The following is a 70,492-nucleotide window of genomic DNA, read 5'->3' as shown; positions in this document are numbered from 1 at the left end:
TAAAATCTATCCATCCATTCAAGATGGTAGAAGAGCGTTGTGTAGTCCCGTGGGCAAAAGCACGCTTTTGTTGGAATATAATGTCCTCGTGTTTATATAGCGCGCATGTTGTCGTAACCCTTCACTGCGGAGTGTTAGCACGCACGGAAGCGAAAATAAAGCGCGAAAAAAGGCTTAAACAAAGCCTCGTCGAAGAAAAAGCGCAGAAAACATGTGCTCGTGGACGGAAAGCGCGACCGTGGCTGCCGAAAACCACGGAAACCGGAAGAGGCTTTCTTGGGCCGTTTCCTCTTCCTCTGGTCTGGATGGCCCCATCGTGCTCAGTAATTGCGACGCCTTTTAGCACGAAGTCATGCGAGCACCGAGCCGCCCACGTGCCTGCATTCACGAAGTCTATCTTGAGACAAACATGCGCTGAAGGAAGCTTCGTAGAGGGTCAGATAGAAGCATTGTGGTCTCTAAAGAGAAAAGGCCTAATGCCACCTTCACGAACCTATTTTCAGTTACGTCACGCCGACTCTGTAGCACAAACCTCCATGACGCAACCCTGGGAGATATTTTTGTCAAACTCCTGGCGAGTGAAGTTGCATAACGCTAGCCAAACGAATGGCTGTCTGGTCGTGTGTGTTGTCAGGCAGCTTTTCCGTAAACGCGATAATCTCCTCTTCCGGCGGCTCCAACATGAAGCTCGTGCTCAGTGGAGTGAGATTTCTTTTCCCCTCTCTCCATAGTCCTTCATTTCCTATTAAGTAACTCTTCAGGCAGTACACGTATCGCCATGTATAAGCCCACGCGTGGGTTCTGCGGCTATAGTGCCCGGCTACTGACCCGATAGATGCGGGTTCGGCCCCGGCTGAGGCGGTTGCATTTTCGATGGAGGCGAAATGCTAGAGGCCCGTGTGATGTGCGATGTCATTGCACGTCAAAGTACCCCAGATGGTAGAAATGATCCGCAGCCCTCCACTACGGTGTCCCTCATACCTTAAGTCACTTTGGGACGTTATATGGCCTTCGGCAACTGAACCCAGATTACTTTTTTAGATCCTGACGGTAGCGCCCACACTTTGACGAAGAATGACCGTGTACTATAATTTCGGTGCATGTTAAAAAAGCCCAGGTGATAGAATTAAATATGAAGCCATATATTATGGCGTGCTCCTATCAGTATACGCTAAAAAAAGAAGTGTACAGAAAGAATACGGATGTTCCTTGCAGACGAAGGTAAAGAGTAATTTAAACAGACAAAAGCCATGACGACGGGTCCGAACCTAAAGGAGAGCATGGTATTATGTCGGTGGGTATATGCAGCCGGCTGACATTAATTCGTACTAGGTTCTGAAAATGAAATGCTGCTTAGCTTCACAACAAACACCATAAAACACGTTGCCTTAATATCCAGTCTGTGTGACAGAATACTTTGATGTCTTGAGACTTCTGCGTTATGCTTTTTCAATTCACTTGTAAATGTTTATTGTAGCTTTATAAGCAGCAAAAAAAAAAAAAAAAACGTACACCACACGCAGCGCTGAGCTCATTATTACTTTAGCGCAAAAGTAGAGAGAATGAGTAAAGCATAGCACTGAGAAAAAAAAGTAATAACAAGTTACTGGATGCAGAGCTCTTCACATAACAATACAGTCCAGTACTTGAAAAGCATTTTTCCGACCATTGAACGGGTATTGGTAAGCCTCGCTATGTCAGCCATTTCATCCATGCATTAACTGCTAATCTTCACAAGGTCCTAGTGTTCGGATCCATTCATGCAGAAATATTGTGACGAAGACGACGAAGCTAGCAGCGGTGCGGGACGGAGTGCTCCGTCTAGCGCCACTGCCATCTTCGTCTTCTTCGTCATAATATGTTCACACAGCTAAGGATGAGTAGCGCAATGGGTCAGTTAAGGTTATAAACAAATAAGAAAAGTTAGCTCATCCATATCCAAGAAACACAATGACCTAAAGCTGATTCAAACGCTGACCATACAACTCGGACTCTTTGGTTCAAATCCCACCAGCCCTAGGGAAGCTAAGAAGTATGAAGAAGATGTTTCCCTCGTCTATGTTTATTATTTGATTATAATTTGCGCGTTGCCTCTGCGTTGTCACTGAACATAGTCCAGTTGGCAAAAGTCGCAAGCAAGAATCGAACGTCTTGTAATGTGTTGAGTTAACCTCGCGGTCTTTCGGTGTTTTAATGAACTGCCTGCGAGTCCTAATGCGATACAACTACACTCCTTACCTCTCTGCCTTCAGCAAAAGCAAACTCTTTCCTGTCATTCATTGCTGCGAAACATCAATCAAATGCAGTGCACGCTTTGCCTTTCCCCCACCGTTAGTGTACATGACACTCCGTTACACTGAAGTCCCTCCATCGAACAGACAAAGCTAGGGACCGCAAACACTTAATCCAGAAACCTTGAAGAATACCAGCGGGCAGCAACGCTAGAAACGTTTTATTGTATAATTGCGGAAGTTCCAATCACGAGTCGTTCGAAGAGCGAAAGGGGTTGTCACGCGGGCCGACGGGCCAGTACAGCGATGCAGCTGCTGCATGGCCCATAGCCGGAGCTCTCTCGCGGTGCTCCGTACGCGCGAGACGCCAGTTGTTGATCCCTGGACTTCCTACTTTCTGGGGCAACGCACGGAACTCGAGGAGCGGCCATCACACCGCGCCAAGTCCATTACGAAACGAGCTCGGCTCCGCTGGCCTCACGAATTCCTCCTCCCCCTTCCCTCCCCCTCCTCCTCGAGTTTCTGTCTTCTCGGTCGTTCGTGATGCTCGGACCAAACGGATTCCGCGCAAGCAGGCGTTTGGCTGCCATCAGCAGCGCCTGAAGAAAACATGAAAACAATCGCATACAAAGGAGGGAAACTGTAAGCAGACAAAGGAGCTGAAGCATCTGTGTGGTTCACATCAAAGCCGGCTGCCATTTCTCACGCTTTAACACGAGGTTGACGGCACTGCTATAGTATGAGGTGTACAAGTAGGAAAGAAAGTATTCACAACCGATGCAAAAGGAGTGGGTAGGGTGTTATAAATGGGAAATAAACAAGAAAAAGGAGGAAGGCCGGTGGGAAAGCAAGAGGCCGAGAGCAACCATTCTTTGGCACGGAAAACGATATTACGCAAGCAGACGCGGCTGGCTCCAGCGCAGAAAGGGGCGCTCGTGGGATCTGAAGTGTAACAAAAGTTGGTCTGGAACGCGGCGCGCGTGGTTTTGGCGTGGGTGGTCCAATGGGAAGTGCTTTTCTACTCTATACTCCTCAAAGGTGGCCAGTTCATGTTGGCTTGCAAAGGGCAGCTCCGGGATTTTTTTTTTGAGCTATGTTCTTATGAAGTTTACCCTAAGTTTTTCTCTCGTTCCTGATTACTTAGACCAAGTTTCGCAGCCACGCGGTATTTCATTCCGGCAGAAATCGACTTTGAATTTTGCAATTTCCGTGCCCTCAGTGACGTAATTTTTATGGGAACCACTAAATTTTCTTCGTTAAAATCAGCCCGCGCTCGTCAATAGCCGCTCCCTGCTTCACAAATAATATTATGATGCTTGTGTTAGGTCGTCTCAGGCATTTTATGAAAGAACTTGTCGTTTTCTGACGCTACTTTGGCCAATCAATGCGCGTGCGTATGTTCCCTGTAATGTGTGTGACGTCACTGCTGTGTCACGCGAAGCATCGTCCATAGCCACGTATTCAGTTTAGGTTCAGACGTACGGTCCCTGCTGTTTTAAAACACTTCCACATAGAATTTTGAAAGATGGTTTGTTGTGGAGGAGTAAGGCGGCTGTACGGAATGTGATGGGACTATCAACTCAAAATATTCAAGAAACAGTACATCTTGCTAGGTTAGTTGATGGAGCATTGTCTAAGGAAAGGTAAAAACAGCGCTAAATTTAACACAAACCATACAGAAAGACGCACATGAGTTTACAGAAGACCACATGTTGCATATATTATAGTAGAAAAAAAAAACACAAAACCCCCCGCGTACGAAAACTATCTCATTATCGCGTATTTTCTAACCATCTATATTCGCTTGCTTGCAGGCAGATAGCAGTGGTGTTGACGCACGCGTCGCCTCTCTGTATGATAAAAAAGGCTTCTGCCAGTTCGCGAGCTAATCTATCTTTACTTCTAGCTGGAATTTTTATTTCCTTTTTGTTCTATTCTTTTTTGTTCGAACCTCAGTGTCTGATTGGAGATTCGCTCACGGTATTTTAATAGCACCGTTTACGCTTCGAGTTGCGGAACAATTTACTGAAGGAAAGCTTAAATTTACGATAAGAAAATCACACACTGTCTCTTTATTGCTAGTGGGCAGTTGTGCCTGCCTGCTACGGAAGTCGGACGAGTAAAGTGCCACTTTATTCATATCTTTTATTCAGATTTGCTCATCTTAGAATCTGTACAGCTTTCCTTGATTAGCCGCCGCGGTGGCTCAGTGGTTATGGTGCTGGGCTGCTGACCCGAAAGACACGGGTTCGATCCCGGCCGCGGCGGTTGAATTTCTTTGGAGGAGAAATTCTAGAGGCCCGTGTACTGTGCGATGTCAGTGCACGTTAAAGATCCCCAGGTGGTCGAAATTTCTGGAGCCCTCCACTACGGCGTCTCCCATAGCCTTAGTCGCTTTGGGACGTTAAACCCCATAAACGAACCAACCAACCTTTCCTTGATTCAATTGTACTACAAATTCGCGTGCAAATGCTGCTATTCTTTGTTTAAACATGTTAAGTTCTTGGTTATGAATTTTAATCTATGGTTGCATTTGTTGTTGGTATTCTTCTCTCAAAATTGATTCTGTTTCCGTTCGAAGCTGGTCTCTCTTCTCTTTCATCTTCCTCCTCCTTGCTTTCCCGCACTGCATGACATCTCTTGCTTCCTTTAGCTTACAGTCACCACCAAACTAACGGCCCAGATGAATTAGCACACGTGTACAGTGTATTATAGAGGAAATAAAAAAACACTTCTCCATCGTAATCGGCACGAAGAGAAATCAAAGCAACGCGGCTGTTTCTCGTTCCACTAAGCCGTAGCCATAGACCGCTTATAATCCGTTTTTCCACATGATGGCTACGCAATCACCCTTCTTCACGTAACTCGCATTTTTTTGACAACACGCAATGAAATAGATTGAGCAAGACTAACGACTGAGACTGGTTAATTCTGAATAGTAAAGATAAAACGTAATAAGGCACAGTTTTACACTACGTCGCGGTGCAGGCTGGGCTATTCGTAGGCCAGAAACAAGCTCGTTTATAGCAGCGTCTCCTTGAGGGCCATCGTGGCTTTCCTTTGTCGGAAGTGACCCCGCTTGACGCGACCCCAGGCGGCCAATGGGCGTGGAACCTGCGTGAGCTTTCGATACCGCGCCTTGCGACGAATGGGGCGTTTTCCAAATACCAGCGCCGGACATCCTCGTAGCAGCCGGAGCGAGCTGCGGCCCACCCACGCCGCAGTTGGAAGCCCATTGGGCACGACTCGATGAGACTTCAGGTCCGGTGCGGCCCCCCGCCGAGGCACGCATTTGGGCCAACCCTTGACCCCAACAAGGCCGGAACAGGGCGATATTGGTCGTCGGCCGATGAGGGGCACCAGATCGTGAAACTGGGTGCAGGTCCCTTCGAAAGGAAGCACCAAAGTGAAGTGCAAAAGACGCAACGTGAAGAACTTCCCAGAGCGACGAATGTTGTGAACTCTTGTCGTGTGTTTGCATGTCACTGCACTCGTCATATTTCACCCGAGTGCAAATTTTGACGACGATTTTAAATCTGCTTAACAGGCGTTAACAAAGAGCCGTAATTAATTGTCATCAACATCATCAGCGTGGTCACGCCCACTGCAGGACAAAGGCCTGTTCCATATCTCTCTAATTAACCCTGCCTTGTGCAAGCAGGGAACCCCCCTCTGTCCCCACAAACTTTATAATCTCACCCACCCGCCTAACTTTCTGCCTCGCCCTGCTACGCTTGCCTTCTCTTGGAATCCAGTTAACTACCCTTAACGACTACCGGTTATCTTGCCTTCGCATTACATGCTCTGCCCAAGCCCACCTCTTGCTCCTGATTTCAGTTAGGATGTGATTAACCCACCTTTATTCTCGATCCACTCTACCCTCTTCCGGTCTCCCAACGTTTCACGCATCATTTACCTTTCCACCGTTCGCTGCGTTGTCCCTAACTAAAGTTGAACCCTTTTCGTTAGCCTCCACGTTTCTGCCCCATAGGTGAGTGGCGGCCGTATACAGCTGTTGTATACTTTTCTTTTCGTTAATAGCTACTCCCAAAGGCGCAGTAGCTATGTTTGCTCAACTACCTGAAAAGGGAAGCCCTTTCGCTCAATGGTGGTGACGGCAGTTGTCATCATCTACAGGAGCTTGACTACGCCCACTGTAGGGCGAAGGCCTGTATCATATCTCTCCAATTAAGCCTGCCCTGTGCCGGCTGCGGAAATCCTGTCCTCGCAAACTTCTTAATCTCATCCGCCAGGGAAAACTGCTTTTCGGGCGGACTTGTGCCCGTAAAAGAAGCTCGGCGGCGACAATACCGGCAGCCATACTTAATGGTTGATGAAAACAGAATAGCCGTCTCTATCGGCTGCAATTTATGGAAGCATGACAGCAAAATATGCCGATACCGCACTTAGGTAGCTGCGAGCAATGCATTGCAGAATTGTACGGGATCTGGATCCACCAGAAAGAAAATAACCAGCAGTACCTAGAAAAGCTAAGCCAGATAACGCACCCCGGGCGTGGAGACCAGCGAAAGGTAACCCTGAGCAGCAACGATGATTAACAGAGAGTGGCGTTAAAAATAAACGATAACATAATTTAAGGCAATATTTAAATAGCGCCTTTCAGAGGAGAACGATACGATGCATCTCGAAAGGTCCTGTGCGCTCGGAGGCGCTGGGCACCTCTGTGCGGTTTTGTTTTTAGCGTTTTTAGACAAGTGCCTGACTTGTGCACAGATGTTTGCATGTTGCGGGAAAAAAATCGACCGAACTTGCATTTGAAGTTAACAGAGGTCCAACTAATTGCTTAAGGACACTGCATGGTATACTGTGACCCGTTGACTGCGTTATTCGCGCCGCCGCGGTGCCTGAATAATTATGCTGCTTGGTTGCTAACCCGAAAGACGTGGGTTAAACCCTGCCGTGGCGGTCGCATTTCGATAGAAGCGGAACGCTAGAGGCCTGTGTAGTGTGCAATGTCAGTACACGTTTAAAATCTTCGGGTGGTCCAACTTATCCGGAGCCGTCCACTACGGTGTCCCTCAGATTACGAGTCCCAGTGGGACCTTAAACCCAATAAAATCAAACCGTGTCATTTACACCGAAAAGGGATTAACCGTGTTTCACTCACCTAAATAGTCTTGAAAAATATTCGCGTTGTTTTTAACACACAAAAAGTTCCTTTACATTTCTCGCGCACGGGCAGCTAGTCCACCCGAGGGTACTTCCCATTGAAAATTGCAAATAATTGGAATAAAACTAATGTGTACCTTTTTTATACTGCAGGAAATAATTACGAATATTTATAAGTATCTCTGCTGCTGAGAAGAAAATTATTTAGTACATCTCTCGAAAGGCAGCCTTCTTTCCGATTTTTTTAACGCACATAAAACTAAGACAGCTAAACAACGAATACAACCAAAACAAAACGGCGCAGTTCACGAGGGTTGACGGCGGCTGAGGTGAACATGAGGTGAAGTGAGGTGAGGTGAACTTTGTGAACATGATTCACTGTGGTTCAAATAAATGTAAAAAAAAAACTGCTGTAAGAAAAATGAGGTCGTTGGGGTTTATAGCGATGCTTCAGAACCTTAGTAAAACACGTTGCGGGGCTAGTTGGTTATGGATTTTCTTTCGTTCAAATTTAAGCAGCGCTAACTTTTAGGACGAATACACAGAGGACATGACAGGACGGGCGCTGCACCTCAGAACCTGCACCTCAATTATTTCCCTCACCTGCAGCGGTGTTTAGCTATTATATTAAGCATATAAGGTGTTCAGTAAATAGTTTGTTGCACTTCATGACATCAAACAAAAATAAAGGCAATAAAAATTAGACCCCCTAGATTAGCGCCGTGCGTCACTTCTATTTCTGTAAAAGAAGAAATCGCTTCCTGTAACATCGATTAATTTTGTATGAGACATTTTGTATGAATCTAAAAGAATTACTTTAACATGGATGAGATATAGTTAATCAGCATACTGAACCAACCTCATTATAACGTTGTTGTTGAGCGTAGATGACTACGTCTAGGTTGCCAGAGATTGGTCGCGCAAAGAAGAAAGATTCTCAGTTCACTAGCAACCCTGAGAAAGTCTGCCACGTGACCAGGGAGTGCATATGTGGACTCGATGATAAGCTAGGCGCTTTTCTTACGATTAGCCCCGGTGGCATATTGCCTCTTGGTACGATTCCCACTACCGCCGGGTACCCACCGGTTTTTGCAGAGGGTACAAGTGTCCCGTTTTTAACTCCTTGCGTTCAGATGGTGAACGAACCAGGGCTTCGACATACGGCCGTCTTTGCGAATGGAAAAAAGAAAAAACAGTGCCACGAATAGTTTTTCTGAAGGACTTTTTGCAAGTTTAGTTTCCATGGCTTCGCACCTACAAGACAAACATTCGGTTGGTTATTCTAAAGCTGGGATCTATCCTAACTCGGATCAAGGCGAAGTGGACCTGGGCAGAGCCAATTATGTGGAGAGGAGATAACCCATGGTGCCCTTAGGTAACACACTGGGTTCCAAGAGAAGGCAAGCGTTGCACGGGGCGGCAGAGGGTCAGGTGTTAGGATGAGATTAGGTAGTTTGGAAGAATAAGGTAGCCGCAGCTGGCACGGCTGGGACAGGGCTAATTGGAGGGATATGGGAGATGCCCTTACCTTAAGTGGATGCAGTTCGGTTGATGATGATAACATGCGGATAACCTACAAAAGAAAAGTATTGTACACCTGCTTCTGGTTTATTGGTTTATTGGGGTTTAAGTCCCAAAGCAACTAAGGCTATGAAAGACGCCGTAGTGAAGGGCTCCGGGAATTTCGACCACCGGAAGTTCTTTAACGTGCACTGACTTCTCACAGTACACAGGCCTCTAGAATTTCGCCTTCGTCAAAATACAGCCTCCGCAGCCGGGATCGAACCTGCGTCTTTCAGGTCAGCAGCCGAGCGCCGTAACCACTGAGCCACCGCGGCGGGGCTGTACACCTGCTTCATCTTCCTGTATAGGGTGAGCATCACGCATACTTTGCCCTGAAATGCCGCCATGCTGGACTGAAAATTCATACCAGCTCTGCAACCTGCTGGCTCGCGGCTGGCTTTACTTTCTCCGAGGTGAATATTCTGTGCTTTTCATGAATATTTGCCCTCTTGCTTTGTTTGCGTATCTCTCAAAAGCTTTTGCCTCTTCACTCTTATTCGAGAATCCAACTGGCTACTGACAGTCGGCATCAATCAGCAAAAATGTTGTTTTTGGCAGCATAAATGATAGGCGTTTAAAGAATCGATGTTTCGAAAAGCTCCGGTGTCATCCACAGGCCTCTACATAGTTTAAAAGTGCACCCTCGATGAACACATCCGAAGTGCTTCTGATAAATTTTTTGACGCGAAAAGCTTCATTAGGCTCGTCAATACCGCGCTTCGCGTGAGCCACACTACAGATTTGCCACAGCTGCGCATGCGCGAAACCGAGTGACCTCACGCAGGGCGCAGGTGGCCGCTGCTGCCGCAGCCGTCGCCGCCGCCGCGCGCTACTGCGCATGTGCGCCGCCGCTTCTCCTCCTCGCCACCGTTTGACCTTTCGCCGCAGCCGTGCGCAGTGCGCATTTGAAAGGAGGAGTATATACGGCGCGCTTGCCCATAGAACAGGCGCAGACACTCGCCATGGAAGGAGAAGAAGCAACAGTCGGACGGTGCAGAAACACCGATCCACAAGTGGTAGCTTGGGAGTTGGCTGAAAAGCTGCGAGAGCTTTTCGCTTCGAGATATCAAGGCTTAACCTTACCTAAGCCACAGTCGATTTTTTGTTTTCCAGCAGTTATTTTAGCATTTTGTGACCGAGGCTGACACAGTAATTGTTGGTGCAAATGCTCCAAGATGTGACTGTTGTCCTAGTTGCTGCCGTTCTGAAGGTGTGCTACGATGGGAGCTTAAGCTTATAAAAAAACAGGAAAAGAACTGACGCATATACCGAGTTAACCTAATTAATTCAGCATTGCTGACGTTCGCAAAATAAACGGGATAGTCGTGGCACAATTATCTCCTTCATATAAAAGACCTCTCAACCCTGCAGTTCATGAAACTTCCAGAATGCAACCTCAAGGAACGCCATAACTATGAGCTCTAGTCTTTCTGTTAAAGCTTGTCACACGGTGAGAACACAGCGTATGAAATTGCGGGTGTTCCTAGCTGGGTACGTGCGTTATATGGCTCCTGGAAAGGCTTCCTTAGCGTCATTCTTTCAACCTTTAGGCGCTCCCTTCACGCATTGATTCTGCTAAAAACAAGTTCAGAACGCACCCGGGTATTTTTTTTGCCGCTGCTCAGCTAATTCAACCACTTACGTATCCTTGAACATGCACATTAATTTTACATGCAGGTAAAATAATATTGAAGCAACCATGATGTGACAACCAAAAAGCTGTTATATTTTTCTCGCCCACAGTCTTTCATCGTCTTTTTTTATTCTGCCTTTAAGATCATTGCATCCCACTGCACGGGAATGCGCGAATCTTACTCGGAGCAGAATATTACTAAATTTCTTGCAGTGTTAGTTGCAAAGGAATACCGAATATGATGGGTGGTTTAATATGGCCTTTGTATTGCGCATTGGTTTGAAGCGCGGACCTTTCCTAACACTATTTCGCCGCTGACGGATCCTTACTAAAATAAATATATTACATATGCCTCGTATCAGCTAGAAGTAAATAGCAGGAAAATAAATCAACAAGCTAATCAGGGGCTAAATTCACAAGGCAGTCTGAATATGAAGTCTGACTAAGCTTGGGCAGAATGGTTCAGTCTACATACTGTTGCCTGCTATCGCAAGTGGCATCCAGAAAAAGGGCTCGTAAAGACAGCTGTGGCCTCCTCAACCCCGCAGGGTATTTTGAGGACCATTTGCAGTCTTGAGTTGCCTCGAAGCCTCAACCTATATGTTCTGTCCATGTGCCGACACAGCGAAACTCAAAGCTCACTCTTGGCTTTGAAATTATTGCAAAGAATTCTGGCCACACCCAGGCAGTGTTGTTAAGCCTAGCTACCTATCACGTTTTGTTCTGCAGCCACTAGGTCATTTTCTATATTTTTACGTCACGAATGACGTCTATGCGCACTCTTTGAATGTTTAAAGCTGCGTCTCACGTCATGGCAGCCACAGGAATTAGAACACCTTGTGCTGAATTCCTGGTAATGAATGACTGTGTGAACAAATAAAGCTGGAGATAGTGGAAAAGATGAAAGATAAGTGTGATAAGCTCGGAAAGCTCTTGATCGGATGCTGGCGGCATAAGAGGCACCACTGAATTCGTTGATTTAATGTGGGGGGGAAATTCGCAAAAAGTGCAGCCTTAGTTTTTCACGAGTTCCTTGGAAGCGAGGTGAATGACGCGGTTGCGCTTTAACAGGTGTAGTAAAGCGTTAACTCTCCTTTCTGAAGGTCCTTGTTTCAGTCCTAAGATAACACGAGTGACAACCATATTTAATATACTGTTTCCTCCTCCTGAAGCGCTTAACCGCCAATGAAATGCACCGTAGACGTCTAACGCATTCAGTGTCATCCGAATGCCTTCGCGTCGCACGTGTTGCTGTTTGTTGACGTTCGGGGAGCTAAAGCAATCTCTTCAAGAAGAAGCGAAAACGTACTCGCATAGGAATGAAACATAAAAATACAAGACGAACAACCAACGCACGCATAGGAATACGAGCAAACGATATAGGCGAGCCTTTGTTCAGGTCGGTGTATGAAAATTGCGCCCGGGGGTGGCGCGCCCCCGCACGCACGCCTTCTTGCAGGCTCCCTCCGAGAAGAACCGGTTGGAGCCGACGAGGCAGCGCTGAGTCAGCAGGCTCGCCGCCGACGAGCGGACGCAGCGCATGCGGCCGTCGCCGGATGACATGTCGGCGAAGTACGGAAACCGCAGCACGTCGGGGCCGCAGGTGGCGCCCGTTCCCGGACCCCTGCACGAAGCGCTGCGGCCGCTGCTGTCGTCCTGCGCCCCGGTGTGCCGGTCGGACGCGCCCGTCTGTGCCGAGCAGCGACGCTTGCATTCGTGGAGGCTGTCGAAGACGTCGCTGTCGACGGGGCTCGGACAGAGGCCGTGGGGAAAGGGCCAGGGCCGGCAGCGCTTGCCGTCGAAGACCCACCAGCTGGCGTTGACGTCTAGCCTGCGGAAGGCGAGGTTGGAATGGCGGGCTGAAGAAATGAATTGTCCAAATTTGGAAGCGGGAATTCATGCTTAAGTTACAGAATAAACTTCTGTCTAAGAAAACTCAGTGCAATATGAAGGGACCAAGAGAAGACACGAAATGATAGGTGCTCGCTTTCAGGCAAGGCGTTTAATCAATAAATGGGCTCTCAAGAGCGAAACACACTCGCGAAAAAGACTACAGCCATGAAAATCACAAGAGATGTTACAACACGGAGACAGACAGGCATGAATGTAAGTGAGCACTTGTCCCTTCGTGCCTTCTCTCCATCCTTTTGCGCTCGGTATTCTTTCCTTACAAAACAGCGTGAGATGCCAGGACACTGCCGCTGCACTGATCGCAATCTTTCCTTTATAAAGGCTTTACTACGGTCGGGGGCATGTTAATTTCCTGCTTGAAATGTGCTCTACTTATGGGCTTCCCTCAAACGCACTGGTGTCAAATACCGGAAACAGCGTTCACTGTGGAGACCATATTTACAAGGACAGATGTTGGCCGTACATTGGTCACCAATCCCGGTGTCCGGTTGGGCTGAAAATGGTACGAGTGCGTTGATCGGGTGACTAATATCTCTACGAGTGATGATGAATCACGCGAACAGAAACGGAGCTTGAATGAACAGAGCTGTCAGTTCCAACAGCTCACGTAGATTAGTGGGTATATGCGCACTACGGGCAAGTACGGTACTTGGTGTCTGTTACTAAATAGGGCAGAGAGGAGCTGGCCCGCAACATCTTGATGTAGGCCAGAAAGAAGCTGGCGCACAGCATCAATGATGGACACGCCTATACCCTGATCTATGCCGGAATTCAGAGCAAGGCTCAGTACATTGCGGTGAGATTTGGGTGTTTGCCAAGTGGTTCGCTAGCGGCGCATAGTTCGAGCTAATCTTGGTGTAGTTCAGCAGTTCAGAATAGGCAACAACCGCCAATTAATGCAACAAGGCAAATACGAAGTGTGCGTATTGAAGTATGTTGCTGCTTAATCCTTTGAAATCTGGGAACGACCGTGGAATTAGAGTAGTTGCGTTTCTCGACGCTTCTTTTCAAGAGGTGGGCCCCTCCGGCACACCTAACGCATTGCTACGCAGAGGTACACAACTGCCACTGACGTACTATGGGGGACAAAAGTGGTATGCTCCACGCGGCGGGAGCCGGAGCAATGGAAAACTGCGGCATTTTGGCGAGCTAAAGCACGAAGTATTGACACGAGCCAAGCGACATGCCTGATGATAATAAAGGTCACCCATTGGCTGTCTTGATCGCAGATGCGGCCTGTAGATGGCGTTGCAACGTAGTTTTCCGTTGCTCCGGCTCCCGCCGCGTAGAGTATGCCCATTTTGTCCCCGATAGTACATCTTAATCAGTGATGTAACTGTCCCGTAACTTTTCTTTCCTCAGCTGGAGTGCACGCGATACTTGAAGGAGACACTTTTTACCGTTGGTGTTTCACAAGAAAGCAGACGGATTCTCGTCAGCGGCAAAAGGAAACCTCACAAGCAGGGAATGGAGAAGAGTTTTAAACGATATAGTGACCCAGAAGTACAGCCTCTGTAAAAAAAAATACAGCCCAAGATGTTTGTTTCTAAGCGGTTTAGTGGGGTCCCCTAAGAAACTCACGAATTTTAAGCTTCGAAGCAATGAGTACAAGAGCTCCAGCCACCCTTAGGAAAATTGGAACGATGCAAAATCCCAAATAAAGGAAACCTTGTTGGCGGCATACATTCGACAACGGCTCCCTCTTGAAACAACGCTCGCGCACTGCCCAGGCTATGCTGAAGGCGTCACTGCATGAATATTCTATTTCAGCTCGGCCCTCATGATGTGGCTCGTATTTTTAGCGCTGCCTGTCCGTGCATTACTCTTACAGCATTCAGAATATATCTCCATCCCCAGTAACCCATTCTTTAAATCACTTCTCGAAATGTTCATTAGCTTCGTGAAACCTACTCGGTGGTGCAATGCTGTGCAAGGCAAAGATGAGATGCAAACAAATTTTACCAACTCGCCCATTACTTCGCACACATCACACCGTTATCAATACACACGAGGAATCTGCAGTCAGAGAGATTGTGTACTGAAACGAAACCCTTCAGCCAAATGTCTGAGAATATGAGAAGCAGTGCGGCGGCTAGCGAATGGGGCGTTACCTGCTGCACCAAGAGAACAGCGTCTTATCGAAGCAGACGTCAGAGGGCTGCTGGCTGTGGACGCAGCTCTGCTCGCACTCCCGCCGCGTGGCGAAGCGGTTGGGCGAGTGGTTGCAGACCTGCACGTCGTCCGTGATGGTCCTGACACAGGTCCGCGTCGAGTGCTGGTAGTAGGCCTCGTGCCGGAACTTTGAGCAGTACGTGTAGAAGGCCAGGCCGCACTTGTGCTTCGTCTTTGCCGCAGAGGAGACGCGAACGAGAAGAGGGTAAAATGTAATACCACCTTGTAAGGGTTTAGCAATTGAGAGCACTGCGCAGTGAGAGGAATGACGGCTGATATACCCATACGGGAACATTCACGTGAATATAGAGGGAAAAATGCCTGCCAGGTTTCCTAATTCAGAAACGCTGGAGTATATATTTGTTCCCTGGGCCTTTTCGCAATGGCATCTTAACATAAGGAGGATCTTTTCCCAGGAAACTAGCGCACACTTAAATTTCGAAGAGCGCGAAGAGTAACAAGAAATCTGGCTGATGGGACTAAAAGCGTTGATGTACAAAAAAGCTGTGTCGCTCCGAAAGGCTCTAGCTGTTCTGTAATTTACAGACGCTCGAAGACGTGATTGTTCTATCTCCATGAGCAAATTTTGTTCACGGTACACACGTCTAAGCTAACACCCGAAATCGAATGAAGCCTGTCATGTCTGTACTCGTCAAGGCATAGTGCCGTACTACACTTACCGGCCGCTGTATCGGCGCTGCCATGAGGGTCGGTCGCGCCTTGGTGATTTCTTCGCGTCGAGCAGCAGTTAAAGCTGGCGTATGGTGACGGGGCCTCGAATGCCGCGGCAGAAGACCCGCGGCGTACGTCCCTTTGCCGTGATTTTTCCTGGCTGGCTTCACTGCTTTTGACCGTCGTGTTATCTTCATGGCCGCATCGCCCTCCTCGTCCCCATTGTCTTCAAGCCCGACCGTCGCACTGCTGACATGGGCGGGCGACCGATACCTGATCTCTGCCGATGGTTTCACAGCGGCCGACGTTTTTGCCAAGGAGAAGCTGTGCTTTACCGGAGCGTCCTTTACGGCAGATCTCCCAGCCCTAGCGGCGCTGGCGTGTCCGAACAGCTCGTCTTGGATGCCGTGGGACAGGGCCGTCCACTTTACGTCGACCACGACAGCCGTGACGTAGCCAATCGACAGAGCAGCCAGGAACGTAACCAGTACGTACCAGGGGCAACGAGCGCGCCGGTCGCGCTCCTCTGCGACGGAGCTCACGTGGTGCGACAACGACGCTTGGTCGAAGTCGTCGCCGTATGTGGACTGCGAGAAGAGGCGGCTCACACTACGCAGGCTCCAGGGAATCTCGTACGGGGCAGGGGACGGGCCGCGCTCTTTTCTCAATCTCTCGGTGCTCTCGCGAGGGCTCGTCGCCGCCCACAAGGGGAAGGATACGCCCGGCCGCTCCAGGAGCTCCTCGGTGCTTCGCGGAACGAAAGCTTGCGTAGAAGGCGCCGAAATCATTCCCAAAGATGCCTTGCTCTTGCGGGAAGCCGTTAGGCCTTGTTTGAAAGGGCCTTCGGCGAGTAGCGCGAAACGTTGGTCACTCTGGCCGGGAGGAACTTCTTGCAGAAGGCCTTCTTTTGAAGAGTGCTGGGGGAATGTAACCTCATCTTGGTCGGACGGAGATGGCGCGGGCACAGCTTCTCCTGGGGATGCATCCATGGTTGATATCTGTCGCCAACTGCCGACAGCGTGCCTCCACGTGCACTGTTCTCTTCTACTTCTTTCGTCTTTTGCCGGAGCGTTCAAGGACCAAAGCAATAGGCATAACGCAGAGAATCGGACAACATATCTGCATTGCACCATGAGAGCACAGGCCTGCGCCACGGCTGAATGTCAGAAAAAAAGATGTCAAATATGTTGTGAAAGCTGAAAAAAAGTGTTTGGTTTAATTGTGACATTCTGTGGTGGAGACGAGACATCAGCTGTTTATTTTCAAGAGTGTAGCGGTATGAAAACATCTAATTAAGCGTGGTACTATTAAGCCGCCACCGAAAACAAGAGAAAACTTCCTTGCACTGCGCAGGATGCTATGTAAATGAAATAAAGTCTCCATTGTCGTTCGTTGCTTGACTTTCCTGGTAACAGAAGCGTCAGAAATAAAATTAGTATTATAATGAATAAATCCATACGCCAATTCGGTACTCTTTTATACATCATGCTGTTTTGTGGTCCTGGGTAGAATCATGGAAAGGGCGTGGATTTGCAAAGTAACGTAGAATATATCAGCATATTTTGCAGTACCTCGGAATGGCATAGACAACCACAACATACAGACGACAAATTTCTTCATACGTAAAAATTAATTCCAGAAATAATTTCCACTGTTGTGTTATTTACTTTTTTTCTCACTTAAAAATGCACTGCGAAGGTAATCGTTCCTTCAAATTTTGGTCTTCGTCTTCGATGTGCGCAAAGCCTTGGCTGCCTGTTGACCTGCAAGGCTAACATGTTGGCATTTACCGCGTCTTGTTCTGACACATATATATTCTTCTTTTCAAGCCCTTCTGGAAGGCTGTGGTGACACATTCAGCCTTGATAAAATAGGGCAGTATCCATCTAGATGTCGATGGTGGCACTGTCAGTAGTTCCGAAGCCCTACGGTTTCAGAGATAACGAAGTTCTGCGATTAACTTAGGGAAACTGGACTTGACTCTTTTTAATTTTTATCTATCTTTAACTTTATATATATCTTTATAAGTTGCGCTTCATGTCACACTTCTCAAATAAATAAAAAAGTTAATGTGAGTGCATCTCCCTCTATGTGTAGGAGATGCTGCTTTGCACGTTCACAACAAGTGTCTGAGTAGTCGGTGAGAGCGATCTGCTCTCTATCCTTTCCTTGAAGTGAGTTGTCCTTTATGCTTCGCGCGCTCAGCTCATCAATTCCCTTTTGCACCTGCGTGCTGTAACGTGCTCTTGGCATTGCGCCAGTTTACTAAGCGACTGGGGAAAGTGTTCGAGCACTTGGGCTATAAGTAAGACCTGATGATGCGCTACGAATGACTTATATCGTTCTGCCCCATGTACACAGGTATTTTACTAGGTGCATTGCTTAACAATTTCCATTGTTCGTTAGCACCTACCCTATGCAGTAATTAACTGGTGGTGTCGCAGTGGGGAGGGAATGGGGGGAGTGCATTCCGCTTTGAAAACAGAATATCACAATGGCGTGCTTAACTGTGGTGTCAACAAACTTTTCGTGATGGTTCTTACGCAGCAAACACCAGGATATTTAGGAAATGTAAGGAATACGCTCAGGTATAAGCTTTCACATCGTTCGTGAAACTGTTGCATGTGTGTTGTCCGGTACATGTTAAATTCCGAGTGGCGAAAAACCCCGACGATTAGAAGTACTAAAGCGTATTATGCTTAATACATGATTCTGTACGAGATGCTGTTAGGCAAAGCGAATAATATCAGCGCTGGCAGCAGCCCTTTTGGCGGAAACAATTGCTGAGACCGATTGCGAAAAGTTGTCGAAGACGGGCGGGGCTCTTAGTCTAGGGCTGACGTGCTGAGTGCCGCTGCTCTTGCTCCTTCCACTAGTTACCGTTGGTCACCCAGTTGCGAGCTGAGAGCTGCATGCTGTCTCATTGACCCTTGGCTACTTACGGGACTGATTGGACAATTGAAGCGGTTTCAGGCCTCGTGGCTGTACAGCCTGCAGTTATCGAATGCGTGGCCAGGAAATTGGGGAGCCCCTGAAGACTTACCATTTTGTACAGCACAGATTGCTAGGTCAGTGAGTGCTTCGGCTTGAAGACACCTCAGCGCGCACCGCCGACGCAGCACCTAAGAGGAAGGAGCGTCAAGACCTTGCCGTGGGTGCAGCAGTAGCTGAGGCAAGGCACCTGTCGCGTCAAGTCCTTCAAGGTCATGAAGTGTGTTTCGCCCAAGCTGCAGCAATTTTATTAAGTTGGCTATATTTACTCTGTGTGTGGTCCTCTGTGCTATCACAACAGCCGCCCGACATTACCATCTACTTGCAATTCCATCCAGCTAAAGGAGTTTCGTACTGCCGGCATAACCCCATTCCAGTTGTGCACAAGGTGCTGTCGAATTATGTGTAAAATTTTGCTACAGTGCTGCTGTATCCAACCAAGGCTGTTTTGCACGAAGCAAATAAGACAGTCGTATTCCCAGTCTAACCTTATTCGTGGTCTAAAACCTCTCTCGGGTTAAGGGAAAAGAAAGGCGCATAGCTGGTTCACTTTGTCGGTGGACATCTAAAGCACGCCACGAACGCCGACTAAAAGTCTTCAACTCGATGTTTTAGTCGGCGTTCGTGGTGCGCTTCCGCCGTCCATCGAGAATGTGAACCAGCTATGCACCTTTATTATCTCAACACCGACAGAAGTTTTAGACCGCAAATAAGGGAATAAAACTCTCATGCTTCGTGTAAGCCGACCCATATGTTCAGCACTCACAATCAGTACCTCCAAAGCCCTAGGGATTAGAGATAAACAAGGCAACGTGAATGCACTTGCGGTAGACATTAGGAACAAACAGTTGGAGGACTGGTTGCTTCAGAGCAGGCTACTGTTCTAAAAATGAAATTTCAGAATTAGAAGTCGGTATAGCGTAAGTTAAGCTTGATTTATATTTCAAGGGATGAATTTCGCCACAGTACACATGACTTTAATTTTGAAGGATTGATCAGAAAAAAATATCAAATATACCGAGAAAGGTGACAACAGCCACCATTTCGTTTCAAAGAAAACGCTCTTAATATGCACCCATCGACCCATTGTCGTAGGCATGCCTCTAATAATTTTTCACGTATCGTGGCGAAAGTCTATGGAATCATTTAACAAGCCCTTCAAAATACCCGCTTCCTCTTCTGGGGGCATTTGTGCTGGCTTCTTGATTTCGAAACAATACAAACGTAAAGTTTTTCCGTGTTGATGTCTTCTCTTTGAATGACGCGACAAGATCTGTAATAACTAAAATAAACTCAAAAAGCCCAAGCGCAGAGTGTTTAGTTGCCAAGAAGCCATATTTTTGTAATCAGAGCTATAGTGGGAACAGTTTCGCCGTTTCGCGTACCTCCAACAGGTGCAGTTCTTCGCATGCGCGAGCAGCCGAGTGATGTCACAGCACGCAGCCGGCGCGCGAATCGCCGCTCGCCTCGCTGCCGCTCCGACCGCTTCGCTTCGCCAGCTGTGCGCATGCGCAAGTAGCCGAGTGACGTCACTCCGCGCGCCGCCACCTCGCCAGCTGTGCGCATGCACGGCACGCGCTACTGCGCATTCGCAAGGATGCTGCGTCGCCGTATCAATGCAGGGTGATACAGCCGCGGGGTATAGCCGCTTGCCATGGAGAAGGAGAGTCGGCCCTCTGCCGAGCGCCGCTGGAGACTGGAGAATCTCAACTTGTCAGACCCCCCAGGTTGGTGGTGGTGGTGAAAAACATTTTTAAGACTCAGAGAGAGTTTGGGGATTAGAAGACCCCGCTACATGGTCGGTATCCTTAGTCCGGGACACCGCACGATGAGGCCCCGTCTCGCGCCCGCTTTACTAGAGCCCTTTGGGACGCCAGTGTGGAGCAGTTGAGGAGGGCAGTCTCCCATGCCTCTCGGGTGGGGGTGGGGAAAGGGGGAAGGTGAGGATTTTGATTACATGCCCACACCATGTGAAAGATATTGCAGATCTCTCCACAGCACGGGCAGCGCCCATCTGTGTTCGGATCAAAATGTTTGGCGATGACAGGATAGAGAAGAGTTCCTGTCTGCAGGTGCCGCAGAGTTCGCTCCTCCGCCTTACTCAGCCCCTTGGCTGGTGCCTGGTAGGGGAGGTGGCTATCGCAGTAATGCATTAAGATTTCACGGAATCGTAGGAGCGGTTTATGAGCTTCTGAGCCAGGAGAGCCAGGATGAGGAGCTCGGTGTGTGAGCTCTCGGGCGGCCGCATCAGCGGTCTCATTGCCTCGTAGACCCTGGTGGCCAGGAGCCCAGATTACCTTTGTGCGAGTTGGATCGGCGGCTGCCCGTCTGAGAATTTTGGAGGCAAGAGGTGATATTTCCCCCGCAAGATAGTGTTCACAGGCCCGGCAGGAGTCTGTGATAACCGTTCTCGATTTTGGATCGGCGGCAGCGAGAGCTATTGCTACTTCCTCCATTCGCGTTGAATTTGGGGCCCGAAAAGATAGCCCATCGACATGCAATCCCCGGTAGAGTACGGCAGCCGATAGAATCCTGCGTGTGACGGCCCTGTGATGTCCACGTAGAAGACTCCTTCTTTAGATCCATATTGCCTCTCAAGCGCGCGAACCCGCGCTTGTCGTCTGCCTTCATGTGAAGTCATGTCCATGTTTTGCGGGAGCGGAGCGACCCAGAGCATATGGCGCCACAGCTCCGGAATGTTCTCTGTCCCCTCCGGTATGCAGGTGTGTTGGATGTGTAAGCGGTCCAGCAGGCGGCGACCAGGAGCCGTCTGCGAGAGCCGCGTGTATTGGTTCACGAGGTGAGCCTCCCGCAACTCCTGATAGGAGTTTACTATTCCCAACGCCTTCAGTTTGGCGTAGGAGGTAGCCACCGGGAGGTCCAGTGCTCGCTTTGTTGTCTTCCTGATGATGGCGTCAATGCGCTTGTCGTCTTTTTTGGTGGTGCGTAGGTACGACATGGCGTAGAGGATCCGGCTGGTCACGGAGGCATGGGCGAGCCGTAGCGCGTCCGTGCCCCGCAGACCACCCCGCTTGTTGGAAACGCGGTGGATCATGCGCCCTACCTGTTCACCTATGCGCTTGAGTTTCGCTATAGTAGAGTCCGGCCTAAGCCTGTTATTGATGAGCAGACCCAGGATCCGGAGCTCTGCCACTTCTCTGATCGGACCGCCCGACAGAGATATGTATAGAGACGTGATGCCCAGAACAGGAACAACGAACGGCGAAAATCCAACCTAAAGGCTGAGACACCGGAGTAGAGAGAGGAGCGTCTGGCCAAGAGACGGCGTCGGGACGCGGAGCGGCCTCGCCGGAACGCGATGCGGGGATGGATGACGACGTGAAGGCCTGCCGTGTAATCGATCACGTGAAGAGACTGAGTGAAAGTGCGAGTGCGACTCGAACATTCGAAACGGACTTTACGAACAATCTCTTTTGCTTTGCATGTGAAGTTAAACCTGTACTTCTCGCTACGTACGTCCTAGCATACCTGAGCTAAGCCACTGCTAATTTTCTACTGCCATTTCTGGTTTAGACTAGCAGCAGCTCGCCGTTGCTGCGTGACGTCACATGTTAGGCATTCAGCTTCGGCCATCACGAGGTCTCGGAAATGTCTGATGCAGCGAAAGTTACATCTCGTGCCTCTTCCGCTAGGTGACAAGCAGCCTGTGAGGTTCGCGCCGCCTGTTTTTGACAAAGAGAGAGAGACAGGGATGTCACGGATTTTGGTCTGCTTTGATGGCTGGATGGCATCTCCATTATCAAAATCATAATAATCATCATGATCAGCCAAGCTATCGTCCTCCGCAGGACAAAAGCCTCTCCCATCACGTCTAAGGGACCGTGTCCCCCAGCACATGCAGTCTCCTTATACCCTCAAACTTCCTAACCTACTCTCCCGCTCCCCCCTCACATAAACGGCCACTGCAGTGTTTTCATTCTTTTAGAAGGACCTCCGTCACCATGAGAGATCTTGACCTTGTTGCTGTTGACCTCACTAAATATGGCACATATCCACGCTGTGGGATTGTCCTGGGTTCGGTGGTGAAAGTCAAAGAAAATCACAGAGGCGATTGCAAGGAAAAGAGAGGCATGAGGCATAGAAGTATAATAGTGAAATGACTGAAGAAAAATAAAAACAAACAACAGAATTTTGAAGGGAAAAAGAAAATACTTACTTGAGAGACATGAGAAAAAATTTTGAACACAGTTAAGACGGCAAACTTCCAGTTTCAATATTGTAGTCTTGAAGGTGTCCGCAAGCCATAATTAATGTGAATCCCTCTACGACGTTATATGCAAAGGAAAAAAAATTACATTCTTTATTGACTTTTGAAATTTTGTGTCCTTACCCATTTAACAGCTTCTGTTTGTCTATTATTTTAGTCTTATTAATGCCGTAGTAAAAGGAGCCAGCTGCGCTAATATCTACAAAAGGGATAGTGATTCATTGCCAACACGTGTCTCTCTGACGAAGAAGTGAAAGAAGCGGCCTCTGAGGAGCCAACGGCCCATTAACAAGCCTGAGGACAACATCATCAACGGCCCAGAAAACAATCATGAGCTTCGCGAGGGGATCCAGCAAGAGGCAGCGCACAGAGGCCATCCTGTCCCAGAGTTCGCTGTCTGAGCTGGTGTCCATCTGGCGCGAGAGGTTCAGCCGCCAAGGCAAGAAGCACCCGCGGGCCGCCGGCGAGGTCTTCCGAGCGGGAGGCACCGTTAGACGTCTCGGTGTGCCCGGACCTGCTGGCTTTCGCGGCAGGGTCTCGGACTCGGCTGCTGTCGATTACTCGGCTGATTTGGAGGAGGACACCACAGATGACGAGCCATCGTGGTCCCCAAAGGCAAGCAGGATGAAATTTCATCGGCACAAGAGTATCCTCTTATACATTCACGTTTTAGCTATTGGTCTCTTGTGTAGCAAACCACGACGAAAAGAAATTTAGATTCCATACCATCAATAAAAAAGAGCAATACGCACTATCGGTAACTTGGAGCTGTCCGATAATTGTGCGCCCTGCTATAAACCGTATGGAATACTCCAAATGCTCAAGTACTACAAATACAGACTAAGCCTGGAAGTTTATCGGCAATACCAGTTGGATATATCTACTTTGAAACAAAATTCAAGGAAAAAAGAAGTGTATACGATTTAAGGAAGAACATCATCTAACTATGAAATGCGACGCAGTTATGTTTGAGTATACAATTTTTGCGGGTCAAATTCCTCGTGTAGCTTATGTACAAGACTTTGGTGTTGTTGATTCAAGGCTAGATTTTAGATTGGATGTAAACTCAATTGTGTTACGCGCATTGAGGCGTACTGGTGTTATCTACAAAGGCCTTGTTCGCGGTTTCATCGAAAGAAATCAAGTGCGTTAAACGCACAAAGAAGGCCTCCCAAAAGGTGACAAAACGCAGGAGAGAAACGGACAGGATGGGTTGGCAACAGCTGAACGTCTATATCAAAGCCTGATATCGCTTCTATGCAACGAACGGCTTCAGGTCGTGTTTTTCTAAAATAAAATTAGACCATATTGCGGCTACCACTAAAAGACGATATATTGATCTTCGAATGTGTTATTGCAGACATGCTTTAGGGTAGGCATGGAGGATCAGATAAATATTTGTTTCATCCTTTTATTAGTTTTATTCTGTTATGCGTGCGCCATCAGCCTTAGCTTACATAAACTGTAATTTTGATTCAAACAATTATGGTTTTGTCGATAAGAAACGCCGTTCGTTGCCAGCGGGCGTGATGCCATCGGTTTTCCTCTTCTGTTTTTTCTTCTTTGGCTGGCTTTCATCACGCTCACCAATTTCAAAGTGCGAACCTCGGTTGTACTAAGAGTTTAGACGATGTTAGCCGCACAAGTTATGTACAACTTAGGGTTCAGTGCCGCCCTTGTCGCCATAAGTGTGTGTGTGTGTGTGTGTGTGTGTGCGTGTGCGTGTGTGCGTGTGTGTGCGTGCGTGTGTGTGTGTGTGTGTGTGTGTTTGCATAATAGCTTGGACCTCAGATTGGCTGAAATGCAGGCTGGGTCGACAAGATAGGTATTTACCTTAACGTCCGAGCAAAAATCCGCATTACGTCACTAAAGGCCATGATAAAAAGTGTCGTAATGACTAGCTCCGTTAACTGCGCCTGTCATACTAAGAATGCTCATGTGGAAGGACAAAAGAAAGAATTGAGAATAATATACGCATGGGATTACATGGGTAATGAAAAAAATGATGTTCACGTGATGCAAAGAGAACAATCTATAGCAACTTTCAGTTTTTCTTTTCTATATTCTAGTCACCGCTTACAAGCAACTGTGCACGGCCACAAAGCATACTGAAGAGTGATCAGGTTAATCATTCTATCGGGTTCTTATCATCTTACTCCTCGAGTTAAACTGATAGAAGTTCTTGAAATGACGTGATCTTAGCGATCCAGACACTATTACTGCAATTTGAATGCATTGGCGTTATTCCGGAATAAGTTCCTTACTAAGGACTGCTACATCGGGATAGGATGCGTGTATGAAATACTGTATGCACCAACAGAATGGCGAAGGGACCTGTTGAAAAACGTCACATCCTGGTTCTAGAGGTGCAATAAAGTGGCTATTTGGGCTTATTGGTCAGTGATCATGGTTAAAGAATGGGGCGCGAAAAGACAAGGACAAACGAAGAAGTGGACAGGACTGGCGCTGTGCAGCTAGGGGTGCAGCCGGAACGGATACGCATCTTCAAACGCACAGAGGGCAAACCACATGTGTAGAACGACCGAACTTTGTGTTCGGCAGCTTCCAAAGACGCTACGACCAGGAAGACAAAAAATGACGATGATTTCGTCCGAAATCCTCAGAGTTTAACTGCACATGCTTACATGCAGACTATTTTTGACCAAATGCCATCTCTAGATATAGCGTGCTTAGCCCGAAACACGCCCTGAACCTGTTCTAGACAAGCGTTTTGCCCTCGGTACACTGCAGCGTTGTAGTGGAAAAGACACTTGTGACGTTAACACGTCTAACCCAGGCAAGTGCGGCCAAGAGACTGTTCACTCTAATGCAAACACATGATTTTCAATCTTACGCAAGTGTTAGCAATCAATTCAATCAATGTTTTTGAACGACCAAGTGCTTAGAATACACGAAAAATATTTTATGACTCCTTTCAAGATCTATATAGGTACACCCCATATTGTATACAGGCGGGAGCAAGGCAAGTGCATTGCATTAGTCAGTGGGAAAACATATCTAAAATTGTATGCGAATGGAAGGACGACAGGTGGTTAAGGATAAAAGTCCCACATTTTGTGCCGCTATCTAGGGTAAAGAAGCAGCAAAAATAGTCATATCGCACGCCCTACAAGAGAGCCAATTTATGAGGTCACGTGGCTCAAATTAACCCCAGAGAACAAAGCGGCATCCAATTTTATTACTCCGCTAATGCTGTGCAACTTCGTTTGGCGATAAGCAGATTTCTCTTGACTAGCCAGTGATCAGAACTGGTACAGATATTTCTCTATTCAGATGAAACGGTGCCATTGCATGTCCTTATTTGCCACATCTTCCCCCTTAATTCTGGAGTGGTAGGCCTCAGTCGCACTCTGCGCATCGCCAACGAAACCTAGTGGAATGCTCCCGTTTTCAAGAGACCTTAGTTGAAGCTGAATTAAAGTTAGCTGAAATTAAAGTTCTTCGCGTCCTCCTTCTGATTAATACTCCAGCGGTAGCTTTTGCCGCCATGCGCTCGTTCGTCCTAAGAGCAACTTCTCCCTCTTTCAGAGTCGATGCAAGTTTCTACTCTAACCGCAGGTCATCTTCGCGCTGACGGCAATAATGGGGCTGTTCCTGATCGGCTCCCTCACAGTCTTCGTGATCAACGATGGAGTCATCAGCAATCGTTGGTCGTCGGAGTTCGAGGAGGATGCAGCAGAGGCGGTTGGTCCCGGGCCCAAAGTGTCGAGTCCTCCTGCCGAGGCTCAAACTGTGGCTGTGACCACCGCTCCTCCTAGCCGCAAGCCCCGAACGCACCGGAGCACCACCGGTGCATCGAAATCCGCACAGAACTCAACCACGGGTCGATCCGACGTGCACCACGGACCGAGATTTTTCGGCAACCGTGCGGCGTCTTACACAACTCAAACAACGACTGAAGAGGCATCCGTGACTGAGGGCGCAGCTGAAACTAAGGAAGCTTCAATGGATAGCGAAGAGGTTGAGGTACGCCGCTTTTTCTGGTGCTCATAGAGATAAGGTATTAATAGCCGGTCTAGGATTAAAACTAGCTGTAAGATTCATAGCATCTGATGAGAATCTACCTTAGTCATTTTGTGTCCTCTTCAAGCTAGCAAAAAAGAGAAAATTTTTGTCGACTATTAGAGACCCTACTCTTGTTATCATCAAGCAAAACTGTGACATTACTGTTTAAATAAACGGCCAATATACAAAAGCAATCGTATTGACAATCATAAGGCTATGATCTGCATCTGAAGGAATGGTTAGCATTATCGATATCGTTTGGAGAAAAATTTAATTCGTGCCCAAAAGTTTTCTCGTAAAATTACCCAAAAATTAGACAGGTTCTAAATATTCAAAATTTACTTCTACAGTACGCTACTTGCGACTTGAAGAAATATTTAAATTTTCAAGTCACACCTTCGAGCTATTTCACAGCATCAACCACACAGCGTTTCAAATCTAATTTTACGGGGGTCCGGTGTTTCATAAAGCTTTTGAAAACTCCATTTGATAGATGCAAGAACCTTACCCGCGATTGAGTATAAGAAACTAATGATGTTCCTTTTTGACGCTCAAACTGAAGCAGTTTTTCGATATTCGGCTTCTGCCACCGAGTTGAAGCTGTGGAAAAGTGCATACCAAGGAATTCTGGACAACGAATTATTCGCCGGCAAGCTGTTTATGAACACAGCTTTTAGCATATCGCAAGTTTGCACCATAAAGATCAATATGTATGCAAAGTATCCATCGTTACTATTACATCTGGTGTTATTTCCGAAAAACTCAGCCCATTCATTTTAGCGGTTCCATGTCTGCTTCTTCCATGTTGCTTCATGGGTTGTGATGCAAAACATATACTTCGAGCTCAGTTATTTAGACAGTAGCCATTGAACTTTAAAACCGTGACTTTGAGCTCAGGTAACTAAGGAAACTAAAACTAGTCAAAATTTCTATGTCGGTGAGGGCAGCCTCTGAGCAGCTTGTGATTGCAATGTTGGATCGAAAAAAATATTCTACTAGAATTGGACAGTCGTTTCGTTTTCCAGACTGAATGGTCTGTTTTAAAGTAGACAAGGAAAGATAAGGCTCTTTTCAACTTTACCTGAGTTTTCAGTACTTTTAGAGCCGTTCGAGGGGAGTTCATTTTTAGGGTTCCCTGCTGCCATTTACTATGGCGGGCCGAATCGTCAAGTTTGAGGTAGGGAGAGAAAATGGTACTTTTTGCTTCTGAACCGTGACTGCATGTTTTGGCTGTTGCCAAGCTTGTTTTCCTGTGCACAGACAGCAATGACACGCGAGCTATGAATGCGATTGTCGTGTACATCACCATATGAGCTGAGCACAAAGTATCGATTCTTCCAAGTGCTGCCAGCGTCGTCTTCATCATCGTCATCATCAGCCTGACTACGCCCACTGCAGATCAAAGAGCTTTCCCATGTCTCTCCAATTAACCCTGTCCTTTGCCAGCTGCGGCCACCGTATCCCTCCAAAATTTCTTAATCTCATCTACCCACCTGACTTTCTGCCGCCCCCTGCCACGCCTGCCCTCTGTTGGAATCCACTACGTTACCCTTAAGGACCAGCAGTTACCTTGCCTTCACATTACATGCCCTGCCCAAGTCCATTTCTTCCTCTTGATTTTGATTAGGACGTCATTAACCAGCGTTTTTTCCCTCATCCACTCTGGCCGCTTCCGGCCTCTGAACGTTACACCTATCATTTTTCTTTACATAGCTCGGTGCGGTGATCTTAACTTAAGCTGAACCCTTTTCGTTATCCTCCATGTTTCTGCCCAATAGGTGAGTACCGGTACGATATAGCTGTTGTATAGTCTTCGCTTGTGCGATATTGGTAAACTGCCATTCGTGATCTGAGAGAACCTGCCATACGCGCTCCAGTCCATTCTTAATCGCGTCGCCGCTGTGGCTCAGTGGTTATGGCGCTCGGCTGCTGACCAGAAAGGCGCGGATTCGATGCTGGCCTGGGCAGTCGCATTTCGATGAAGGCTAAATTCTAGAGGCCCGTGTAGTGTGCGATGTAAGTGCACGTTAAACATACCCAGGTGGTCGAAATTTCCGGAGCCCTTCACTACGGCGTACGGCATAGCCTGAGTTGCTTTGAGACGTTAAACCCCCACAAACTAATAAACCAACCGTTCTTATTCTTGTAGTTACTTCCATCTCATGATCTGGGTCAGCGGCAACTACCACCCTGAAGTAGACGTACTCCCTTACCACTTCCAGCGCCTCGTTACCAATTGTGAACTGCTGTTCCTTAGCGAGACTGTTGAACATTAGTTTTGTTTTCGGCATGTTAATTTTAAGACCTACCGTTCTGCTCTGCCTGTCTAACTCATTGATCATACTTTGCAGCTCATCTCCTGAGCGACTGATCAAGGCAATGTCTTAATCGCAAATTACTTAGGTATTCTCCATTAGCTCTTATCCCCAACTGTTCCCAATCCTGGCGCCGGAACACCTCATGTAAACAGGCGGTGAATAGCAGTGGCGAGATCATGCCTCCCAGCCTGACACCCTTCATTACTAAAATTTTATTGGTAATTTTGTGAAGTACTATGGTGTCTGTGCAGTAGTTATACATATCTTCAAGTATTTTTGCATAATCCTCTGCTACACCCTGATTTCGCAATGCCTGCATGACTGCTGAGGTTTCCACTGAGTCGAATACTTTCTCGTAATCAATGAACGCTATATACAGCGGTTCGTTATATTCTGTGCATTTCTCTATCACCGGATTGATGGCGTGAATATGGTCTATTGTCGAGTGTCCTTTACGAAAGCCTGCATTGTCTTTTGGTTGACTGAAGTACTCCATTGTCCTGATTCTATTTGCGATTCCCTTAATAAATTGTCTTAATAAATACCTTTTTGGCAACGGACAGTAAGCTTAATGGTCTATAATTTTTCACATCCGTGACGTCTCCTTTCTTATAAATTTAGATAATGTTAGCGTTCTTCCAAGCTATATTTTGCTGTTTCGTGGGTCCATCACACTTCTCAATATGGACCAGGTTATCTTGAGATTAAGTCTTCCATTGAAAAAGTCGCAAAGGTTGTGTGAGTTAGCCTTGACCAAGTTCGAGGCAGACGGCTGTGCGTTCTCGGAGAGTTCTGCTATATTCTTTTCTTTAGTTTCCTGTTTATCTTCTACCCCCTCCACCTCTTTGTAAGACCTCTCCTCGCTTACCATAGGTGCAATAAATGCGGGTAAATGGCCTGAAAGTCGTCCGATGCCTTAATCGTTTTGGTATTAGTTTCCACGTCCCCCCAAAGCGTTCTCGCCCATGCCTCATAATCTTCGATGCTGTGCTCCTCCTCTTCCCTCCCGCAGTCCCTGGTTTTATCTAAATTTGTCATTATCGCTGCCCCCGTCCTGCTGCTGCCCTTGTTTTACTCTACTGTAGTCTGCAGGATAAAGTGATCGCTTCCCAAGATCTCCTTCAAATTCTCCCACGCTTACATTTTTACCTAGGGTTAAATCCGGACCACTGAAATACGCAGCTGTGCTGTACGGCTGGGTTGTTCGCACATTATATGATAACGCCCTTTGGACCCATTTCCTACTGCCACTTTACGATGTGCGACAAATTTTAAGCGCTGCGTGCTTACTTTCTTTTGACTGTTTTTTTTTGTTAATGGTCAGTAGGAAAGTTGGGGCGAAGAATAGTTCCAGAAGTCGGGATTAAGTTCGGGCCAGCCTTTGCTCGCATAACTACAATCGTTACTACTGTGTAAGCTTGAGTGCTAGAAGCTTCAAGTGTTGTCAATAACCATAAAAAACTGGCAAGACGGTTACCAGTGTGTAACGCCAGATTGAGCGACGTATTTAAAGCGAAAGCTTTACAGGCCTAGTCAAGCCAAGGTCATCAGCGCCGCATTTTGACCTTCAAGTGGAGCAGCGGTGGTGGTGTGGCAGCCACGTGACATATAATCTCTCATTTACTCTTTTATTAAGGCGAAAGCCTTTAATGCCTCATAATGTCATGATCAAGACGTGTTAGAAAATGTGTCCGCGTTTCGGATGCATGCCTTATATGGGCATATGCCAATCAGCAGCCAATCGTTAATCTGCTGCAATCGAAAGACATCGGAACATAGTATAAAGGGATTTCATGATTTTATCTTTGCACTTAACGACTAATGACTAATTGGTAATTAGTAGTAGTTAAGAAGTGGCATGTGGAGCTGCGCACTGCGCCTGTACCTTAACAAACACTAATAAGTGTACTAGTTAAGGTCACGTTTACTGTCACTAACCATACATTAACAATTATCACGAAATGTGCAAGCCATGCTGAACTATCATTAAACATCATTAATATTTTAACATTTCATAGACATTGTGTTCAACATTTCTAGAGAGTTCCATCACTTCGGTGAGTGACAGGACATGATGGATGGCATTAGAACAATAGTAAAGACCAATTAGCCTAGTTAACCTTTGTAGTCAGACAACATAAATAAACAAAACCGAGGAGGAAATTGGTCGAATTGGGGAATCGAACCAGGGTCTCAGGAGTGCAAGGCGAGCACGCTAACCACTCTGTCATGCCAGCTCGATGGTTTGAAATGAACAAAGGCGTGTCTAGCTAATACGGCGTCTTCGTTCACTCCCTTTTTCCTCCCTTTCCTTACGGCGAGGTTCAGGTGTCCGCCGAGATATGCGAGAGAGAGAGACATTTCCTTTCGTCAAAAACCAATATACGGTCGAGCAAGGCGTAGAGACGAATGGGCGATGATGGACTCCATGGCAGTGTTGCAAGACGCTCTCGCGTTCCACTCTTAGAGGCGAAGCTTAACATCTTAACCACACATCAGTGACACAAGCAGCAACACTGCGCTTAAGGGTTTCACCTCACCGCACCTTAGGTCAACAAAGTGTCCCCTGAATTTTTCTTTCCCTTATAGCGCGGTTCAGGTGTCCACCCTGATGACCCTGATGTGAGGCAGCTACTGAACATTTCCTTTGTTTAAAAACTAGTTTTCAATTTTCAATTTCCTCTTTCTTACTGTTTCCTTCACTTTCTACTTTATACCCTAGCCTACGGCTCTGTTTGGGTGTCCACGCAAATGTGACAGATACTGCGCCATTTCCTTTCCTCCAAAACCAAACCAAACAAAAGAGGGGGGTGGTGAAAACATTTATTAAAAGGGACAGGAGGATGTTTGGATCAGCCCTTAAGGGACTGATCCTTACAAACACTAGGTGAAGGTCCCTAGTATGGGACCCCAGTGGCGGTGGCCGCCGTCCGGGCGCGCCCGACTAAGGCTTGTTGGGCCTGTAAGTCGTGGCAGCCGAGCAGGGTCGCCTCCCAGTCCTCCCGGGTTGGGTTGGGGATGGGGGGAATGGCCGGGTTGGAGGGGCAGGCCCACACCATGTGATAGGTGTCAGAAGACATAGCACTACAATGCGGGCAGCTCCCATTAAATGAGGGGTTAAAATGTTTTAGTGCTGCCGGGCACAGAAATGTATTGGTGAGAAGGCGAAGAAGGAGCCGCTCATCCGCCTTCTTCAGGCCTTGCGAGGGATAAAGGCGATGACTGTCTTGATAATAGGTTGTAATATCTTTGAAGGTATAGATCGGATTAGGATCGGGTTCCTGATCGGATGGGGAGGAGAAAATAACCCGGTGAGAGAGCGCGCGGGCGGCTGCGTCTGCTGCCTTGTTTCCTGCCAACCCCTGATGAGCAGGGGCCCATATAAGGTAACGGTGTGCGGGGTCCGTATCCCGTATGCAATTTTGACAGATTCGAAAGGCTAGGAAGGGAGTGCAGCCTTGTTCGACGTTCCGACAGGCCCCTCGCGAGTCGGTGATTATGTATTTTGAATCGGAATGTGAGCACGCGAGAGCAATTGCGGTCTCTTATGCTTGTGTTGCACTACGGGCTCTGAAGGTGAGGCCGTTAACTGTGTTGCTGTTGTGAACTACCGCGACCGTGTACCATTCCCCGTGGTGAGGACCGGAGGCGTCCACGTAGTATACACTTGTTTTGCTGCCATAATGTCGGGCTAGCGCTTCCGCTCGTGCCAGGCGCCGACCGTTATGGTCTTCGTGTGACATGTTGGCTGGAAGAGGCCGCAGGTGGAGGGCACGTCTCCACAGATCTGGGATGTGAAACCTGTCTTCCATGGGAGTGGAGTGTTGGATATGGAGTCGAGCAAAAAGGCGGCGACCCGACTCAGTTGGCGACAAGCGCGTGTACTGGTTTGTAAGGTGCGCCTCCCGGAGCTCACGGAAAGTATTCACCACCCCAAGGGCCATAAGCCGGCTGTTTGAAGAAGTGACGGAGAGGTCAAGGGCACGCTTAATAATTTTGCGAAGGATGACCTCAAGCGCACCCTCCTCTTGTTTCCGTAGGTGGAGATAAGGAGTCGAATAGAGAATTCGACTGGTTACAAAGGTGTTTGCCAACCGCAAGGCATCGTTACTTCGTAACCCCCGCTTTTGTTGGAAACCCGGCGGACCATGCGGCCCACCTAATCCACCACCTTACGGAGTTTGGCCAATGTAGTGTCTGGCCGTCTGCGTTTGTGGATGTAGAGTCCGAGTACCACTATCTCATCACTTTCGCGTATGGGACCGCTCTCAAGAGAAATAGATGTTTTAGTTGTGCACTTCTGTGAGTGGCGGAGGTGCAGAAATTCCTATTTTTGAGGGGAACATTGAAGACCGCAGCGGCGGGCGTAGCGGTCCACTATCGTCGCCGCTGTTTGCAGGCTGGTTTCAATGTCCCCTGTGCTGCTCTGCGTGGCCCACAGAGTGATATCATCAGCGTACAGGGCGTGCTGCACGCCGGCGACACCACTCAGCTGTGCCGGCAGGTGCATCATGGCCAGATTGAAGAGCAGCGGGGAAAGTACCGCGCCTTGGGGGGTTCCCCGCGTGCCGAGTAGATAAGGACCATGCTCTCTATCTTGGATTCGGATGTAGGATTGACGATCCATTAAAAATTTGCTTATGTACCTGAATGTGTTGAGGCCACAGTCGGTCTGGCTTAAATTAGTGAGTATGATCTCGTGTGTTACATTGTCAAATGCCCCTTTAAGATCCAAGGCGAGTACGGCCCGGTCATTATGGGTGCATTGGACGGGGCCTAGGACTTCCCGATTAAGTTGCAGGAGGACATCTTGTGCGGATCTATGTGGGCGGAATCCGAACATGGTGCTCGCAAAGACATGTTTGTTTTCAAGATATGCAGATAACCGATCCTGCACCATTGTCTCCATTAGTTTGCCCACACAGGAGGTGAGAAAGATGGGACCGAGGTTATCTGTGTCAATTGGTTTTCCTGCTTTAGGAATAAAAGTGACCAGAGTCGTTTTCCAGTCGATTGGCAAGGAGGGGGGCCGCCGGCGTTCATTGGTTTTGCTGACGTTGGTGTTGACAACGCTGCAGAGTCCATTGTTTTAGAGCGCAGCTCGTTGGCGCCCGTTTCTGCGTTTCGCGGCGTCGTCGTCGCCGTTGTCCTTGTAACCAGCAGTGGACACAATAGTCGCGCTTTAAGCTGCGAAACCAATGGAGCGGACGACACAATCGCGGACGCAGCGGACACAGTGGGCACCTCAGTCGTGCTTTAAGTTATGTGGCGGTAGGGAAAGATGGGGCTGGTGGTGAAAACTTTTATTTGGAAGGGACAGTAGGTATGTTTGTATCAGCCTTTAAGGGACCGATCTTTACAAACTATAGGTGGAGGTCCCTAGTTTGGGACCCCAGTAGCGGTGGCCGCCACCCGGGCGCCGGACTAAGGCTTGTTGGGCCTGTAAGTCGTGGCAGCCGAGCAGGGTCGCCTCGCAGTCCTCCCGGGTTGGGTTGGGCATGGGGGGAATGGCCTGGTTGGAGGGGCAGGCGCACACCATGTGAAAGGTGTCCGAAGACACCGCACTACAGTGCGGGCAGCTGCCGCTAAAGCGGGGCGGGGGTCTCAAACTGTTTTAGTGCTGCCGGGAACAAAAATGTATTGGTGAGAAGGCGGAGAAAGAGCCGCTCATCCGCCTTCTTGAGGCCTTTACATGAGCTAGGGTAAAGGCGAATCCGATCTTGATAGTAGGCTGTAATATCTTTGAACGTATAGACCGGATTAAAATCGGGCTCCTGGTCGGGTGATGAGGAGAAAACAGCCCGGTGAGAGAGCGCGCGGGCGGCTGCATCTGCTGCCTCGTTTCCTGCCAACCCCTGATCAGCAGGGGCCCATATAAGGTAACGGTGTGGGGAGTCCGTATCGCGTATGCAATTTTCGTAGAATCGATAGGTAGGAAGGGAGTGCAGACTTGTTCGACGTTCCGACAGGCCCCTCGCGAGTCGGTGATTATGTATTTTTAATCTGAATGTGAGGCCGCGAGAACAATCGCGACCTCTTCTGCTTGTGTTGCACTGCGGGCTCTGAAGGTGAGGCCTTTAACTGTGTTGCTGTTGTGAACTACCGCGGCCGTTTACCATCCCCGGTGGTGAGGGCCGGAGGCGTCCACGCAGTATACACCTGTTTTGTTGCCATAATGTCGGGCTAGGTCTTGCGCTCGTGCCAAACGCCGACCATTATGGTCTTCGTGTGACATGTATGCTGGAAGAGGCCGCATGTGGAGGGCACGTCTCCACAGTTCTGGAATGTGAAACTTGTCTTCAGTGGGTGTAGTGGGTTGGATATGGAGTCGAGCGAGAAGGCGGCGACCCGACTGCGTTAGCGACAAGCGCTAGTACTGGCTTGTAAGGTGCGCCTCTCGGAGCTCTCGGAAAGCGAAATAAGAGCTTCTGCATGTCAGAGCGAACCCAAAGGATAGGACAGCAATTCACATCTCTCTGTCAGGCGGTCCTATTAGAGAGGTGGAGGAGCTCCGTGTTCTGGGCCTTTTCATTCACCACAGACTCAGACCGGTCTCCACCATTGTGAAACTCAAGAGAGTAGGCGAACAGGTAGGGCGCATGATCCGCCGCTTTTCCAACAAGCGGGGCGGTCTGCGGGGCAGGGACGCGCTTCGGCTCGTCTATGCCTTCGTGACTAGCCGGGTCCTCTACGCCGTGCCATATCTCCGCACTACTAAGCAAGACGAGGCGCGAATAGACGCCATCATCCGCAAGGCAACTAAGAGAGCCCTGAATCTTCCGGTGGCTACTCCTAATGCCAAGCCCAAGGCATTGGGGTGCTAAACTCCTACCAGGAGCTGCGGGAGGCCCATCTCGTGAACCAATACACGCGGCTCATGCAGACGGCCCCTGGGCGCCGCCTGCTAAACCGCTTACACATCCAACACGACTGCAGTCCAGAGGAGGCGGAGCGTATCCCAGTACTGTGGCGCCATATGCTCTGGGTCTCCCCGCTCCCCCGTAACATGGACACCGACATGCACGAAAACAGACGACAAGCGCGGGCTCGGGCTCTTGAGAGACAACACGGCTCCCGACCCGGTGTATATTATGTAGACGTAGCAGGGCCATCGCCCACGGGATTTTACACGGCCGCTGTCGTTCACCAGGAAATGCACGTTGATGGACTCTCTTTTAGAGCCCCGAATTCAATGCGAGCCGAGGGAGTAGCGATAGCGCTTGCTGTCGCCGACGCCAATTCGAGAATCATCATTACGGACTCCCGAAAAGCATGTGCTCATTACTTGGCAGGGGAGATCTCCCCCTTAGCTGCTTGCATTCGAAGACGGACTGCCACTGATCCAACACCGAAAAGAATCATTTGGGCTCCTGGCCATCAGGGCTTACGAGGTAATGAGGCCGCTGACGCGGCTGCCCGAGCGCTTATTCACCGGGCTCCTCATCCAAGCTCCTCTGGCTCGGAGTCTAACCAGCCGCTGCTGCGATTCAGAGAAATAATAACGCATTATAGCGACAACCACCGCCTTTCCTGCAAAGGGGCTGAGTAAGATGGAGGAGCGAACTTTAAGGCGCCTTTAGACAGGTACTCTACTCTGTCCTGCAATCTTAAAACATTAAGATCCTAACACGGATGGGCGATGCCCTTACTGTGGGGAGACCTGTGATATCTTCCACATGGTGTGGGCATGTGCTCAAAATACCCACCTCCCCCCTTCCCCTACCTTTTCCAGAGAGGCATGGGAGACTGCCCTCCTTAACTGCTCCTCGCTTGAGTCCCAAAGGGCTCTAGTGAAACGGGCGAGAGACGGGGCATTGTCATGCGGTGTCCCGCACCGGGGACGCCGACCATGTAGCGGGGCCACTTTGTGGCTCCCAAACTCTGTTTCAGCAATAAAAAGTTTTCACCACCCCAAGGGTGATAAGCCGGCTGTTTGAAGTAGTGATGGGGAGGTCAAGGGCACGTTTAACAATTTTGCGAAGAATGACCTCAAGGGCATCCTCCTCTTGTTTTCGTAGGTAGAGATAAGGAGTCGAACAGAGAATTAGGCTGGTTACAAAGGCGTTTTCCAGCTGCAAGGCATTCTTATTTCATAACCCCCGCTTTTGTAGGAAACCCGGCGGACCATGCGGCCCACCTGGTGGCCCACCTTACGGAGTTTGGCCAGTGTAGTGTCTGGCCGTCTGTGTTTGTGGCTGTAGAGTCCGAGTACCCGTATCTCCGTATCTCATTACTTTCGCGTATCGGTCCACTCTCAAGAGAAGGAGATATTTGTACGCTGCATGCGTTGCCATTGGCAACGTTGTGTCAGAAACGCCGCGCTGAAGCCATAGGCCGTCGGCGTTCATTGTGTGCATAGGCATTGGCGTTGACGACGTTTTAAACTTCGACCATTTTAACTAAAGTGCGCATAACTGGATCCCTGGGTCAGCGTACGCCAGAATCGCTCTTATAGGTAAGTGGTAGAAGCGAGATATGAGGGCTGCATGCGTTAGCGCTGACAACGGTGAGCGAACTCTCGCGATACACCATTAACTGCCGCCTGCCTGGTCGCAGGGTGGGTGGGAACTTTAATGTAGATGTGAACAGAAACACGAATTTCTTACCACTTATGCGGGAGGGCATCCTGTTCCTATCGCTCGTAACGCCTCCCACGGCTGTGACAACCTCGCGAAGTACTTGCATGGAGCTCGTCTTTGAGAACCAGGCATTGGTTGAGCAAGTCGAGCACATATGAATCCATTTCTCCGACTACAAAGCTTCCTTCATGACAATGAAAAACTGTGAGTGGAGTGTTTCTTGAAGAAGGAAAATATGTGAAAAATAAGTTGTCTGTAATTGTACATACATGTCTTGCTCGATTTCTTTGCCTCAATGTATCGAAAAGCTGAAACATAACCAACAAGATGTTTCAACCAACACTGAAACAGCTGATGAGCTGCGCTCAAAATTCTGTTAGGAAGCAACGTAGTCGTGGGCAATTTTTTGAGGACAGGAAAGACGCACTACTCCCTGGATCAGCGGACACCTCAATCTCGCTTTAATGTGCGTGGCGTTGGTGTCCACTTGCAAAAACCTGTTTTCGCTCAATATTGCGTGCTCAGGAATGCCAAACCGCAAACAATTTTTGATTTAGTAATATAAAGAGGTGAGTAATTTTACAGTGACATAGGTTTGTGGCAATTAGAGGCAACCGTTTATTTTTCAGTCGCGCACTTTCATAAGGTAGCGCTTCTGTCCCAGTCCTTGACAGTCTGCAGGAAGCCTTGATAAATGAGCAGCGGCGGGAGATGTGTTCGAGAATTTGGAGCAATTTTGATTGTGGACGGCAACTGCACGTATTTTGTGAGGTCGCACAGCAATGGAAGAGTCGTGAGACCATTTTCATTCTTTCCACGCTAACCACCCTACTGTTACTGCGACTTCTACCAGCTACACCCAAAGAAAGTGCCCGTCACTGTGAATCAAGGCAAGAAAAAAAAATTCAGGGGGCACTTTGCCTCTGTGAAGTGTTGCAAGGCGAAAGCGTTTCCTGACGCGCTGTTTGGCTTTGGTTCCTTTTTTTATTTACTTTTATTTGTTGTTGTTATTTAAGTTTTTAATTTTTTATATTTACTTCTCGTTACTTTAAAACTTTTGAATTTATTTATTTATTTATTTATTTATTTTAATATTTATTTTGATTATCATTTTCAATTTTAAACTTTATTTTTTCTTAACTTTTTATTTCCGTGGGTGACCGCATTACTCCGAATCCGCCCGCTCTGACGTCATAACCATTTCGACCAACCGAAAAGCGTGACTCTGCTGACAAGCTTCTGCTGACAACCTTCTGTCGACAACGATGAGGCATTAAAAGCTTTAGCCTTAAAATTGTCAGTGGCTTAGCTCTGCTATGCCAAGATATACGTAGCCTGAGGTGAAGGCGAGGTGTCCACATCTCGGTGGACACCTGAACGAGAGGGAAGGCGAACTGCCCTCATGGAACAGTGCACACCTCGACCGTGCTTTAAGCGAAGTGACGGTAGTGACCGGTGTGCGCTGCATGCGTTGGAATTGGCAATGTTGTGCCAGAAACGCTGCGCTGAAGCCATCGGCCGTCGAGGTTCGTTGTGTTCATTGGCGTTGACCCCGTTATACACTCCGATCATTTTAAGGAAAGGAAATGCTCATAAAGGCTCCCTGGGTCAGTGCACGACTGAATCATGCTTATATAGTTACGTGGGGTGATGAGAGAGAGATGTGGGCTCCAGGGATTGACATGGTTGTGCCAGGAATGCGGCGCTGAAGCCATAGGCCATCGGCGTTCATTGCGTTCATTGGCGTTGTCAATGTTTCACACTTCGACCGTTTTAAGGGAAGGAAGGCGAGTGCGTGCGGCGTGGCATGCCAGCTGTCCAGAGTGACTTTCTCCTCGCGCATGCGCAGCACAGCTCTCCGGGAGCCACGAAAATACTGCTGAACCTCGGCCAGTGTAGCTCACCCTGCAAACAAAAAAATTGGCGGGTGCTTAGCTTTGGTTACGCCTGGTAGGTTGCGAAAGCAAAAGCGCAGCGCCTCCAAACTGAAGGAACGCAGTGCGCCGCGTCTACAGGTCACGCGTGGCTACCGGCCGCCGCTGCGCGACGACTCAAAGCGTCTTCGGTAATTTTTTTTATATGTTGTTTTTGATGTTGCTACTGAGAAAAAGAAAACAACCTACAGCTGGTAGGACTTCACAGCGGCAGTAGCGCCGCAGGTGCGCGGCGCGGCGTAACTGCAGCCGGGCTATCTGAAGGAGCGAGTTGGTCGCCCATATTCACTCCGCTAACAGACAAACGTAACTGCGGCCGGGTCACGCGAAGGCTTGAAAGTGCGAGTAGTATTGCTTTCGCAATAAAATGGCTGTAGTTTGACCTAGAGTTACTGTATATGCTACCAAACGTAGCTTTGGTAGCATATACAGTAACTGTAGTTTTACCAATGGCCATCCCAAGTAGAATTGCTGAAGCAACGGCGCGGCAGTCGCAGCGGCGGCGGCACCTCTGAGTCACCCGCGTAGCGGAGGAGCGGCGGTGGCCTCAGCACCGCAGCTGTGCGTCGTGTGACTTCACTCCTCCTGGAGAACCCACTGCTTTCGCAACGGCGACGGCATCTCTGAGTCACCTGCGCAGCGGAGGAGTCGGCGGCGGCTCCGCGCTGCTCTGACGTCACTCACTCTTCGCGCATGGCAGATAGGGCTCTCCGAGGCTCCGCGAAATAGCTCACACCTAGCGTAGTGTTGCTCCCGCAACAAAACTTAGCTCGGTTCAAGGTTTTGTTTAGTTTATGGGATTTAACATCCCAAATCGACTCAGGCTATGAGAGACACCGTAGTGAAGGGCTCCGGAAATTTCGACCACCTGGGGCTCTTTAATAGACGGGTCTCAAGAATTTTGCTTCCATCGAAATTCGACCGCCGCGGCTGGGATCGAACCCATGTCTTTCGGGTCAGCAGCCGAGCACCATAACCACAGAGCCACCGCGGCGGCGTAACTACTGCTCAACCAGGTTACAGAGCGAAAGCTATGGCGTATCGGGCAAGTATGGCGTCTATAACGTTGAATGGTTCCGGACACTGGAGAGGCGGCGCACCCACCCTGCCACCCTGGCAGGTGGCAGTTAATGGTTGATCGCGAGAGTTTAGTCCCCCAATGAGTGCTGAGGGGAGTTGTTATGGCGCTCGGCTGCGAGCCCAAAAGACGCGGGTTCGCTCCCGGCCGCGGCGGGTGAATTTCGATGGAGGCGAAATTCTAGAGGCCCGTGCACTGTGCGATGTCAGTGCACTTTCAAAAACCCCAGGAGGTCGAAATTTCCGGAGCCCTCCACTACGGCGCCCCTCATATCCTGAGTTGCTTTTGGGCGTTAAACCCTAATAAACCAAACCTAAACCAAGCCTATTGCATCAGTGCCGCGTGTCTTCCACAGCGTTGTCAGCGGAAACGCATGCAGCCCCCATCTCTCTCTCATCACTTCACGCACCTATGAGCGCGGTTCAGGTGTCCACTGACCCAGGAAGTCAGTTATGTGCACTTCCTTTGCTTAAAGTCATCGGAGTCTAAAACGTTGTTAACGCCAACGTCAATGAACGCAATGAACGCAGATGGCCTATGGCTTCAGTGCCGCGTTTCTGGCACAACGTAGTCATTGCCAACGTATGCAGTGCACATCTGTCACTACCGCCACGTAGCTTATAGCACAACTGACGTTTCCACTGTTACAAGAGGGCAGTTATGCGCCTTTCCTCTCCTTTGCAAGCTCCCGCTCCTTTGGTTTCGTAGCTTAAAGCACGAGTAAGGTATCTATTGTCCCAGGGGACCAGTTATGCGCCTTTCATTTGCTTTTGAGGCTCAAATTCATTTGAAGGTTAAAGCTAGGCATATGGCGATCGAAGCACGAGGTCCCGTAGTGAAGCTTTCGCTTCAGAAAAATTTCCACGAAAGCGTTACGCCAATAATTTGGTAAAGATGGTAGCGGCTGTAGCTAGAATCAAAGCAATGAGCGAACTGAGTTTAAAATGCAACGGGAACCTGCATCAGCTTGTTGGGCAGCCAGCATTTCTGTTCGACATAGCGCTTGCTTTTAGGCGCGGTTTTAGCGCATAGACGCGTTGTCTACAAATAGCTTGCCGTTTCCGACACAAAGTGCCGGCTTCGGTACCGGGAGATAGAGGGTTTGGTTCCAGCGGCAGCTAGCGGTGCACAGTTGTGTTCGGTTCATCGCGTAACAATCATCCACGCGCACCGGTGTGGGAATTGGCAAGGACGAGCGCTTCAGGTGCTCTTGCTTGACGCCATCTTTGATCCGCTTGTGCTTTGAAGAGAACAAGCTGTCGTTCACTCAATGTTGCTTTGCAGGAACGTAAACGCGATGTGTGCTCTGTGGCCCTCCACGTGTACTGTGTGAAGGTCCGCGACGAGTTCTACTACCAACCCTCGATGAACACGTGCGTCATGACGGCCACCGACAGAACCGTCGTGTGCAACCACAGCCGCAACAAATACCTGTCGCACGACCACTGCCGGAAAAGCTGCGTAGAGAGCGCCGTGCCCTCAGAGAAGTGCTTCCAGACCGCCACCTTCTCAATGTGCACAAGGTGCGACTCGAAGAGGTTTACGCCGCTTCACTTCGGGTTCTGTGCAGCTTGCTGCGTGCTTATGTGCATTCGAATGCCAGCGGCACCAAATTTGGATTTTAAAAATATGCGTGGAGGAGGGCCGCACCACGAAGAACCATTGCTGAGAAGGAAGATAAAGTGCCCTTATCTTGCTGTCTTTCTCGTTCACATATTTTTATTGGTCATTTTTTCTTCACGCGCATTAGGAATGTACCAACGAGCACAGCAGCATGCTTTACTAAAATGGTTAAGATTGGATGGTCTTAAATTATCGCATGTCCTACAAAAGAAAATATGGCTTGATGCAGCTCTGAGGCAGATAAGATGAATAAAAAGCATAAAAAGCAGCCCGAAGAGGAGTTCATTTTGTATGTCTCGGCGCCGCATTAATTTATATAAAGCAAAGGGACGACGGTGAGTGGGGAAGACGGTGACACTCATCCTAACAAATACTCTGCCACGTGAGTAGGATTCATCGTTTGAAAATTTTTTACAAAAAGAAAGAATAAATCATAAGTTGGGATCATTTAGCAAGCGTGATAAAGGAAGGTGGAAAATTACAGCATTTTGAAGGTGCTAATCGTCCCGTGCGTCGCAGGAGCTCTTTTATGATTATTATGAATACTGTGTAACAAATATTTGTCCTCACTTTGCGAAACATTTTGATAATCTTCCCGACTTGCCGCGTCTCGTGCTGCTAGGCGGCAAGCTTCGTTTGTTGGATCCGGAAAAACAGGACGGCTAAGATCTAAGGAGGCAAGAATAACTCTACGATACTGTTTCGCTTGTTATTTGTTGAATCTCTAGTAGAGAAATAAGTACGTAGTCCACGTTTTGTTACGAGAAGGAAACGAAACAGGAAGCACAACACTTTTACTATAATCTTGTTCAGAAGGACTTAGAACTGACGCCCTAGTCATCATCATCATAAATAACGTAAGTGTGTTCACTGCAGAGCGAGGCATTTTCAAATGGACTACAACTGAACCTTTACTGTGCCCACTGCAGTCACGGTACCCTGCAAACTTCCTAATCTCAACCGACCACCTGACTAGCGCTGCAGCAGGACACTGCAGTTAGCCTTCGAGGCTTCACGTGGCAGCGTCATCATTTCTAGTCTTGAACGATGGTGTGCGCTTGTCGCAATTTCCTCGAAAGTCAAACATATCGGTGCGCTTTGCCCCCAGGCGCGACGTCCGCCACAAGTGGTGGTTCTTCAACGGCTCCCACTGTCAGCCGTGGGATTTCCCCTTGGGTGCCTGTCCGTCTCACACAGACGCCGACGGTGGCGACGCATTCGACAGCTACAGCGAGTGCGCCCAGACCTGCGTGCCCGGGCATCAGCCGCTTCTGCGACGTTGCCAGCGGCCGGTCAACGAACCCTGCACCGCCCAACAACTCAGGTCTGGAGCAGGAAATGAAATTTTAGCGAGCGGCTCTGCACCGCGAGCATGCGAAAAAAAAAAAAGATCCCGATTTCCCTGTAGATATGTATGACGACATCAAAAGCCGATTTGATCAGAAACTGTTTCTGCAGTTGCCATTAAACTAAACCTTCAGCTATTCACAAATTATTTTTAACCGAGCAGCTCCAATCTTGGGAATAGTTATGACAGGAAATGGATTAACGGGGCTCTTTTTAGTTTTTCAGCTATTCTCCACATTCATCTGCGCTAAATCCTACAATGATTGGGGCCTTTAATATTTATCAAGCCGGGCGGCGAGTGATGTTAATGCAGCGGAAACATCCTGCCATGCCCCACTCCTTTCTGCAGCGATGGGAGAGCCCTTCAAAATGTCCCGAAGCATTATCCCTGGGGCACTCGCTGCTTTCAGCATCTCTTCCCCGATAAACGGTTCTCCTGCCTTGACCGCAAAAACCATAGCTCCGGAGAAAGCCGTGCTGGCAGTGCTTCTAGCCTTGAGGAGCAATGACTCTTGACCTGTTTGAAATATTGGGCAATGGCTCTTTGGTGTCTAGTACAGCCTTTGGCGTAGACACGGGATTTGCTGCTCGAAAAGGTGCAGAGATATTGTGTCCCTCCTAGCCTGAGTCGCTTTGGGACGTTAAACCCCATAAACCAAAGCAATAAATGAAAATGAAAAAAAAATGCTTTATCCTGCTGCCAAAATCAGCTGTCAGAATGAAGCGCTTCCGAGTAGTGTCCCTCTACATGCTCCATGAACATCGCTTTGCAGGACCAGTGTTTAGCGTAACAGGTCAGGCGTGGGATTCGGTCTGGGCTATCCGTATTCTTTGACTCGGTTACGACCACGCTACACTTTCCGCTTATGGCAGTGGGCGCATTTGTTTTTCAGTCCCGGACTGTCCGGGACTACTTGCGGACTCGAGTCCGGTATTTGTTTTTCTCGGGCAGCCCGAAAGCTCCGCCCACCTGCCTGCATTGCCATAGCAACGCGTTCGTTTTCAGCCTATGGCAGTCCGCGGGCTGCTGAGAAGGCAGCAGACGACAGCTGCGCGCCGCGCTGGCAGCCATATTGAGTTAGACTCCGTGTGCATTTTGATTACTTTTCGTGTTCCTGGAGGTCGATATCATGCGTTAAACCTTCAAATGAGCTCCGTAGCTGCTCTCTGAGCCATCGCAAGACTTTTTGTTCTTGCATCTTCGTTTATTTTCTTGAAATCCACCGCACACGGACGCGCGTTCAAAGCTGCGAGCGCGTATTGTTTGCTCGTGTCGTCAAGAGGTTCTCGTTCGCTTGTTTTGCGACATGCTGTCTGTACGCTTACCTGAAAGCATCGCAGGTGAACCACTCGTATACTGGAGCAGCTATAGAGCTTGTTGTCAACATTTTTGCGAAGGCTTTCGTCTATCTGCCGATCCGCAACGAGTTGGGCTACTTTGTGCGAACTTCGCCGCAAGCAGTAGCGGCGAGCATACCTCCGAAGCTGAGTTCTGTAATGCACCTACGCTAAGCTGACAGTACAGTCTTTAAATCGACTCAGTATCATGATCGAGCGCACGGCGTTGCTTCGGCGTCGTGGTGGCCGTGGCTTGCATCGTCTGCTAGCAGATGACAGCGTCCTTGTACGGTAACCGAGGGGGAGCCCGGCTCTGGCGGCGAGTTCGAAAGCAGCCTATGGCATGCCTATGGCAAGTAGGTCATGTGACCATGACGCTTTTCCTGTCCGAGCGGAAGCCGAGACCTGCCAGCAAGTAGTCCGGGACTGGAAAAACAAATGCGGCCAGTGTGGACCAGATTTTCATCGGCCCTGGTGAAGCGTGCGGTACCGATAAAATTGGCGTTGGCAGTGTATACTCAAACGCTTCGCAGCCCCGACAACTCGGCTTAGCGTACTAGATCTTGAATGCGGCTCTCCGCTCATGAACTGAAAGGTTGCGGCACTGCAGCGTCATGTGTTGTCCAGTACCAGAGATACATTCTTGGCGCACAGTTGAGCCGGGCTACTGTCGCGCCGTGGTCCTAATCAGATAAGAGCTGATGCACTATTAAACCGAAGAGCGTGTGGTCTAAGAGGTGTCAGGCCAACAGTGCCATGTTGCGTCGCGCCGGCGCCGTTTCGAATCGAGCACAGTTCAGTCTGTTCACGTATGCCAGCAATTTACGGCTGGAAATCACCATTGAAGTCGACTTCAATTCGCCACACAACATCGCCGCGATCACGGGACGACTGTCGATGGAGAATAGCCAGAATGGGAGCAAAATCATTTGATGCTGTTTGCACGTCGTAGTTACGGTTCAGTGGAGAACGGCAGCATTAGCGTAATTCCCATTTAACTTGTGATCAACGGTCCATCAAATGGGTGTTACTTATATGAATGTTAAAACCTTCCACTGGACGCAGCAATATTCAAAGGCTGTAAGGCTATAAACGTGTAATGTTTCGAGTGATTTAGGTTTTGCGCCTAGGGATCTTCAAACTCCGATTAACGTATTCCACCTGTCAGTTAGAGCTACCTTCGAAAGTGGACTGAGAATGTTCTCACACTAGGGGTCTTTTTCTTCTTTTTCGGGCAGAGCAGTTTAGCACAAGCAAATATTACCTCCGCAGGTTCTAGCGCATTCAGGAATGTTTTTCAGAGGTGTATATTAATTCAAAGAATGGGACTAGAAGAAGTAAAACAAAATTAAACTGGAAGCATAGCGGAGTGCGACGTAGGAGAAAGTTTTTGTTTTGAGTAATTTGTGCACCTTGATCTTCAAAGATAAGTGGGAGCCCAGGGATAGAAGAAAATTGTACAGGAATATTCTGATATTTTCTACCTTGGTACGGCCTGGTCATATGAAGTGAGCGTCCTGTATGAGCTGTTCAGCTGTGCTTTCTCCATGCTGCCGCGAGCACCTAACGTGCTTCAGACGTTCTGTGATGTCGCCCTTCAACCCTGCCTGTCTTCTCTCATTTTGTTCTTGCATGGGCAGGTTTCCCTACTTCGCCGTCGGCGTTCCCAAGGCGGGAAGCGGCGTGTTCCGATGCGTCAAGGCCTCGGGCGCCGTCCTCGCCCACCACCGCTGTGCGACCGGCGAGAACCGGTTCCACACGCGCGATGCCTGCGCCAGGAGGTGCTACCGCGAGGATTGAGCGAAAGAATATTTTTCGGAGAAAATATATGCCATCAATATCGCTATGTCGCTTGCAGTCGAACAAACTTTATACGCATGTATAACAGATGACCAAAGTTTTTTAATGACAAAGCTTTACTAACCCCGTAACGAGAAAAGCCGGTGACGTGTGTGTGTGTGTGCGTGTGTGTGCGCGTGTGCGTGCGTGCGTGCGTCCGTGAGTTCGTGCGTGCGTGCGGGCGTGCTCGAAGGTTGTACAGGAAAATCCTAGCGTTGGCGAGAAAAATAGGGTGACGTCATGAGTCATCAAGCGGCCATATGAGGCACACACGAAGCCGGGGACCCCCCGTCAGTCGATCCTATGCATGTCCCAGGTAGCACACGACGGCGGGCCAATATTGGAAATCCACTGGCAAAGCGTGGCCCTAACTAGGCCCAGAGTTGCCAGTGAGCATCCGATATTGGTTGTGCCACTCCTTAGCACATCCAACAATGGCCCTGGTTGTCCGTCGCTTTACCAGTATTGGCTGAGCCCTCATTAGATCCTGGCTATCATGGGCCAGGTTAGCCAGGATTGCCCCACTGTTTGCCATTGCTGGCTGTGCCATCATCGAATCATGGCTATCATGGGCCATGTTAGCCAGTGTTGTTCCACTCTTTGCCAGAATTGGCTATGCCATTTCCGGGAGCTGGCTATATTGGCCTAGGATTACCACCGCTTATCCAGTGTTCAAAGTATACTGGCAAACGTTGGTAAACATTGTGTCATCCATTAAAATGGGTTCAAAATTAATTTTATTGTCGAGTACCATATCGGCAGTTCATAATTTTCGAACGCGCTAAAACATGCGAGTTCAAAGATTTGGTTTTATTTATTATTATATTTTAACCGAACACTTTTGCAGTTTGTGAGCAAAGCTACCCATGATTCCGTTGGAAAAACTGCACTCTGGTTGCGCAGTGAGCAGCAATAATACGTTTAGAATTGCGATCGAAGTCCTGTTGATCAGAATTAACGTTCTGATTACACCCGAGACGCCTTCAACAAAAATTGTGAACAGGTGCCTTCAACAAAAATCAAATAAGTTTCATTTGATTAAATTTTTGGAATAAAAAAATCACTTTCTTTTATTCGCTCTAGGAATTCACTGCCGCAGTGCGCATCTGGTGTCTGCTTCAGGGAGATCGCGATACAAACGTAATAGATTAGCGCAAGTGCATTCGCTAAACCGAAATTGTGCTCAGTTTTGGCAACGTCCAGAAACGAAGCAGTCGCCTCGTAATTTCGAATTATGCGTTGCGCTCGTGAAATATTAGGCGGGTGCTTCATAAACGCACGCGGACACGTGCTAAGCGATTCCTACGTCGTGCCCTGTGATTGCGCCTTTCCCGTGTTTTCTGATTTGCTATTTCCTTCCTTTTCTGCAAATCGTTGTGTTGGAAATTGTTGTTTTTGACCATTTTATTCTTCTGTTGCGTAATTTGCATTGCGGGCAATATAGCTCTTGCTCACGTCCTTGCATATTTACTCGCAAGTTTTTTTTTTTCTTTCGAACATGACCTTTATTGATGAAAACCGTCGAAAGTAGTTGCGAACCACAATTCAACATGCCTTTGTTTGTTTTTGCTTTTTTTGCGCGAAACTTCCACACCAACAAACAATTTGAGGATTCTTCGACGACCACTGAATAAATGGACTGACAACTGGCGTTAGACGCATGTTAACCTAGCTTGTTTGGCGCATGTACGGTACATGAAACTATGAAAGAGCGCGCATTCTGCTTGGATATTTTTTTTGCTTCATATTTTTGTTATTATGTGGTAACATTTTAAGCTATCTTGAACTAACAGAAGCCACATCATACGGCCCCACAAAATACGCCAGTGTCTCAAGTCGTTCTGGCGAAATGCATCTTGAAGCTCCAAGTTTTTCACTTCAAAATTTTCAGGCTTTTGCTGCAGCTTTGTAGCAATACTTTGACGCTTCCGTCCCAAGCAGCACAAATTGATTGGTCCAACCGTGGCAAAAGAGTGGCGGAAATTGGCATGAATATTGGTCCTACACTGGCATTTGAGCAATCCGAGACTTTTTCCAACAATGGCCCTTCATTCATGCCAAGATTGTGCCTATACTCAGCCAGTCTAGCTGCCAGCATTGACCCAACATTCAGCCAGTCTATCCACAAATGGCCAACGTTCGTGCCAAGACTATGCCCATGTTCAGCCAATTTATTAATTGTGGCCCGACATTCGTGCCAATACTATGCCCATATTCAGCCAATCTCACGCCAATAGTATGCCCACATTAAGTCGATCTGTCAATAATGGCCCGAAATTCGCGCCAATAGTATGCCCACATTCCGCCAGTATCAATAATAGCCCCAGGTTTGCTCCGACTTGGGCCACTTTTCCACCCTTGATCTAACTTTTATAGGTGGCATATCAATTGCAAGGCCAGTGGGAAATTGTACGCGATCGGGGGTCCCATCTAGTTTTGTACCACACCTCTTGCTGGCCAGCAACAAGGCAGACATATACCGCTTGTTTTCCACCAGCCGGAGCTTGTATGTGTAACATTTTACATATGAGCAGTCAGCAGACATACAAAAAAGAAAGAACGGATTCAAAGAACAAAATTTATTGCATCTACGGTGCCAGTACATCGTGAAATGCATTGTGCCGGAGCCGCTGAATCGATGAGTCATATCGGCACTAATCGTTGCACTCCTCTTGTAAGAGAACTTTTGCAGTGCCTTGAAACAAATTCCTCGCCAAGCTCTTGCACGATGACCTGGCTGTACATCGCAGCTGCAAAGAGGTGCATGATGTGATCATGAGTGTAAGTACAACCATCGCAGAAAAAAGACAAGAAATAAAATAACACATTGATCTTAGTGGCGCGCAGTGTGCGAGAAGGTACTGGCAACATATGTTGAAAGTATAATTTCTAAATGACTCTTAATATAAATCCCCACACTAATAGCAAAATGTTGAATTGAATTTAACAATTTTTTCCCACCGTATTGCTAATTTCTAATACCAATTTGCCGTGTCACACCCTCAAATGCATATTAAAAGTCACAAAAAGAGATAAATATAGTGTTTAATACAAATCAATCTATTTTTATATTTCCTATCAAAATTATATGTCTATTGCGAGCTGGTTGTTTGCCTTTTTGTTCCAGCAAAGTATGGCACAGGTGGTAGCAGCTCCTCCCTATTGAACAGCTGTGAGCATTTTTTTTTTCGCTATGAAATATAATATTCCATGCAAAGACGGCTTGCACAGTTTTGCGAAATGCGCTGAACGCAGGAGACCGAATACACTTTTTTTAAAGTAAGCAGATTATCGATGCCGCTTGGCATGCATGTAACGGGGCAGACGGGAATCTTACTTGAAAACCACACGAAATCACTCTTCCGTTAGTCCATGGGTGATTAATTCCGAGACAACATGGATAAAGTTCGCTGGGACCAGGAATTCCGCTTTTTCTCGTACGCCTGCAACTGGCCAAGACAAGGGCACCCGGCACGGGAATATTACACGCGGCCAGAAAACTGCTGCAGTGAAAGAATAAGCGCTTCTGGTACTCATCTTGCACAAACGATAGACGACCAATGTCGTAATGAACGCAACATGAGTCGGGCCACACGACACTCCGCCACGGTGATTGAAGAGATATTCAACATTCGGTAAATCCATTTTTTCAAAGCTGAAAAATAAAGTTCTCACCATTCTGTGCATGCCTTTGCGCTAGACATTTCGCTGTGAAAGTTGCCATTCAGAAGTTGGCGCCAGTGCTTTGTCGCTTTCTCGTTTCCTGCCGGAGAAAAAAAAGGTCGGCGCTGATTCAAAGCGGCAATTACGCCAAGAACCTTATTCATTTCCGAACACATTTCAATATAAAAGTATGGTGGTACTCACAAATAGAATCTTGCAGGCCAGGCTACTGAATTCCGTCATAATTGTCAAATCGTATCGGGTGCGGATTCTCGACAACGAACGGCGTCAGCTTGAGCGCGCATGCTTCGTCGGCACGCTGGTTGTGTGGCTTTTCGCCGCCTTGCTAGCTACAGGCGATACTCGTTGGGCGAGTGTTCGGGAAAGGAGGAGACCACGATGGGACAGGTTTCTTATATTTTTCGGAGAATTTGCTGCAGCAAGAGAAACGGCAGCTGGAAAAGGGGTAGAAGAAAATCTAGGGAGGGTGGATGAGCGGCGTTGCGCTTAGTTGGGCGCGAGGGGAAAACAGGTTAGAGAAGGTCAGTGTACCTAAAATCACAAAAAAAAAAAACTCCTAGCATGGTGAGGGCCAGCGCTCTTCCAACAAAGAGGCTCGGCCCGGCAAAAGGCGGCTGTATGGGACTTCAAAAAGGGGGTGGAGAGGGGGGGGGGGTGAAATGAGTGAAAGAATTCCGGAATGTCCGGAGGGTGCGCCATAGGCGTTGAGCACGTGAAAAGCGGCAAGGAAACGACAATGCGGAGATGTTGGAAGTGGAAACGTGGAGCTTGGGCATGAATTTCGTCAAAACGGCTCCAAACATTAGCGTAATCTCTGCGGTCGTGTGCCTCTTTGGTTGAAGCTGAGATAAACGTGTTACTATGAAAATACCGGAAATATAAAACAATAAATAAAATTAGCGGGAACAATGCGTGTTCTTTGAGTGTTTCATATATGATACTTGTGGCGGACAAAGTAGGATGACATACGTCCAAGCAACACCATTCATCAATATAATCCAATGATTCGCTTCTAGAGCGACGAATACCCTACATTTTATACACACCAGTGTAGGCAGGTCGGTCTAAGCCGTCATGCGGCCCACCCGTGCGTGTCTGCGCTAGCTCGAAATGACGCGGCGCGCTAATCAGCAATGCACCTGTTATGGCTCATTGGTATTAAGGATACGCGCAAAGAAAAGGCAAAAATAACTAGTGGAAATGCGACCGGGAAAAAGTTCCGATCTTTAATTTGATAAACGTTATAATTTAAAGCAAAAACGTGTGCTAGAGCCGTCGTTATAGAATACCCAAAAAGCACAGCAGAATAACAAAACAATTTGCGACATTAAAAAACCTAGCCACCTTAGCTTCGCGGCTTCAGGAGGCCGAGCCGTTTGTTCGCTTATTATTATTTTTTTAATTTAACATACATCTACATTTTCTTTCTCGTCTGCTGCTTCTTCACGCAGTAAATGCGCAGCAAGTTGTTCACGTCAACTGTTTATTTGCGATAAAACCAAAATCCCGTTTTACTCACATCGTTTCTTCTCTCAAAATGCGCCACGCAATAATTTGTGACCTAGTGGAAAAAGCGATTTATTTGTTTTTTTCTAGGGTGAGCATCCTGTGGGTGAGGCATTGTATTCCGGATTGTGTAATACGATTCAGCGTTTTGTGCAGCATAAACTTATTAGTTAAGTTGAGCCTATATCTTGAGACACGAATTTGAACCGGCAAACTATAATCGGGGGCTGTGGTATGCGAGGTATGCGAGAGATATGCGAGGCAGTACGTTAATTAGTGCGTTATTATACTATTCCTCGAATCGAAATTTCATTTTCTTGATTGTGGCACCTCTTTCTCTCTTTCTTTTTTTTGCATACCATAATTACAAAAGACGCCGCTTTTCAAAATTCGTATACCTTCGTGAATGAATCTGACCTCTGCTCACTTTCGCGCAATCAATTACATCGCGCTTTTTATTGTAATTTCGCGTCAGAGTTCGACGCTAGCGCTGTTGTTGGTCATAAAAAATAAATAAATAAACAAGTCCGAATATTAAAAAAAAAACGAATTGAGAGAAATAACCACATATAATCACAGGGACATCCTTTGGTGTGTCGTGGAGCGGCACTGCAAATACAGGGAAAACAGCGGACAAGTAGGGCCATCATAGCGGGTGTTATGAGGCGGCACTGCCAATATGGGGACGACAGCAGAAATTTAGGGCCATCGTTGGAGGCGTAACTAAGTGGCATTGCCAATATGGGGAAAACATCGGACAAGTAGGGCCATCGTTGGTGGTGTAACTAAGCGGCATTGCCAATATGGTGAAAACATCGGACAAGTAGGGCCAATGTTGGAAATGGCACATTGTGGCAGTGCCAATATGGGGACAATGAAGGCAACATTGGTCCTGTATAGGGCCACACATAGCCAACAGACTCCCAATATTGGGCCAACGGTTTGTGCTGCCTGGGGTGTTTCCCATCCACATCTCTCTTGTAGATATTCCTTTCTGTACTGCCTGTGGCCATGTGACTCATTCTCCAAAAATTCCAAACCCTTTTCACGTGTTTTGGCCTCTTTCCCTTTCTCTTTCAAGTCTTCAAGTCCAATATCTCCCACCTGTTCTCCCGGCCGTGCCCTTTTCCAGGTAGCGGGCTAACACCCCACCCCGCGAAGCGCTATTTTTTCTTTTTGGTTGTCACTTTCTCAAACCTGTTTTCCCTCGCGCGCAGCTACGCGCTTCGCTGTTCCTCCACCTCCCTGTCTCCACCTTTCAGCTCGAGGACTTTTCTCGGAACCGCAAAACCTGTGTAAAGGAAAATTCCTCTCTCCCCTCCAGCCAACCCGCCCCCCCCCCCCCCACACCATCGTCTCCACTGCTCGTCTTGGAACCGCGCGACTCATCACAATAAGACATTCTTGACTGCACGGCGGAGCTCAACCACGTGCAAACCAACGCGACGAAAATGCATGCACACTCGAGCTAGCACCGTTCATAGTCTGCGCACGCGAAAAGCCACTCCGACGCTGTTCGTACCGCCTGCAAGATCTTTTGTAAGTACTAAAACTCTTTTATCTTGATATACGTCTGGGAGTTAAAGTGGTTTTTGTAGTAAATGTTGCTTTGACTACATGCGCCTTTATTTTTTCGGCAGGAGAAGAGAGCGAGCCAAAAAGCACGAGGACGACTTCTGTGTACCCACTCTCATTGCGAAATGGCTTGCTTGACGTCGTGCGCAGTGGAATTGTGGCCGAATGGTGAGAATTTAATTTTTCGTCTTTGGTGAGATGAACTCACTAAAGATTCACTACTTTGGCTAACAGCGGGTTTGAACTCATATGAATTGAGATAGGATGCATTCGGGAATATGTCCTTTACCGCTTATGCACGACGGAAATCAGAACCGCTTAATTAATTTTCCACTGCAGACTAGTTGGTAAGGATATGTGTAATACTTCCGTAGTGTTTCTTTTTGCCTTCTACTCTTGCAGACTCAATAGAAAATCCGCAATTACTGGTTAAAGCTTTTGCCCAAGTTCTCTCGCAATGAAAAAGGGCATTTCTCTGGACTATCAGACTAGTATTTTTGTGTGGTTTTCAAGTTGCAGTTTCGAATCCAACTATAGCATGCATGCGAAGCAACTAAGGTAAAACAAAGGTGCCCTGAGTTCCTTGCGTTCAGCGTATTTCGTCAAAAGTCGCAAGCCGCATTTTTGACCCCATTAAATAAAACTAATCAAAAATGTTGTTTTGACGTCCATGTGGAAGAGACGCTACAACCTGTGCATATTTACTGGAATAAAAAATTACCTCGCAATTTAGAGACACAAGTTATGATATTAAAACAAAATAATACATTAATCTGTTTCCAATATCACATTAATTTCCTTATCTCGCATTGAATATATTTACTGGGAGTGCGACACGACGCATTAAACTAAATTAAACCATTTGGTGTAAGAGAAGTTTAGTAAATTAAATTCCACTTTGTGCAACTAATGTGGGGCTTGTTCTAAAGAATAAATTAAAAATTATCCTGTAAAATATGTTGCTAGTGTCTTCACGATTACTGTGTTTCACAAAATTCGGTGTTATTTTTGTTATGTTTGTTATGTTATGTTTGTTTTTGTTCTGTGATGGCCATAATTCAACTTACCATGACATCATGCATCTCTTTGCAGGCTTGGCACTTCGTGAGGCCATCGTGCAAGAACTGGACGAGGAATTTATTTGAATGCAGTCCAGCAGCCCCTTTGCAAGTGGAGTGCAACGATTACTTCGTATATGACTGATCAGTTCACTGGAGGACAGCTCCGTTGAGCGCTTTATGGATGCCTTAGCCGTGCCGCAGCAGCTTGCCGAGATGCTTTGTCCAACCTGATCGGCACTCACCAAACTTGAAAATAAATTGTTTTCCCACAGCCTCTGCCACCATGCTCTTGGGCCCCTTTTCTTTACTCCCCAGGGTGGCTGGTGGTAGCGCAAACCATCCTGTGTGCGCTAGAAGCGTGATTCTTGTAACTCAAAGCAATAAACGGGTCTTTTTTCTGGAATTCTTTCGCACCCTCATTTATGAATATTTGCTAGGTAGAATGTTATGTATGTACATCTATCCACAGTGCCGGTCATTGGCGAGTGGGTTAATTGCATGTGCCAGCGTTCGAAAGCTGGATGCCATTATTCGAAAGCTGGATGCCAATATTCGAAAGCTGGATGCCAATATTCGAAAGCTGGAAACCATTATTCGAAAGCTGGAAACCATTATTCGAAAGCTGGATGCCAATATTCGAAAGCTGGAAACCATTATTCGAAAGCTGGCTACCAATGTTTGAAAGTTGGCTACCAATGTTTGAAAGTTGGATGCCAGTATGAGACCTTTGCTGGTCCATGCTGCAGAACGAACATCGGGACTGCGTTGGCCGCTTGATCGGCCGAGCGTTGGCCCAAAACTGGCATGAAAGTAAGGCCAATGTGTGAAGTGGTAGCGCTCGGCCCAAATGCCAGTGTAGGACCGATGTTCGTGCCAAGTTTTGCCAACACTTGCGCGACGTTCGGCCAATGTTGTTGTGCTGCCTGGGGTCCTTTTATATACACTGTCCACTGGCCGACCTCCATATGGCGCCATACTTCCCGACAATATTCATACAGAAACTGTGACGAAAACGTTTGTCGTAAAGCGTTCTGGGTGGTGTCATACGATTTCTCGTTGCGTAGAGCTTACACGTGCTATTCAAGTTGGAGACTAGCTTGCCACAGGGATTCAAACCGAGGCATGCACCTTCAATTGTATGCCTTCCCAAGCTCTCTAACCCTTCCCTTAAAGCGCAGTTGAGGTGTCCACCGAGATGTGAGACCGTTACTGCGCCGTTTCTTTTTCTAAAAACCTTTTTCGCATCAAAACTGTGATGCAACCATTCGTTGTACAGCGTTCCGGGCAAGCGCGCGTGTATACTTGTGTGGGTGGGTGTCAGATGCACTCAGGGACAGTAATGCTTTCCCATTCCCGCACGTGAGCAGTCCTAAGTGTCTGTGCCGAATTTTTGGTGTGAGCGTTATCGACGACCTCTGAGGTACAAGGCAGTCAGGCTACTCGATCAAACAAGTTTTGAAAAGTTTGGTGTAACATGAAAATAAAGCTTTGAATAAAAACCATGTCTATGCACTGCACGAACGGAAACACTTTTGAAAGTGATCTGTAAAAAGTTATGAGCATGTCTCTGTAAACATAAGCTCGATTAGAAATATCCCGCCTTCCTGTATCGTATGGAGTATTTAGCCGAATTATTTAAATGGGTAGGTAATCTATGAACAAACTAATATGACCTGTTTTCTACATTAAGATGTTAAAAATATTTAACAGGTTGTAACTTACAACTCTGAAATGTTTGTTAGGCGTTTTAGTAGTTTTATTTGTGTGCTCTGGGTGTAACTAAGCTGCGCTCTGAACAGTCATTTATATATCTTTGCTCATGGAAACCAAGAGAGTAACCTATGCTTCGGAAATCTATTCCTCTTTCTGGGCTTGTGTGCGCACAAAAGGAAGATTTAAAAAAAGTGAATTTTTCAAATGCCTTCAATTTCGTTACAGTGGACACAAGAAAAAAACTTGTTCTTCTGTTGGGAATATAGTGCTCTGTTTTACTGCTCGTTTAGTGTCTTATCGAGCAAGTTTTGTGGTGATAGGCGGTGGTGTCGCGAACTACCCAAATGGCATAGATCGAGATGTAGCCATAACTCAAGAATATCTGTAGTGATGTCGTGTCATTTAGACTGGACAGGTAGCTCGTAGCACTACATGTAACGCGAACCTTATTCGCTTGGCGACAATGTTGTTACCTAACGATCGGACAGATTCGATCGAAACTTACCAGGGCATCATGGTTACGGTGGGCCTTGCAGTGCCGCTCCTTAAGTGCCTTCAATCAGAATGAGGAAATACTAACCTCCTCGCTATTCCGGGGGTGTGAAGATCGAAGGAAGACGTAGGTCGTTGTGGCCTGGTGATGTTTGCCTAATGCGGCCTCTCTCCAAAACACTTAAAATGCCTGGATGATTATAACCAAACAATCGCCGACTACCATACCGATGCCGAGAGCGCTGAAGAGAAGAAAGTGAGTGCAAATGGAAGTAATGTGTGCACAAAGAAACATTATATGAGCGCATCAAAATGAAAGGAAGTGACAGAACAACTCTTTACCAAAGAACTGTTTTATTTAGCATAGCGAAGTGTACGACAGATTTGCATGGTCATAATATGACCAATGTTTCGCTGCCAACAATCGCGTTAAGTTCGTCAGGCTGTATCTGAGGTATACTGAAACTCGTAAATTGTCTTCTTTGTTTAAGATGTCCAGCGCATAGACAGTATTTAGTTACAGAGCTCCGAGTGTTTCACTTCATAGCTCCTCAGACTTCCAGCTTCCTTATACGATTCATTCTGCTTGTCCGAACGGAGACAACTAATGTATTGCGTCGGAAAGAAGCACCATTGATATAAAGTACCACTGTCCCAGCGACAGCAGAATTACTAGCGACAGTATGGCAGCTTGCTGAGTATATTTATGTTTATATGAAAAATATCGGCTTTACGTTTTACTTGCTGGCGCCATTGCAATTGAGAAGCCAATGACGTTGCCTAGAATATCAGGATTTGCTGGCCGTGGTGGCCGATGTCGCTGAGCGCAGGCTTGCACACTTCGCTGAGGAAGCTGGGTGGCCCACAGCACAGCACCAAGGTGCCCAGGCTTGGCGGCGGCAGGTGCGCCTTCAGGATCTCCTTCGTCAGCCGGCCCTCGAGGAAGTTATACGGAACTCCGCCCGCAGGAAGCTTGCTCAGCACGTGCCAGATGCTGTGGAATAAAACATTCGAGCCGACTGAGCGTCTAGCAGTGACTCCTATGCACGTCAGCATCACCAACTAAAGCTGATCATCGTCAGCAGCACCAGCACAGTGGCGGTGACTACAGTACAAAGACCATTCCAACGTACAGTGCGAAACCTGCTGCGCGGGACTGCGGTCATGCGAGATGGGTCTGGTGGCATGATAAACCGAAGTTCCAGTGTCTTTGAGCGTGAGCAAACCGCACAAAAATTCCCGGAGATTCCATATGATACCGTACTCCGTGGGAACCTTGGTTACATGTGAAAGGAACTAAAAAGGGTGAAACAAGGAAGTGAGTTAGGAAGAACAAATTGTTCGACGACGCACGCTGTACAGAGAATATTTTTCGTACGCTGTAAAAAGATCTACTTAGACTAGCTCGCCCAGTCACCCGCCCATCTGCCATCGTCAAATGTCGATTGTATTCAATTTCATGTTTCGCTTCTACTGCAGAAAGAGGGGAAATTGAAGCCAGTGGTAAAATAGCGTGGCACTGATTCGTGGTTTGTTGCTTTTTCTTCAGATAGCCCGGGTGGCAATGGAGACCGAAGTAGAAAGGCTAGTGTTAGCCTGCTACACATGAGAACACAGCGCACGTAGAGAACCTTATATCGACTGTCGGACTGACACAAAACGGCTGCCATAATTCACCAGCGTAGCATAAGTTTTGGCCGAGAGAAAGCAAATATATCTATAAACAACCACCGAAGTGTGGTGAATAAACCGGTAAAAATGCAAAATACACCAACACGATTTTGATTGTACAATTAGCAAACTTACGTATACGTGATCCCTATCAACAAACATCTGATTTCGTTCTGGAGAGAAGGTGCTGCAGAAAAAGATTGAAACACAGCACCGATTCCAGAATAAAAGAAGAACAAGGATATGCCTCGGAAAGATTGTAAGACGCCAGTTCAGTTCTTTCGAAAGGTTCAGAAAGCTGATTTGCATTGGCGGATGAATAAACATTTTGCCATTGAAAAACTCGCGCCGCTATTCCTTTAAGTAAAAAAACAACTGAGAAACTTAGATGTCTCTGATATCTAGAAGAGTGCGGTGACGGGCTAGTTGTTGCGACGTTCAAAGAACAATAAAGAATTGCGCAAGAAGAAAACGGTACAACAGAGAAGAGGCACGCGGGACTGCGCTCGTCTCCTGTGCTTCTTCGTTTTTGTTCTGTCTTTTATTGCGCAGTTATTGTTGTTCTCAGAATATCTACGATGGCTATTAATTTTAATGACAGATGGACAACAAAAAGCGTCATGGCAAAAGGTGTTTCGCTCTACTGAAATGACGTCAAACGTCCATTTTCGTAGCTTTCCATTCCAAACACACTAAGCACCAAGTGCGGGAAAGCTTGCACCCACTAGAAGGCCGTGAGTATCCGGCGGCACTGTGGACTGGTAACCTTACACCCCGAAAACAAAGCAGACGCTTAAACCACGAGGCCACCGCTGCGGTCGACGTCTTCAATCTAGACTCTATGCCAGGTGAAACGTGAGGCCGAGGTCTGTAGCCAGCTGACTTGCATAGCTCTTCGTCCTCGCCTCCACGTTAATGTCAGTCTGCCGCCAAATAGGGTCGGGTTTCTCACTCACCTAAATTTCTGGCCGAACCGACGGGCGTAGTGGTCGAGCTCGTCCCGCGCGATGATGTCGTCCTCGCTGGAGTTGACGTCCACCAGCACGACGCTCGTCTCGTCACGGGCGTCCGCCACCATGTGGCGCAGCAGTTGCAACATGGGCGTGATGCCACTGCCTGCCGCTATCATGCCCATCCGAGTGGCCGGCGGCAAACGGTGTCCGTCGCGAAACACGAACTGGCCGCGGCCCGCGTAGAAGAAGCGCCCCTGGGGCCCCTGCACCTGAAGGAAATTTCTTTATGTCCATATAGCATCGCCATTCTTGGAATGTGAAGAGCGCCGACCCCAGCACTTTCTCCTTGCCCGTGTTTCGGCGCTTTTCCGAGCGATGAAAGGCGGCTCCCTCCGTTACTCGAGTCATTGGCGTAAGATGCCTGCTTTGCTTGGTTTTGTGCGATAGCATTAGAAGCATAATGGCGGGAGCCAAAATGCGTCGTCGGTCATAAAATTAACCGATTGGCTCGAAAGAAGTGACTTCACCAGACCGAACAATTCCCATTGGCTACAGGGAAGTGACAGGATCAAACCGGATGTGACCCCGTTTCCAGTAAAGGCACCAACAGATTCAAATGGCGAGCCCGATGGCGACTCGTGGCGCGCAATCAAAGCATTCCGGAAGTCCGCGTTGCGGTTGCCTTCTATATTATTACTAGTCTACTTACTGCGAACATTCGGATGTAACGGGCTAGCGAAGCGTGAACGTCACATTCGTTATATTCGGCTTCGAATATGCACTATAGCGCCCAGGTTATGGGCACGGCATTTTTGACCGCGCTTTCAAGCAATCTGATTGCGTAGCTGGCCGCATTTTTCTGATTCGCACTGTGCCCGCCTGTTGTAGATGTTTTAGGTAACGCAATTAACGTCATAGCACGCGTCGTTTCCTCGTTTTCCTCTTTTTCCTCTTTGACATACACGTTAGCAGTTAAAGGGTCAGTCTACTCACCGAGATGAGTGTATAAATAATGGCATATTCTGGTAGTTGGCACCCTATAACATCAATAACGAGGGGTCTGCGCCGGGTTTAGGCAGGAATTTATATTTTATTTTGGCGTTAAAAGTCGCGTAAAAAAACATGGTGGCGACCCCAAACGTTCATTTTGTTCAAGAAAGTGGTAGTCTTTTTTGTAGAAGCATAAGTGAATATACTACGTACTATTTGTATGCCCCAATGTCAGAGAAACGCACATTTTGTTCTAGTAAACTGTAGAAGGCGTACCGCTCACTTTTTCTGTCAATCACATGAATATTTATAGTTACACGTGCGCAAAACGCAGGCACATTCCCACTTTTAGTTCAGCGTATGCTAGCAGAGACGCAAAAATAAACTCAGCCTATAGTAGCGCCATCTGGTCGTCAGGACGGGAACCATTGCTGTAAACAAACCGACTCTCCACTTAAGCCTAGGAGCGGCAGAATCGTCGCTCTAATTATTAAAATAAAGCAAATTTATCTCTTATATGTTTTCTTATAGGCGAGATGAGACGAAGCGAAAGACAGGCGCCCCATTTATGGCCAGTGAACGCACTGAAAAAGGCAGCAACAACGAGAATTCAGTCCGAAGCGAGAGGTCCGGCTTCGACGGGCGCCGCCATGTTTGTCGCCGCGCGGCGGAAATCCAGATGGTTGCCAGATGAGACTACCATCTCATACAGATGTGTTCCCACATTAATAAATTCTATTTTAAAATGTTCTACCGCACTCCTTGGCACCACAGCTGGCTAAACGGTAATTTGAGTAAAGAGCTATCGGTTGCCGCAAAGAAAATATGGTCGATAAAATTCAGTAGACTGACCCTTTAAGGTCTGAAGAGCTCACCTCCACACTGTCTCCTGGTGCCAGAGAATCCAGGTACTGGGACATCAGTCCGCCTTTGGGAAAAACGGCAGAGCTGCCTGCTCTGTACACCTTGACCACCAGGTCGAAGCAGCCGCGCTGGTCGCCTAGGCTCACCGGCGTGTAGGGCCGCGCCACCACGCGTTTGTCGATGTGTGCGCACAGTAAGACGTGCTGGCCGGGCTTGATGCCCAGCTTCTGTACAAGCAAGACGAAGGACAGATAATGATCGTCACATGGTGCCGCGCGCCCCCGTCCGTTTGTGAACATTGCAGGGGAAACTTAAGCTCCGCCTTAAGGATATGACGCGATAGCGCAATAAGTTAATTCACAAATATGCAGAAGGTCATTATCTACCTAACATTCATAGACACCTTGGAGTCTTCACCCCTTCTGGCGCAGGGGTTCAGTGATTAACCGATGCATTGTTGTGTGGCGCCCTCTTGGGTCGACACACAATTCACTTAGCTGATTTGTAAATCTGGTCTAACAACAATGACTTTGTTTGCTGTGTGAATAAAACCGTGGGGAACGGGCGCAAGCCCGCTTTTGTTCCGCTCGGAACCGAGTCGTGTCCTTCAGCGGCCCGTTGCGGGCCTTGCCGGGGTGTTCATGCAACACCACATTTTGGCGACGAGGATGGGATCACAGTAAGTGACGTTTGTACGCTTGCCCCGACTGACGTACCATTTGCTTCGACTGGCCCTGTGTTTTGCTGCCCCGCTCCACCTTCTCCTGCAACTTTAGAGACTTTGCGTCAGCATGGCGTCAGGCCTCGCTCCCGCGCCGTTTTTGTCTGCGCCCGGTTCGCCTGCAGTGCCGTGGAAGCGTTGGTTCAAACTTTTCGAGGCGTACCTCCTGTCGGCCGGTGGTAGCGACTGGGCACCGGAGCGGAAAGCGGCACTCCTTCTCACGCTGCTCGGAGCAGAGGGACAGCGCCAGCATTTCAACAATGAAGAAACTAGGCAAGCGTCCGCAGTCGCCGGCATAACGTCTGAAGCACTTCCGCAGACGCCGCTTGAGCCTGCCACGGAAGCGACGACCACAGACGAATACACACAGTTAGTCGGGAGCTTGGACCTGTTGTTCGCAGACACAACGAATTTCATCGTTGAGAGACACCGTTTTTTCCGGAGACTTCAACTGCCCGGTGAGCCATTTACCCAGTATGTAGCGGCAGTTAAACAACTTGCGTTGACGTGCGAATTTGGCTCGGCGTTCGACGAGCGCGTCCGAGATCAGGTCATCGAAGGCGTCTCAAACCCAGCGTTGCGCGAACGTTTTTTGAACGCTGGCCGAACGCTTACGCTGGCCAAGGCAGAAGAAATTGGCAAAGCTTTAGAAGCCGTACAGCAAGCAAATGCAGCTTATGAGGGAACGCCGGTTTATCGCGTCGACGAACCTGTATCGGAAAATCCGACGATCGAACAGGGATGCATTCGTCAAACAACTTCAGGTTTTCGAACGCCCGCTTGTGCTCGTGAGCAAGAAGGCGGATGGCGCAGTTACACAGCGTCGGGTTTCCACCGTGGCGTCCCCGGAACCGACGAAGGAGGTAGAAGCAGCCAAGATGGAAGAAGGCGCCCGGAGTTCGAGCGAGAAAGCCAGGAAGGGGGTCGTCAACCGTATTGCTATCGTTGTGGCTCTCCGAAACATAATGCAAACGCAAGAAACTGTCCAGCCCGCAATCGTCGTTGCAACAATTGTAGGAAAATTGGACACTTCGCTCTAGTCTGTCGCTCACAGCATCAGTCCGCGACACTTCGCGCGTCGCAGGCGCCGGCCTCTACCGTGGAGGAAGTACACATCCTGAATTCTCCGCATATTCTGGGCATAGAATTGCCACAAAATAAGAAAGAGATAATAGCTACCATAACGTTTAAAGGAAACCCAGTTCCTCTACTTGTCGACACTGGGGCTGCCATTTCTCTTGTCAACAATGCTGATTTTCGGAAATATTTTGCACGCTTCTACACTCTGTCGTCGTCAACCCTGGCTCTCCGGGACTACTCCGGCAAGTTGATTCCCACACTGGGCACCTTCGAAGCTGACATACAGTACAACGATACTCAAGCATCGGTAACTTTTCATGTCACTCGACAAGGATCTTCGTTGCTGGGCCTTGACGCCATTCAGAAACTGCACATCAACGTGATGGGGTCAACCCTCACTTGTCTCCAAGCCACTTGTCATTCGTTCGAGGTTCCGGAGAACACACCGCCAGGATTTGAAGCCTTGTTTTCGAGTGAGCTCGGTTTTGTCAAGGACTACGTCCATCAAATCAACCGCCGACCAGATGTTCCTCCCGTCAGTGCGAAGCTGAGACGCCTTCCGCTAGCACTGCGAGAACAAGTCTCCGACGAGCTCGCGCGCCTGGAGCGCGAGGACATCATCGAACGCGTCGACGCATCGGAGTGGGTGTCTCCGCTGGTCGTCGTGAAAAAGAAGGATGGCTCCCTTCGCCTGTGTGTGGACTTGCGGGAGCCCAACAAAGCTATTGTCGTCGACGGCTACCCACTTCCGCACACGGAGGAACTCTTGCAGTTGCTCGCAGGAGCTACGTGGTTCTCAAAGCTGGACTTGGCTTCAGCATACCATCAAGTGGGACTCACGGAAACAAGTCGTGAGTTGACAACGTTCATATCCCATGAAGGACTATTTAGGTTTAAAAGAGTCTGTTTTGGTTTAGCTTCTGCTCCGGCTACATTTCAAAAGCTTATGTCACACGTGTTGAAAGGCTGTACGGGCGTAGTGTGCTATTTTGATGACATTTTGGTGTGGGGACGGACCAAGGCGGAGCACGATCGCAACTTGAAGGAAGTGCTGTCTCGCATTTCCACAACAGGAATGAAATTGAATCAGAAATGTGTTTTTGCAGTAAGGGAACTCACATTCTTGGGGCACAACCTGTCGACCCAGGGTATTTCTCCCATGGAATCGAAAATCAAAGCTATAGTTAATGCACCTTCCCCTACGAACGTCAAGTCGCTGCAATCATTCCTAGGTCTAGCTGGCTACTACGCCAAGTTCCTGCATCATTATGCAGATTTAGTGGAACCGTTGCGGAAAATGCTCCGACAAGGTCAATCATTTGAATGGACGGTGGAAGCTCAGAATAGTTTTGATCAAGTTAAGGCACGTTTGGCATGCAAACCTGTTGTGCAAATGTTCAACCCGGAATTACCTGTCGTAGTCACCACTGACGCCTCAGACGTTGGCTTGGGAGCTGTACTACAGCAGAAAGAAGGGTCGCACCTTCATACAATTGCTTTTGCGTCACGCGCTCTGTCGCCGGCTGAGAGAAAATACTCGGTTGGTGAACGTGAGGCACTAGCCTGTTTGTTTGCTTGCGAAAAGTGGCATGTATATCTGTGGGGTAGACGTTTTACACTCAGAACCGATCATCAGGCATTGGTTGCTTTGCTTTCCGCCGGCGATTCGGGTCGCCGACCACTACGCATCTCTCGTTGGACAGCTCGGTTGCTGAATTACAATTTCCAAATAGAGTACTGCAAGGGCACACAAAATTATGTGGCAGACGCCTTGTCCAGGCTGCCCGTCGCAGAAAATTCTGACAATCAGGAGGAAGAAATCGTTTCTCTGGTAACACCAGTAGTCGACAAGGCAACTGTACAAAATGCAACAGCTTCTGACGTTACCCTGCAAAAGGTCATCAGTCAGCTCAGCAAGGGCTGGTTGCACAAGAAGGCTCTGTCAGTTGATCTTGTGCCATTCTTTCACATCCAAGAGGAATTATCCTTTGTAGATGGTCTACTAATGCGAGCAGATCGCGTGGTAATTCCTGAAGTACTTCGTCCCACTTTCCTACAGTTGGCCCATGAATCACATCCGGGCATAGTCCGCACAAAAGAACTGCTAAGAGAACGCTACTGGTGGCCACAGCTTGATAGACAGGTAGAGGAATGCATCAAACACTGTCTCATATGTCAAGCAGCTGACAAGTCAGCTAAGCCATCCTTCACACCCCTCCAGCCAGTTCCCTGGCCGGACCGCCCCTGGCAGAAGCTAGCCATGGACATTGTGGCTCCTTTGAACATTCGGCCGAGTCCAACGTATGCCATAACGTTAATGGATTATTATTCCAGATGGCCTGAAGTCTACTTCACTCCTTCAGTAACATCCCAGGATGTCATTGACTTTCTGATCTCTGTTTTTAGCAGGGAGGGTTTTCCAGACTCGATAGTTACAGATAATGGGCCACAATTTGTTTCGAGACAATTCAAAGACTTTCTAAAAGAGAGAGGCATACAGCATTTGCGGTCATCAAATTACTACCCTCAAGCAAATGGTCTTATTGAAAGATTCAACAGAGTTTTGAAGGAGACCATTCAAATAGCTCAACTCCAAGGAGAACCCGTTAAACAAGCTGTCCTGCAACATCTGGGATGGTACCGGCTCACACCCCACTCAACTACGGGCGTGTCACCTGCAGTCCTGCTGCACGGCCGGCAACCGCGCTCGAAACTCGACATGAGCTGTACTTCCTTTCATAATTCGCAGCAAAGCACCTGGAACTTGCCTCAAACTTCCGCTACAGCAACGTCTCCAGAACACACATCTTCGGAGCAAACACAGGTGCGACAAAGGGTTGAAAATAAGCAACAGCAAATGAAATACTACGTTGATAGACGTAGAGGCGCAAAGCCAACGGCCGTGCAAATCGGTGACACAGTGAAGGTGCGGTCATTCAGAACAGGTCCATCCAAATACATTGGACCTTTCAAAGTCCAGCGACAGGTTGGTCCAAGCACTTTCTTACTGAGTGATGGTAAGGTCTGGAATGCTTCTAAACTGGTCCGGGTACTGCCGGCCCCAGAAAATATTCCAAGCCCGCCAAGCATAGATTATTCCTATGCAGGCTTAGCACACGCTGCTGATAATGCAATGGCAGCAACTCGAAACAAGCTTCTAGCTGAAACAAGTGCCGAAATGTCCGAAAATGTGTCGCCTCCTGTTGCAGATACCCTGGATAACGCTTCGCGCAACAAGGGGGGGAAGGAATATAGGCCGTCAAAGTCAGCCGAAAGTGGCCACACCACTGCGCACGAATCCACAGAGGACAGCAGTTGTAGTTTTCCGGAGCAAAGCGACCCAGGGACTTCCAGTTCGCACAGCCGCGGGCGCCCAGTGCGTCAGCGGAAACCACCTTTCTGGGCCGTAGACTACCAGATGTAGTTCTGGAGCGAAGGGTAGCACACCTGTTTTTCTTGGCCTGTAGTCGCGACTGAGCTGTCCGTGGCCAGTGGGCCAGTCATGGAGACGGGTAATGAATGAATACTCCTGTATCGCTGTGATCTTTACTCACTTTGCTTTCTTCGCAAGTTCCTCATGTTTTCGCATTCAGCGCACAATGATGATGTGATAGGTTGTGTATAATGATGAATCTCCTTGTGTGTTCTCTGTTACGGTGGATGTAGAAATCTAGTGTTGTTTCTGGGTGAGATTGATCGTATGTCGTGCCCATAGTCACTGTATAATGTGTGTGCTTTCTTTTGCCATGTGTAATGACTGCTGAAATGAGACATTTTTGTGCCTTGAACACGTCATAACAGAAATAGCACAGCCATAAAATCGGATAGTTTCTGTTTGATGACCATTGTATAATGTTTGCTGTCTCGTGGCACATGTTAAGAGAGCAGTATTTTTCGCAATAGCTTAACATTATTTCCTAGGGGGAGACGATGTTGTGTGGCGCCCTCTTGGGTCGACACACAATTCACTTAGCTGATTTGTAAATCTGGTCTAACAACAATGACTTTGTTTGCTGTGTGAATAAAACCGTGGGGAACGGGCGCAAGCCCGCTTTTGTTCCGCTCGGAACCGAGTCGTGTCCTTCAGCGGCCCGTTGCGGGCCTTGCCAAGGTGTTCATGCAACACCACATGCATCACTGCCCTGCGATAGCAGTTGCTCCCAGCGGTGGGCCTTGTAGGGTGCCCTTCCCGACCGACCAATCATTAATATAACTGCCACCTGCCGCAGTGGGCAGTTTCCTCACTATCCGGTGGGCAGGTCATGATGACGCCACCAGGTATCGTGACTTAGGTGGCCCACATGCCTTCTAAGCTGCTCTCTGGAGACCACCTGTCAGAGCTATGCCCGTGATGCTTCGATGACAACGCCGACACTGGGTTTTCTCCTAAATGGTTCCTTTGACGTTATCAGTTAAAAGTAGGCTCACAATGCACAATGCCTACCTTGATGGCACCAACCTACCTGTCTTCGGCTTTCGAGGGCGAATCGCAAAAGAAGGACGTTGTGCGTGAGCAAGTCCCGCTGCTGAAGCACCACTTTGTACTTGGCGTTCCGGTGGGCGAGCAGAACACTGGCGGCCAGCATCAGTTTCAGTCGGCGCGACAGAAGCACCACCAGCGCCAATGCGCCGCAGGTTGCAGCCACGCTGGCAAGCGCAAACAGCAGAGGCCGCCGAGAGACAGGCATCTGCGGGAAATGCATGGCTTCAGACAAGGAGCCGCCGCTGCTTCTTCTCCTTCTTCTTCTTCTTCTCCACATGAAAATGGCACATACCCACGCGGGGGGATTGGCCAAGGTACGGTGGTGAATGCCAACGAGGTATATGTGCGGGGGAAAAAAAAAACTAAGTAGAATAGTAGAATGTCTGAAATTTGAAAATATATTCTGCTTCCTTTTCTTCCTCTTTGTTTGCTCGCTTCTCGTAGAACGTTGTTTTCTGTCGCTCCCTGTAACTCCGCTCCCTCAACGACGATAAAACGCGACTATAGGTTACGCCTCCCAGGGCTCGCAGCTTTATAAGTGATTATTTTGTATCAAAGACACCTTGATATCAAACCTAAAAGATAGCAGCCACCAAGGAAAGTCGTAAAAATTTTGTTTACAGCTGATCCTGTGTACAGAATAATCAATGGAGAAAAAATCATTTGCAGCAATAGCGTGCACACTCACGTCTTGCGCATTCTCACGCACTGAAAAACAGTATGCTTACCGACTGCCCTACAGAACCCTGGGAAGGAATTGTACTTTAATTTTACTTTAATCCGTTCTCATAAATGTTCGTCTAATTGCCGGTCGGCAGCGCTGTTCAACCGAAAGTTTGGCGGATTGCTTTGGGAATGTGGGAAGTATGAGGAAAAAAAAAAGTCGAGCAAGGTGACAACTGCCACCACTCCGGTTCAAAGGGAACGCTTTTAACTTCCATCCATTCACCCTGACCCTTTGGTATTCCCTTTGTATCGGCGCCAGCCCGCTGCAAAGGGTACGGCCTCAAGCATCTGTCCATCCAGCTATCTGACGGGCCTATACGTCATCACCATCACGATGGTGAGGGTATGGACCCTTTGAAAGAGGTTGGCGCCATGCATTGCGTACAGACCAGATCCGAAGAAATGAACTCCTTATTTACTCGTCTAAAGCAAATGCGACGTAGGAGTCCTAGCACAATATGCATGTGCCCTTCTAATAGGTTACTTGTGACCGTTTAACAGACAATGTAAGCCGCAGCTGGCGCAGTGCGGCTTCAGGCCTTCCACTGGGCTGCAGCAGGCGCGCCACCCTCCGATGCATTAGGCTGCTGTGGCGTGCCCGAGTTCTGTCCTCTTTCGCGTGGCTGCCGCTGCCGCTAAACCGGTTCTCCTCGTTTGCCTGAAAGGGCAATATTCCTTTCTCTACTTTGCCACTCGCAAACCGCCGCCAGCGCCCTTTGTTCTTCCCTCACGCTCTTTTATATCCCTCTTTTCTGAACTTGAAGGTTTATTTGTGATTCCAAAAGAAGTTACAAGAATATACAGCGAGAGGTGCCAAGGTACAAGACCGCAGGTGGGACTTCCAATAGAATAAACTTGAATACGCAACTAATCAGAAAAAGAGGCTAAAAAGATCAATCTGCACAGATCATAGCGCGAGGAAACGCAGATGATACACAGCAAGGTACACAGTATATACAGAAGAATATAGATTTATACACTGTAGGATACGTACATAGGACACATTCGGTGATTCATAGGATAAATAACATTGGTGTAAGGAAAGTAACATATTAAGAAGGAAAAGTTTTCATTTGTACTCTAACAAAGAACGTCTATTAGTTTGCTTGATGTCCAAATTTAAAGAATTCCAATATGATGAGATCAAAAATTGATAACTCACCCTTCACCCTAGGAGGTAGAAAATTATTACGCAGCGCGAACCATGTGACGTTGTGGTTTATGATCATGTCGGGAGGAAACATGCTTAGCAGGAGTGGACGATGAAGAATCTTAAAAAAAAAACAGAATACTCTTATTATATAAATAAAGGGTGAAGATGAGTAGAACCTTTAACTGCACCAACAAAATGCACGGGGATGAGGTTCGAGGTTAAGAGGTTATGATGATGGAAAGAAGAAAGGATTTTCCGCTCCCAACTTTGCCTTTTGCATAACACCATCTGTCGGGCTAGTTGGTTGCGATCCATATGTGTCAGCAGCGCGAACACAACACAGGAAGAAGAAGGAGAAGAAGGTAAAGAGCGCTGAACTTCCAACTTTTATTTGAGCAAAACTGACCCTGCACTTACATACACATACCAGGTAAAATCCCACCAGGGGGGTAATCAAGGCGCGCGATCGAATTGGGACCAACGCGATGTCCAGGGCATCAAAACGATAACTACAATCGCACTATACAATTAATAGCCATGTTAATTGTTGGCGCTCTCCCTTCGTATCGCTTACCTTTTTACCGTGTCTCGCCTTCTCATGTTTTTTTTTTTAAAGCAAAATTCGCGCCCTCAACTCTGTTTTTCCATTTTTACATTTGCGCACACTCAACCCTGTTTTTACCTTTTTTTTACCGTGTTCTTGCCTTCCAATGTTTTTTTAGCAAAATTCGCGCCCTCAACTCTGCTTTTCCATTTTTCCATTTGCGCACACTCATACCTGTTTTACATTGTCTTGTTTTTTCCGCATGTCATTCGTGCTTCATTTCATGGAATTCATTGTATAGTGCGATTGTAGTTATCGTTTTGATGCCCTGGACATCGTGTTGGCCCCAATTCGATCGCGCGCCTTGATTACCCCCCTGGTGGGATTTTACCTGGTATGTAAATATAAGTGCGGGTTCAGTTTTGCTCAAATAAAAGTTGGAAGTTCAGCGCTCTTTACCTTCTTCTCGTTCTTCTTCCTGTGTTGTGTTCGCGCTGCTGATACATATTGTTTGCCTTTTGCCAACCGTGATAGTTTGGCACTCCGCCTGCCAACTGTGGCACCTGGCAGCGGCAGGTGAATGCTTCACCCAGATAGAACGGCTTTTTCGCTAGCGAGGCATGCAGTGCTAGTGCAATGAAAGGAGAAAAAAAATAAAACTAA

The 70,492-nt window shown here is 48.1% G+C and overlaps 3 protein-coding genes and 1 long non-coding RNA gene across 4 annotated transcripts; 1 reads left to right on the top strand and 3 right to left on the bottom strand.

Annotated features, from left to right (window-relative positions):
• Positions 1-11,952: 11,952 nt before the first annotated feature.
• On the bottom strand, positions 11,953-16,301 carry LOC149359358 (uncharacterized). Its single transcript, XM_089567647.1, has 3 exons — positions 15,321-16,301; positions 14,580-14,812; positions 11,953-12,388 (listed from the first exon to the last, which is right to left on the bottom strand). Exons 1-3 carry the CDS (start codon positions 16,299-16,301, stop codon positions 11,953-11,955), a joined length of 1,650 nt encoding a protein of 549 aa, XP_089423773.1.
• A 9,833-nt stretch (positions 16,302-26,134) lies between these two features.
• On the top strand, positions 26,135-46,581 carry LOC149359357 (uncharacterized). The gene is made up of 4 exons (XM_089569034.1): positions 26,135-26,518; positions 41,751-41,989; positions 43,198-43,413; positions 46,415-46,581. Exons 1-4 carry the CDS (start codon positions 26,135-26,137, stop codon positions 46,572-46,574), a joined length of 999 nt encoding a protein of 332 aa, XP_089425160.1. The 3' UTR covers positions 46,575-46,581.
• A 2,519-nt stretch (positions 46,582-49,100) lies between these two features.
• LOC149359356 (uncharacterized) lies at positions 49,101-50,843 on the bottom strand. Its single transcript, XR_016288269.1, has 4 exons — positions 50,481-50,843; positions 50,289-50,376; positions 49,951-50,062; positions 49,101-49,363 (listed from the first exon to the last, which is right to left on the bottom strand). It is a non-coding gene; the product is annotated as an uncharacterized LOC149359356 (long non-coding RNA).
• A 6,581-nt stretch (positions 50,844-57,424) lies between these two features.
• Positions 57,425-67,626, bottom strand: LOC149359355 (NADH-cytochrome b5 reductase 3-like). The gene is made up of 4 exons (XM_089567646.1): positions 67,387-67,626; positions 61,134-61,349; positions 59,272-59,537; positions 57,425-57,638 (listed from the first exon to the last, which is right to left on the bottom strand). The coding sequence occupies exons 1-4, from the start codon at positions 67,624-67,626 to the stop codon at positions 57,425-57,427; spliced, it is 936 nt and encodes a 311-aa protein (XP_089423772.1).
• Between the last annotated feature and the right edge of the window lie 2,866 nt (positions 67,627-70,492).

The sequence above is a fragment of the Amblyomma mixtum genome, chromosome 2, assembly GCF_055824585.1.
Source record: "Amblyomma mixtum isolate Tamu chromosome 2, ASM5582458v1, whole genome shotgun sequence".
Classification (NCBI taxonomy): domain Eukaryota; kingdom Metazoa; phylum Arthropoda; class Arachnida; order Ixodida; family Ixodidae; genus Amblyomma; species Amblyomma mixtum.
This window is presented reverse-complemented; position numbering and strand designations above follow the sequence as displayed.

What these genes read in the sequence shown, in the direction of transcription:
- LOC149359358 (XM_089567647.1), bottom strand. Translation starts at nt 16,301, where the DNA reads ATGGATGCATCCCCAGGAGAAGCTGTGCCCGCGCCATCTCCGTCCGAC. An exon ending in CAGCGCCGATACAGCGGCCG is followed by an intron (nt 14,813 to 15,320) that starts GTAAGTGTAGTA and finishes TCTGCGGCAAAG; the next exon opens with ACGAAGCACAAGTGCGGCCT. An exon ending in CTGTTCTCTTGGTGCAGCAG is followed by an intron (nt 12,389 to 14,579) that starts GTAACGCCCCAT and finishes CGCCTTCCGCAG; the next exon opens with GCTAGACGTCAACGCCAGCT.
- LOC149359357 (XM_089569034.1), top strand. Translation starts at nt 26,135, where the DNA reads ATGGGGCTGTTCCTGATCGGCTCCCTCACAGTCTTCGTGATCAACGAT. An exon ending in ACCTTCTCAATGTGCACAAG is followed by an intron (nt 41,990 to 43,197) that starts GTGCGACTCGAA and finishes CTTTGCCCCCAG; the next exon opens with GCGCGACGTCCGCCACAAGT. An exon ending in TGCACCGCCCAACAACTCAG is followed by an intron (nt 43,414 to 46,414) that starts GTCTGGAGCAGG and finishes TTGCATGGGCAG; the next exon opens with GTTTCCCTACTTCGCCGTCG.
- LOC149359355 (XM_089567646.1), bottom strand. Translation starts at nt 67,626, where the DNA reads ATGCATTTCCCGCAGATGCCTGTCTCTCGGCGGCCTCTGCTGTTTGCG. An exon ending in CCCTCGAAAGCCGAAGACAG is followed by an intron (nt 61,350 to 67,386) that starts GTAGGTTGGTGC and finishes TTGCTTGTACAG; the next exon opens with AAGCTGGGCATCAAGCCCGG. An exon ending in CACCAGGAGACAGTGTGGAG is followed by an intron (nt 59,538 to 61,133) that starts GTGAGCTCTTCA and finishes AATTTCCTTCAG; the next exon opens with GTGCAGGGGCCCCAGGGGCG.